The sequence below is a fragment of the Sorghum bicolor genome, chromosome 3, assembly GCF_000003195.3.
Source record: "Sorghum bicolor cultivar BTx623 chromosome 3, Sorghum_bicolor_NCBIv3, whole genome shotgun sequence".
Lineage (NCBI taxonomy): Eukaryota > Viridiplantae > Streptophyta > Magnoliopsida > Poales > Poaceae > Sorghum > Sorghum bicolor.
This window is the reverse complement of record NC_012872.2, coordinates 28,165,180-28,237,268: the sequence shown is the minus strand read 5'-3', so window position 1 is coordinate 28,237,268 and position 72,089 is coordinate 28,165,180.

Sequence of the window (72,089 nt, the reverse complement as noted above, 5' to 3'; positions counted from 1 at the left end):
ATGACGCAACCAGAGGAGGCAAATCATCAAGGACGGATGGGCAGACTATGAAGGAGAAGTTGTAAGGTCAGAAGACGTAGAGTTTAAACAGAATTATCCAGAGGAGACTGAAGCACCGAGTCAGGTATGGAAAGAGAAGATAACTATACATGAAGAAGAGGCGCTGCCGGAAGTACCGACTCCGCCACCCAACGAATTCCAGGACAATTGAGAAAATGGAGAGTCCTGTTCGGAGGACATAAAAACACCGAACGTCTTGCCAAGAGGTAAACTTGATAGTTATCCTTTCCCTTTCAATTATTTTACTTAGTTAATCATATTCATACTATCTTAAAAATAAAATAAAAATGTGAAAAACTGTAAGCCCCATGTGAGTATACGAGTGGCATCAAACCCATAAGTACATTCACTGTGGTGGCATAAAAATAAAATAAATATTTCTTTTCTGCTTTATAAAATAAAAATATAAAAACAGGGAGTAACAAATATTATGGAGTCTCAACATGATAAAGGCTAGATATTTATGCTAACACTTAATCAATTCCACAAGCTTTGTTGTCTATTTGAGCTCCACAGAATTTAAGAATCAAGAAGACTAGTAGACGGAGGACATTCTAATCGCTGACAGAATGCTGCTGACTTTCAAATACACCTCACCTGCTAGCTACATCAAGAGAAATTACGTCAAAATTCAGCTTGGGGGAGAGCACCCCTATTTATCCCGATAAGTATTTCTATCTATCTATCTTTAAACTTATACTATTTTAGAATATAAATATACATAAACCAGGAAAAACCAAATAAAGATTTTGTGCTTATATCTTTTGCCTAGTGTGTTTAATAAATAAATAGAGTGGCTATGCTAATCTGTATCTTAATAATAAAACTCTAGCATGGATATCATGAATAGTTGCTCTACCTAATTTGCACATTTTAAGTTCTCTCTCAAGTTTAGACATAACTGTTATAATTTAAAGCTTGCTCTAGACCTAAACTTGTGGGATGAAAACTTGATCTGAAGTCTAAGTTGTTAACGGATATGATATGGGAAGGTTGAGCTGCTGTTTATCTGTTCCTAGAGATGCTAGAATTCTAGAGAATTTTAGCTTTAAAAATCTTTAAAATATTGCATGATGAGTTCCTGTATGATGAGAGTTTAAATTTCTACCACAGCCATATATACATGCTTGCTAGACTTTGAGCCACACATTTACTATTTACTGCTTATGAGCATTGAGTGTGGTCAAGCTGTGTAGACCCTTAGGAGCTTGTCATGTAGTTAAAATCAAGATTTCACTTGCACGTTCACTCATATATGCTACTTCTACTCCAGAAGTACCATCCACATATATCCACCCATTTTCATCTCCAGAACCACCTAAACATATTCTACTCCTAATCCGGGAGAGAATAGCCAAAAATATTTCTGTTTTTCCCTGTGAAATAAATGCTCAAGTTATCTTGTTACTACCACTTGCTATATTATCTCAAGAGATGAGTGCTCTGAAAAAAAAGAGAGAGAAAAAAAAAGATACAAGGAAATAAAAAGGGGCAAGTGCCCGGAACCTCGAAAGAAAAGAAAAAGTGAGACGAGAGGTAAAAATGGACAAGTGTCCGACAGTAGAATTAGGGGTACAAAATACCCACCTGAGTGAAAAGAAAAATAAGAGCATCTCATTCTGTTCAAAAGTTTCAGAAAGCAAGGAAGGTATGTATCCCCTCAGAAGAGCAAAAGTAGAATTAGACTTTCACCATTGTTATCACCGTCATCACCATATACCATTCATTCGCCACACATGCAAATCTTGATTTGACTTATTGATTTGTTTCTTTGGATCCATGGTTTGACTATACAATAAATGTCTTGTGAGTATGTATACTTTATCTCCCACCTATGAGCTCCAGATATTAAAGCCTTATTAGAGTAGGGTGAGAGAGAAGTCAATGTCACTATGCTTTATACCACAAATACCACATATTTTGAGAGAAGGCATATACCATCACTGCCTTGGTAAGGATCCAGAATTACCACAAAAGAGAGATTTGAGAGAATCATACAAGGAATCTCTGAGTTTTATTTGAAAATCTGCAAAAAACTCTAGAGCTATAGCTGATCAAGAATAAGAGACATGGCACTTGACTAGACTGTTCTATCTTTTAACTAGTCAAGACAGAAGTGACGGTTACAAGTCCCATGGTAAAAGGTAAAGTAAGTAAGTTTTAAGTCTTGACAGTTTACTCTAACTCAGAGATGAGATCTTATTTAAAAAGCATGTGTACCATCAATTTTTAAAGATATTGCAACAACTTATGATCCATAGCTGAGTCTATCCTTGCTCAGGGACGAGCAAGAGGTAAGCTTGGGGGAGTTTGTTGATGGTCCTTAAGTATCAAATTTAATTATCAAATAAACAAAGAAAAGGATCCAAATGAAATAAACATCTAGACTTAGGGTTTTATCTGACAGAATTCCACGAGTTTTGGTGTTTGTCTATTTCTGCAGGGGGTTATCAGGAAATACGGAAGAAAGGCCCACACGTCGGGATTACATAGAGATATTAACGTCCCGCGCAATTATCTTACATGTAGAAGACTCCAGAAGCCACGGGAAGAAAGCGGAGGCCGAACGGGGCCAGAGGCAGTGCGCCCGCCCTGACCTGGAGTCCAATCAGGACTCTGTTTCTCGGGAGATCTCCACTGACCTAAAGGATCAAGGATAACCGTTCAATCAATGTTGGTTTGATCCAACGGCCCATATTCACTTGAAGGGACTATAAAACCAGACCCTCTGGCCCCTAGAGGAGAGAGCCTCTCAACCCTAATTCATTGTTCTTCAAGGGAGAAGAAGCCTCTGATCAAGATTAGAGCCACCACATCAATTAGATATCTAGATTAGCATAGCTACATAGGATTAGAACTAGAAGGAGTCAATCTTCGATTGATTTCCGGACCTGTCAAGAGGATTCTTGGTAATTCTCTAATTGTGCTTCTAATTGCTTTCTAATTATCTTTGTTCTTCAATATTATGAATATGACTTTGTTCTACTTCAATATATTGCTTATGACTTTGCTCTACTTGTTTATATTCAAGATTATATTGTTCTTAGTTTGTCATAGTTATGTACTTGGCTTAGTTAGATTGGATCTATATACATGCTTAGGATCGTATAGCGTTTATTCATCGGATCCATGGGTAAATGATAGATATTGTGTAGGCGTGGTGCTTATACCGTATTTATCTGCGATTGTACCTAATATGCCAGATCGTGGGGTAGTTCGTGATAGTGACAACTTCATTGATTCTTATATAGTCCCCCTCTCGTGTATTGGGCTGGCACAGCAATATTATTACAGGGGAGTGATTGCTATGTTTCTCAGTTACCTTGCTAATATCACTATGCATGGGCATAATCTTGTCTCACAATGATTGCTAAGTATGCTTGCACTAACTATGATAATGCTAGACTATATAGTTGAGAATAACTTAGGAAATATTCTTGTAGTTCGTTCTAATTCCATGCTAATGACTTTCTAGAGTATCTAATTGAGGTGCTTATCATATTTATATGTGGCTAAGTTATGATCAGATTAATTATCTTTGTCACTATTCATTATTTCATATATCTTTTATGTGACACTTACCCCTCTATGAAAGAGTTAGATAAATGTTCTCAATTATACATGCAATGATAGATACTCAATCTCATATTCTATTATGTAATCAATATTGATGGTTACTAATCCCTTCCCAGTGGTAAAAATATAAATAACGATACCTGGAATACTTCCCGGTTAAAATGCTACATCGGTATTAATCTGTGCGCTTGCAGATCTCATTCATTATTTATTTAGAAGAGCAATTGCATATTTCAATACCGCGTCTCTCATGTCATGCCGGGGATGACAACTTGGCTTAAGTGGTGTGAGGGATAGGTTTGGCATTTTTGGCACCGTTAGTAGATTTAGAGAACTTAGTCTACTTTTGGTAATGATATTAAGAATACCCAATAGCTTAAGTCCCAGTTGAATGAATTGTTGAAGAAAGGTGTTATTCGTCCTAGTTCTTCTCCTTGGGGTTGTCCGGCTATCTTTGTGAAGAAGAAAGATCAATCCTTGCGCATGTGTGTGGATTATCGCCCACTTAATGCGGTGACTATCAAGAATAAGTATCCTCTTCCTTGCATTGATATCTGGTTTGATCAATTGTCTAAAGCTAAGGTGTTCTCCAAGATTGATTTACGATCTAGGTACCATCAGATCAAGATCTATCGTGAAGACGGCTTTCTCGATGAGATATGGGTTGTATGAGTATCTCGTCATGTCCTTCGGTCTTATGAATGCACTGGCACACTTCATGTATCTCATGAATTAGGTCTTTATGCCCGAATTGGACAACTTTGTGGTGGTCTTCATTGAATATATCCTAGTATATTCTCGCAATGAAGAAGAACATGCAGAGAACCTACGTGTAGTGTTAACTCCTTTGCGTGAGCATCAGCTTTATGCTAAGTTTAGAAAATGCGAGTTCTAGCTAAAGAAAGTACCTTTCTTGGGCTATGTCTTGTCTGAAGAAGGGATATCAGTGGATCCGGCCAAAGTGCAAGATCGAAATTTTCTAGGTTTGGCTGGGTATTATCGTTGTTTCATTCCGGAGTTCTTCAAAATATCCAAGCTTATGACTCGCTTACTTTAGAAAGATGAGAAGTTCATGTGGACACCAGAATGTGAGGAAGCATTCCATAAGTTGAGGACCTTGCTAACATCAGCTCCTGTCCTGGCTCAACCTGATATTGAGAAGCCTTTTGATGTCTTTTGTGATGCATTGGGTATCGGTTTGGGCTGTGTGCTTATGCAACAAGGTCGCGTTATCACATATGCTTCGTGCCAACTTCAAAAACATGAGGTCAATTACCCTACTCATGATTTAGAATTGGCCACAGTTGTCCATACTTTGAAGATCTGGAGGCACTATTTGTTGGGTAATCTGTGCACTATTTACACCGACCATAAGAGTCTTAAGTATATCTTCACCCAACCTGAATTGAATATGCGGCAATGAAGGTGGCTCGTGTTGATTAAAGATTGTAATCTTCAAGTGCACTATCATCTGGACAAGGCAAACATGGTTGCGGATGCCTTGAGTCGAAAATAGCACTGCAATTCAGTTCAGATTGAAGACTCACCCTTGTCACGTCTTATGCATCCACTAGTGCTTCACCAGATTGCCTTAGAAAGCTCTCTTCGTAATCGAGTAATTGAGTTGTAGCAACCTGATGTAGGCATCCACCATATTAAGAGGAAGATGAAAGAAGAAGAAACTAAGCATTTTCGGGTCGATGAGAATGGAATTCTATGGTTCAAAGATCGGCTTGTTGTACCAAAGAACCATGAGCTCCAAAATCAGATCTTATCTGAAGATCATTCGTCCAAGCTATCTATTCATCCTAGTAGTAGTAAGATGTATCAGGATTTGAAACCTCTATTTTGGTGGACAAAGATGAAAAAGGAAATCACTGCTTTTATTGCCTGTTGTGATAACTGTTGTCTCGTGAAGGCAGTTCACATGAAAGTAGATTTACTTCAACCCTTGCCAATCCCTGGTTCGAAATGGGAAGAAGTAAGTATGGACTTTATCTCTACACTCCCAACTTGTGTTAAGGGTTATGACTCTATCTGGGTGATTATGGACCGTTTGCCCAAGGTCGCTCGCTTTATTCCAGTTCGAACTGAGTACCGTCCGCATCAGTATGCAAAGTTGCACTTTGAGCACATTGTCCGTCATTATGGTGTACCTCACACCATCATATCAAATCGTGGGCCACAGTTCACAGCTCATTTTTGGGAATGTCTCCATGACCAAATTGGTACTCACTTGGTTCGAAGTTCTGCATATCATCCACAAACTGCCGGCCAAACTGAACGTGTTAACCAAATCCTAGAAGACATGTTGAGGGCATGTGCTCTATCCTACAAGGGATCTTGGGTGAAATGGTTACCGTTAGCTGAGTTCTCTTACAACAATAATTACCAAGAGAGCATCAAGATGGCTCCTTTTGAAGCCCTGTATGGCCGAAAGTGTCGAACTCCGTTGAATTGGGTAGAACCTGGGGAACGAAGGTATTACGGCATCGATTTCATGAACGAAGCGGAGCAGCAAGTCCGTACAATCCAACAACATTTGGAAGCTGCTCAAGCTCGTTAAAAGAGTTATGTTGATAAGAGAAGAAAACCGATTGACTTTGCAGTCGGGGATCACGTGTATCTCAAGGTGTCTCCAATGAAGGGTGTACAAAGGTTCGGAGTCAAGCGAAAGCTTGCACCCCGTTATGTGGGACCTTATCGGATTGTGAGAGGAAAGAGAAAGTAGCCTACAAGGTTCAGCTTCTAGTGGATCTATGAGCTATTTTTTCATGTTTTCCACGTATCTCAGTTGAAGAAATGCCTTTGAGTTCCAGAAGAAAGAGTGGAGGTTCGGGATATCAAGTTGAAATCGGACTTGGTGTATGAAGAGAAGCCTGTGGCGGTCATTGATCGCAAGGAACAGGTAACTCATAATCATGTGGTTAAGTTCTATAAGGTTTTGTGGAGTAACCACAAGGAGGAATATGCTACTTGGGAAACAGAGGACTATTTAAAGGAAATTTATAAAACCTTCTTCGAAAATCAGTAAGCTTTCAAATCTCGGGATGAGATTTTTGTAAGGGGGAGGGCTGTAACACCCCAGTGTTATGGTTGCATCCTTTCACATGAATGACAAGAGCATAAACGTCTTCATAAGCATACCATGATCATCATATATCTTGGGACATGTCATTTTATGTGTATGTGTTGCTTAATTTGTTTATTTATGCTTCCTATGCTAGTGTTTGAGTATTTCATGCTCCTGTATGGGTCCTGGACCTTGGTAAGTGGTTTAACTTTGCTTAACTCAACCTAAGGAGCAATGTTCATGTTGATCATATCTTCTAATTATGTTCCTAAGTCATAGTTTCACCTAGGGGGCTTATAAACCTCTTTTGCTTAGGCTTTTATAAAGTGCTTCATAGTTTATTTGCATGTCAAAACTTCTTAAACAAAAGTTGTAGCAAATTTTATAAGGAACAAAAGTTGTTTTATGGCCATCTCATGAAAATTATCACAACTTGCTCAAAATCGCCATTAGTTTGTCTAAAGGATATTGGAAGCTCTATATCTTTTCATCTAGGCTGATTTGGCTCTTGCTCTAGTTGACAAACTTGTAGAACTTAGTTAGTACTCCAATATTGTCAACTACACCATCTCCTAATTCTCCATGGTTTAGGAGTTAATCTTTCTCAAAGTAGCTCTATCAAACATCAACGAAAGCTCTCATGGCGAGCCTTGTTCGCCATCGTGGCCGACCAGCGTAACACCTGGATGCCATTTGGCGCCCGTACACCAGCGTTGGCCCCACTGGTTAGGCCGTCGATGCCATCAAGGATGTCATGACCACCCCCACACTCGCCCAACGCTCTCCAACTCACTCTGTCCCTCTCTCGCACCCTCCGACGGCAGAGGCGACACCGCCATTGTCGCCAAGAGCTTCGCGATCTCCACGCGCCTTCATCCTCGTGTCGTGCCACCTCTCCAGGCATCTCTGAGTATGCCTCGAGCTCTGCCTTTCTCTCCACCTCTTGGTCGCCCGAGGTTGCCCTGAGGTGAGCCACATTTTCCATGTTTTCCGTCATCGGGTTCACGGCCGTCGCGACCCCAACTCTGGCGATCCTCGCCGCCGCTCCATCCTTTTTTTTCTGTCTTCTATCTAAGTCGTGTTAGAGCTTTCTTAGGTCACCGTCATGGTTTGTGTCACACCCTTTCGTCTTTGGTGGCACTGTCGTGCGGGAACACGGCCACCGTGCCACCGCGCTCACCGCCGACGACCACCCTGCACGTGAGCAGGCTCACTGAAGCCAGTACGGTTAGGCCTTTCTACCTAGGAAGCTCCACACTGTCTTGCTGATGCTTAAGCCGCCTTTCCCCGACACTCTACCGGTCGGAGATGGCCGGCATAAGCCGGGATAGCCCCACCGTGCCGCCATGGCCGACGGCGACCTCGCCCCGTTGCTCCAACTCTCGAACCACCTACCTCTATCGACGCGGAAGGACTCAGGGAGCACGCTGATGTCCTTGGATCCACCGAAGAAGCTCACCGCCGGCGAGCATTCGCCGGCGAGTGTGCTCTCTGTTTTTTGTGACTATGCCACGTGGGTCCCGCTGTCAGTGACCTAGTTTCCGTCCTCCTCTTTTATTCAAATCCCAGATTTTTGTGCCAACTTGCAAAAATCACATCTCCTATTCTTGAGCTCCAAAATTTGTGAAACAAAATTTGTGGCATTCCTTGAGATGGCTAGTTTTTAATAAAAATATAATATGTGGCATGTTTTCTGTGAAAAATAATTGTTATGAATTAATCTTGCTATTTCAAAGTATCTCTTGCTACACTGCTCCAATTGCTGTGAAATTTTAATGCTATGCTTTGTGTGATACTAGTGTGCTTTGGTAAATATTTCATAATTTGTGTAGCACTGTATCTCTGATATGTAATTTATGTTGGTGTTATGGCTTAAATCCTTGTTTAAATCATAGTAAATATTGTATGCTTATGCTGGTGTTCTTCTTTGGTGTCAAGTGTGGGGTAGTAGTATCATGTAAATAATCTGAAATCTGTTGTTTGACACTGTTTAACCCATGATTCTTAATTTATGTAATAAGCACCTTGTCTCTTGTTAAATAAATATCTTAAGTTTGGCATGTGCAATTGCTCTGAAAATTTTATGGTAAGGTCTAGGTGTCTTGCTTGTGGTTTTGTAATTTTTGTAGATTTTTCTGAGCACCCCTGCTGGTATCTCTTAATTATGCCCTTTTATGGAATTAATTTAATAAAGGCTTCATAATTAAGGATTTAGTAATGAACATATGGTTTTCTGATAATCTTGTATCATGTTTGTTCTTATCAGTCACTTGGTTGACGCTAAATATGCTTTTGCTATGTTGACAAATAATTAATTAAAGGCTATATAGCTGTTCTGGATAGCAAGGGAGTAATCTGATTATTTGTTGATGTTAGCTTTGTTTTCTGGAAGACTTGTCCATACCAAAGTTGTTGTAAACTTTTTTTTCTAGCTGTAGTTAAAATTAGGGGTCATTTGGCCAAGTAGTTTAAGAGTTATAGCTTTTCCAAATGAAGTTCCAGAACTAGGTGCTCTCTGTTTTTCTGGGACAGAACCTGAAACTTTGTTTAAATTGACTTGTTTAACTTGTGAATCTTGCTGATGTGTCTAAAGATTAAATGTGAATAATTTTATGAGCTTTCCAGAATGTCTTAACTCATGTCTGATGGATTTATACATCTCCAGTTATAGGTTATTCTTTGGGCTGTCTTGCTGTTTGTAGTTGCTGTTTATTTATGTAGGATAGTACATCTTTGTAAGTTGTGGTGAGACTCTTGTGTAAGCTTGTAAAGAAGTTTACTCCATAAATGGTGTCCAGTGAAGTGTTGTGACCATGAGCATGTCAAGCATTCACGATTTCCTCGTATGCATACATTCCTCACTCCGTACGTGCATGCAATAGGTGCATCGGAAATCGCAGTGTCGTTCGAGCTCGAGAGGGTGAATCCAGAAGGTCCGGAAGTCACCCAAGAGATGGAGGTCCAGCCAGCAGAACCCAAGGAGCCCGAAGAGGAAGTCGAGTGCCCTAGTCATGAGCCCGCTTCGGTCGTGAAAGGCAAGCCCCGGAGCATCTTAAGTCTCCCACTTTAATTTCCAAGCATGCTTGAATATGTTATATCTATTGTTGCATTATGTTTAGGAGTTGTTATGGAACCCTTGCTGCATTATACCTTTTCTTGTCTAGATATCTCACCTTACTCTGGTATAGAGTCAGGATCGAGTAGTAGCTTAGCCATGCTTAATCGGTAGAAGTCGTGTGATATCCTGTCACCTGCGCGAGATAGGGTCTGTTGCTGGATCACGGTTAGCTATATTTGCTATCGTGGGAAAATAACCTGATTAAAATGACTTAAGTTGGGCGGAGTTTTGCAAGGTGGTAGTAACTCTGTCTGTGGCAGCTAAGGACCGATCATTGTACGTCCTCTTGTCATGTTGAACACATGCTTGACACTTAGTTGGCCAGATAACTCGTTCCGACCGTCAAGCCTAGTAGTATGACTCAGGCCGGAAGACCGGCAAGTATAAAGTTTGCACTACCGGATGAAGTGCGGTGTGCGGGGGGGCATTGGCGTAAGACCAAGGGTCGGTGATTTAAAACTCCTGATCTTCCTAGCAGAGTGGCAGCCCTGGGAGTGCGGCGCTGATCGGAGCCAGGATTCGTGAGTCGTACCAAAGGTCACCCGCTTGCTCTCCGATGAGGGATGCATGAGTGAGTGCTAGGAATAACCCTCTAGCTCGATAGGAATCAATTCGAATCACCATCTCTCCCGGATAGTGAGAACTTGACATAGCAGCGACAAACGTAGCATCCACTATGTACTAAATGGTTCCTTAATGATGATGTTGATGATAGCACGAAAGAACATATGTTGAAACTTGATATGGTTATTATTGGTTGTTAATAATCAAGTGAAGTGTGTTGACGGTTCTTAAGTATCAATTTTAATTATCAAATAAACAAGAGAAAGGACCAATATGCAAACAACACCTAGAATTAGGGTTTGATCTGACAGAATTCCACGAGTTTTGTTGTTTATCTGTTTTTGCAGAGGGTTATCAGGAAATAAGGAAGAAAGGCCCACATATCGGGATTACATAGAGATATCAAAGCACCGCACAATTTTCTACCATCTAGAAGACTCCAGAAGCCACGGGAAGGAAGTAGAGGCCGAACGGAGCCAGGCCCTGGGCGCCCGCCCTCTGTTGGATGCCAATCAGAACTCTTTTCGCACACGACACTCCACCGACCTAAAGGATCAAGGATAACCGTCCAATCAATGTCAGATTGATCCAACGGCCCACGTTCACTTGAAGGGACTATAAAACCGGACCCCCTGGCCCCTGGAGGAGACAAGTTTATCATAGAGTTGAGGGGTGCCCTCGAAGGAAAACCTCTTCTCTAAACAAAATTCCTTTTTAGGCTTAGCAACCAATGTGAGTAGAAATAGATCTTCTAGTTTCTACTAGATTGAGAGAGATAGAGTGGAGGTGTAGATCGGAGGAAGCCCGGTCTGTCGGTGTCTACTCCGAGTTTGTACCTGCGGGATCAAGTTCTCCTAACCCGAAGCTTGCTCCTAGGATTCTTCAGTATTTCGACTTCTAAATTCTAGTAAGTTCTTATTTTATTGTTCTTTTGGTTTATGAGTTTACTTTAATCTCTTCGCGTAGAGTTTAGAGTAATCATTGCTAGCGTAAACGTGGTGTTTAGGCTAGGGTACTCATAGATATTCCCTGACTAGCTGGACCGTGGTAGTAGCGAGGAACGTGACATTTCCGAGTTACCTTTGAAGACCATATCTCGTTAGCAGGAAGGATAGGGTTTATAGGTGCGGGTTAAACATCCTCTGTGGTGTCTAGATTCCGTTAGGCTCCCCAATAGAACAGTAGATTATCCTTACCAAGGTTAGAAGGAGACTACGGTTGCAGTCTTCTCTATTTATCACTCACATCGAGAAACATTCTTTGTTGCCTAAAGGGTTAGCAGTAATAGACCAGGTTAGTCAGATGCACTCTTTCTCCTAGTGGTAAAAAAATAAATACGATACTCTAGATAACCTCCCGGGTGAAGTGCTCACCGATATCCGTGCGCTTGCGGATCAATTCCTTATTGCGTTCCCAAATATCAACATGCATTTCTGGCACCATTGCCGGGGAGAAAGATGGTTTGCTGAGATAACCTTGAGTCTTACTACTAGCTTGTATCTATACTTTTATCTTTTCTTACCTTTTATATTCTTTGTTTATTTTCTTTATTCTTACCTTATGGAAAACCAAAATGCTAAATCGATCCATGAATTTGCAACACCTTCAGAAACTGACCTTTTACCATGGGAGTCGTCACAGCCTATCCAAACATCCCAGTATAGGTTAAGTTCTAGGTTGATTGCCATGATTCAAAACCTATCTTTTTCGGGAAAGGAAGACGAAAACCCTTACCTTCATATTAGAGATTTTTAGCAAACATGTGATTGTCTTCGCATTGAAGGCATTTCTGATAAAACTTTACGTTGGAAGCTTTTTCCTTTTTCCTTAAGGGGAGAAGCTAGACAATGGTACAGTCAGAAGGTAAGTCAACAACGAGGTGAATGGGGAGTTTTACGAGCCAATTTTTGTCTAGATTTTTATTCCCTCGACCGTATCGGCGACCTTAGACTCGAAGTCCTATCTTTTAAACAAAAAGATAATGAAACTTTGGGAAAATCCTGGAAACATTTTTCTGATCTATTAGAATCTGGTCCAAACCTTAATCTTGAAGACCCTGTTCTTTTATTTCACTTTTTTTGAGGTCTTCAGAAAGATCATAAACAAATGCTACATACAATGTCTAGAGGTTCTTTCTTTCGCATCCCTACTGATGAAGCTAGAGTGATCTTAGATAGAATCCTAGAAGCTGAGATGGATAATACCATTCATGATGAAACCTACGAAGCCGAAGTAGACACTGCTAAATTCTTCATCTACTTTAGCTATCCCAAGTTCTGAGCCACAAAAGGAAGAAATTCCACCACCGGACTTCATGCTGGATATAGAATCTGATCTTTTGGAAACATTTCAAACTATCATTCTACTAACAGACCCCAAAACGGCCATCTTAGCATTTGTTTGCCAACTGAATATCAATTGAGAGAGCTTATCTCAGTCATGAGTAGCGAGTGGTTGGAGGAATCAGAGCTTTCCTCTGATGTGATCCGTTTGGACACACCCTCTATAACTATACGCTGTGCTTATATTTCTGATCGATTTGATGCTCTCTATAATCCTGTTGTGGGGATCAACATCATGTCTGAATCTTTTGCACTTAAGCTAGTTAAAAATTTGTTCTTAACCCCCACAACAAAGGTCATAAAGGAATCTTCGGGACGATTTGTTCCCAGTCTTGGAATTATTAATGTCCTACCCATTACGGTAGAAGGCTCCATGGTTCATTTGAACTTCTATATCTTTGATACATGGGACTTTGACCTGTTGATAGGACAACCTGTTAGGAGACTCCTTTATGAAGGTCATACTGGAAAGCTACATATTTCTTTTGGGAAAACTTTTAAATTTCCAATAACAATTTCACACTCCTTAAACAATAAGGCCGAGTCATATCTTTTGCCTGATCCTATGGAGGAGGTAAAGGCTGCATCTCTAGAGCTTTTAGATGAACCAGACTTAGAAGACGAAACTCCTTTCTTCATAGAAGAAGAAGCTGAACCTTCTGAACTTGAACCCTTAGATGAGTTTGCAGAAACACCTAGACCTCCCATAGAGCTTAATATTTTACCACCCGGTCTTATCTATGCTTTCCTAAACAATAATCTAGAGTTTCCTGTGATCATTAGTGATAAACTCACTTAGGAGCAAACTCTACGATTAATGACCATTCTTGAGAAACATCACTCAGTTTTTGGGTACTCACTCCAAGATCTTACAGGAATCAGTCCTATGATTTGTACCCATCGTATTCCAATAGATCCTTCTGTTTCACCTTCTCGAGAACTCCAACGTAGACTTAACAACACTATGAGAGAGGTAGTTAAAAAGGAAGTTATAAAGTTGCTGCATGTAGGGATTATATATCCTGTGCCGCATAGTGAGTGGGTGAGCCCAGTTCAATTTGTGCCTAAAAAGGGGGGCATGACTGTTATTATGAAAAAAAAGAACGAGCTAATTCCGCAACGCACCGTCACAGGATGGCGGATGTGCATAGACTATAGAAAACGAAACAAAGCCACGAGAAAGGATCACTTTCCTTTACCTTTTATAGATGAAATGCTAGAGCGATTAGCGAACCATTCGTTCTTCTGTTTCTTAGATGGATATTCAGGGTATCACCAAATCCCGATCCATCCCAATGATCAAAGGAAAACCACTTTTACATGCCCATATGGAACTTATGCTTACCGTAGAATGTCTTTTGGGTTATGTAATGCACCAGCTTCTTTTCAAAGATGCATGATGTCTATATTTTCTGATATGATTGAAGAGATAATGGAAGTTTTCATGGATGATTTCTCTGTTTATGGAAAAACTTTTGATAGTTGTCTTGAAAACTTAGACAAGGTTTTGCAAAGATGTGAAGAAAAGCACTTAGTCCTTAATTGGGAAAAATGTCATTTTATGGTTAGGGAAGGAATAGTGCTAGGACACCTAGTGTCTAAAGAGGTATTGAGGTAGACAAAGCTAAAATTGAAGTAATTGAACAACTACCTCCACCTGTGAATATAAAAGGAATTCAAAGCTTTCTTGGCCATGCAGGTTTTTATCGTAGATTCATAAAAGATTTTTCATTTATTGCTAGACCACTTACTCTTTTGCTAGCCAAGGATGCTCCTTTCGAATTTGATGATGCATGTGTAACATCTTTCAATTTATTAAAGAAAGCACTCATCTCTGCACCAATCATTCAACCATATGTGTGATGCTAGTGATTATGTTGTGGGGGCAGTTTTGGGACAAACTAAAGATAAGAAGCATCATGCAATTGCTTATGCCAGTAAAACTTTGACAGGAGCTCAACTTAATTATGCAACCACTAGAAGAGCTTCTGGCTGTTGTCTTTGCCATTGATAAATTTAGATCTTATTTAGTTGGAGCTCAAATAATTGTTTACACTGATCATGCTGCACTAAAATATTTGCTCACTAAAAAAGATGCTAAACCTCGCCTGATTAGATGGATTTTATTACTTCAAGAATTTGACTTAGAAATAAAAGATAAAAAGGGAGTAGAAAATTCTGTTGCTAATCACTTGTCTAGAATGTATTTTAAGAGTCCACTGGAAACCCCCATCAATGATTCACTCCGGGACGACATGCTCTATGGGATTAACAGGTCTGACCCCTGGTATGCAGATATTGTTAATTTTATGGTTTCAGGGTATGTACCACCAGGAGCAAACAAGAAGAAGCTTATTCAGGAAAGTCGTTCACATATATGGGATGAGCCATACCTCTTCCGAGTATGCTCTGATGGCTTACTCAGGAGATGTGTGACCACTGAGGAAGGATGGAAGATCATCGACAGATGTCATTCATCACCATATGGAGGTCATTATGGAGCATTCCGTACACATTCAAAGATCTGGCAGTGTGGATTCTACTGGCCTACAATGTATGAAGACACGAAGCAATATATCAGAAGATGTGGGCCATGTCAAAGGCACGGAAACATAAACACAAGAGATGCCATGCCACTCACCAACAACCTTTAGATTGAGCTCTTTGATGTTTGGGGAATATACTACATGGGTCCATTTCCCCCATCAAAGAAGTGTGAGTACATCTTGGTGGCAGTTGACTACGTCTCTAAGTGGGTAGAGGCATTACCTTGCAAGCATGCCGACAACATCAGTTCAAAGAGGATGTTTGAAGAAATCATATTTCCAAGATTTGGAGTTCCCAGAGTAGTGATAAGTGATGGAGGAGCACACTTCATCAACAAACGCTTCAAGCAATATCTATCAAAACATGGAATCCGTCACAACGTCGCTACCCCCTATCATCCTCAGACAAGTGGCCAAGCAGAGACCTCCAACAAACAAATCAAGAATATTCCTCAGAAGACAGTAAATGAAATGGGAACAACGTGGAAAGACAAGTTACCGGATGCACTCTGGTCATACCGGACAGCATACAAGACTCCAATTGGAATGTCCCCATACCAATTGGTGTACGGGAAGACTTGCCACCTACCTGTTGAACTAGAGTTCAAAGCACACTGGGCCATAAAAGAGATGGAATATGGACCTAGATGTCGCTGGAAATCATAGAAGAATGCAACTATCAGAATTGGAAGAATGGCGAGAGAAAGCATATCACAATTCAAAGATCTACAAAGAAAGAGTCAAAAGGTGGCATGACAAGAGAATCAAGAAGAAGGAGTTCGCACCCGGAGATAAGGTATTACTTTTTAATTCCAGGGTGAAGCTTTTCGGGCGTGGAAAACTCCGAAGTAAATGGGAAGGACCATTCAAGGTAATCAATTCATCATCCCACGGAGCTATCACACTTCAAAATGATGAAGGTACGTTATTCAAGGTAAATGGTCAACGTCTTAAATTATTTTTAGAGCCCAATAAAGAATTAGAAGAAATAGACGTAGTCCATTTTTACCATCCCATGGAGAATTAGAGCCCGACCTTTTTAATCTGATGTTTTTGGGTCATATATATATTTTCCTAAATAGTTTTGCATCTAGAAACGCGCTCGATAAAGTGGGCCCATAGAGGGGCCAGAGAGAGGGCGGGCGCCCAAATCAGGTGGGCGTGCGCCCAGCTCCTGTTCCCCCTCGGTCCCGATTTTCTCTGTTATGGAAAATGCACTTATGGTAATCCTTATAATCCCGTAGATGGAAAGTTTCACACGCCCATCGACGGGAGCAACTAGAACAACCCCTAGAGGCACTTTTTGACCCCTATATAAACAGACCTCTGACATCCGTTTTGAAACACCAAACCACCAAGCCTTCTCTTCTTCTTCAATTAGAGCTTGATTAGTCCCTTGCTGCTCCAATAGCCGAGAAGTTCCACGATGATTGGGAAGTCGTCCCCTTCAACCTCAACATGAAGGCTGAGGAAGACCCCGACGCCCGTGCTCTCGTCCCGGCCAACACAGAGCGACAGCTAGAAGCCATGCCATTACTCCAACGCAGCTCCACCCAATCCTATCATGCTCAACCAGTTCTCACCGCACCGCCACAACCCCTACTCCTCAAGGGATCATCATCCAATACGAAGACCACCATCCAGGTGCCAACAGGCACAAGGATCCTTCCACCTAGACCCAATGAGAGGGTCATTGGAGTCAAGACCAACAGGAGCGGCGAGATCAGCAGCATTCGCTACACTACGGAGGAGGAGAGACCTTACTTTGAAGGGGTTAGAGCAGCCAAAGTCCGTTTCATCCCTCCAAAGGCAGCCCCGAAGCACGCTCTCAATGCTTTTGAGACACCTCCCAAGCGTCGCAAGACTATAATGGATATTGATGAGGACATTCGCAGGCTAGACAGAGTTATCATAGACCTCCAGTCCTCGATTAATTCCCTCACTAGGCAGCTCTCTAACCACAACACCGTTATATTAGGCCTTAGGCATGACCTTGCTAGTGCCAATAAGAAGATTAAGGAATTAGAGCGCCGCTAAGTTATCTAGATTAGACCTTGAGGCAATGCATCCTAGTATCTATCTTTAAATTCGGTTTAGGTTTACTATTATCACCAGTTTGCTACTATTATCGTCAGTTTGCTACTAGTCTTTTGTAATAAATGCCTCAAGATCAATAAAGAATATTATTATTATTACTATTATGTCTTGTGTGTCTCTACTTTATTCTTGTGCAAGAAAGCAGAAAACAAGTGTGGGGGAGATCCCTCGACACGCCAAACACACTTCGACTACACCACTCCACAATTCAGGTACACACTCTGCATACTTTACACATACAAATATCTTGGCTTATGCAGAATATTGTTTCCGACATGATAAAGATTTAAAATGTTTCTAATCATGATTAATCTCTCTATGATATTTCCTGAAAACTTGCAATTATTGAAAATCATTTTAAAAACCCTGTGTTATTTAAGTCATTATGGAATGTGAGATGGTAGAGTATGAATTTCTTATTCTTGATATCATTGTTGCTTGGAGAATTTATTTCAAAATCTTTAAAAATCCTAGCTACCATCCTCAGCGTTTTATATGCCTGATAAAACTGAAAATATCAATTATAATTATAAAAGCTATCTACTATGTATTGAGTTTGTTCAAAATGAGTTAGACCCTTGTTGAGAGATTTATCATGCTCCTAAGATCAAGACATTTATTCAGAAAGATTCACTTTTCCGAAGTATTATTGCATTAGAGGCATGGGCTATGCAAAAATAAAGATATTTTGAGGAAATAAAAAGGGGCAAGTGCTCGACAACCTCATAAAAAAAGGACAAGTGTCCGGCAGTAGAATTAGGGGTACCTCGGTATCTACTTAAAAAAAGAGAAAAAAAAGAAAATGATAGCCCATGGTCCCTCTAATAAGCAATATGCCAGCAAGAGTTGACAAAGATTTTAATTTCCAAAGTCTTTGATCTAAGAGTATGACATTTCCCTCCTCGGATCCCATTTTGATCAGGCAATAAATGCAAAGTAAGTATGCTTAAGAATTTTTGTAAATTAAAACAGCCTCAGTGAGATATAAAAGATAATGAGTGATCAGAAAGAACCTATGAGGATAAAAGGTGTGCTAACTTTCTTTTCAAAAATAAAAGAAAAACTCCAAGTGACAGGATCAAGAAGAAAGGATATTTACTCTTAACCATATTCTTCCCTGACTACAGTACACAGTGGATTTTAAACACTCTGCAGTTATGAAGAGAATGTTTTAAAATGTTTTACCCCAGATATTGTTCTTAACGATCCTTTTCTCGAGGACGAGTAAAAGCCTAAGTATGGGGGTATTTGTTGACGGTTCTTAAGTATCAATTTTAATTATCAAATAAACAAGAGAAAGGACCAATATGCAAACAACACCTAGAATTAGGGTTTGATTTGACAGAATTCCACGAGTTTTGTTGTTTATCTGTTTCTGCAGAGGGTTATCAGGAAATAAGGAAGAAAGGCCCACATATCGGGATTACATAGAGATATCAACGCACCGCGCAATTTTCTACCATCTAGAAGACTCCAGAAGCCACGGGAAGGAAGCAGAGGCCAAATGGAGCCAAGCCCTGGGCGCCCGCCTAGTTGACTTGGGCGCCCGCCCTCTGTTGGATGCCAATCAGAACTCTTTTCGCACACGATGCTCCACCGACCTAAAGGATCAAGGATAACTGTCCAATCAATGTCGGTTTGATCCAACGGCTCACGTTCACTTGAAGGGACTATAAAACCAGACCCCCTGGCCCTTGGAGGAGACAAGTTTATCATAGAGTTGAGGGGTGCCCTTGAAGGAAAACCTCTTCTCTAAACAAAAGTTCTTTTAGGCTTAGCAACCAATGTGAGTAGAAATAGATCTTCTAGTTTCTACTAGATTGACAAAGATAGAGTGGAGGTGTAGATCAGAGGAAGCCCGGCCTGTCGGTGTCTACTCCGAGTTTGTACCTGCGGGATCAAGTTCTCCTAACCCAAAGCTTGCTCCTAGTATTCTTCAGTATTTTGACTTCTAAATTCTAGTAAGTTCTTGTTTTATTGTTCTTTTGGTTTATGAGTTTACTTTAATCTCTTCGCGTAGAGTTTAGAGTAATCATTGCTAGCGTAAACGTTGTGTTTAGCCTAGGGTACTCATTGATATTCCCTGACTAGCTAGACCGTGGTAGTAGCGAGGAACGTGACATTTCCGAGTTACGTTTGAAGACCATATCTCGTTAGCAGGAAGGATAGGGTTTATAGGTGCGGGTTGAACATCCTCTGTGGTGTCTAGATTCCATTAGCCTCCCCAATAGAACAGTAGATCATCCTTACCAAGGTTAGAAGGAGACTACGGTTGCAGTCTTCTCTATTTATCACTCACATCGAGAAACATTCTTTGTTGCCTAAAGGGTTAGTAGTAATAGACCGGGTTAGTCAGATGCACTCTTTCTCCTAGTGGTAAAAAAATAAATACGATACTCTAGATAACCTCCCGGGTGAAGTGCTCACCGAGATCCGTGTGCTTGCGGATCAATTCCTTATTGCGTTCCCAAATATCAACAAAGTGCTTAGTCCAGGTGCTAATCTAGTGATAGGCTAATGATAATCGAAATGATGCTAATAAGAATGGTTACTAACCAATTTAAGCACTTTCGCAAATTTATGAGTCAAGCCAGCTCCACTTATACTCAGCCTTGCATGATCCTTGGTGTCTTTTATGTGTGGTTAGATGGGTAACTCTAGCTGAGTACATCCTCGTACTAAGGGTTTATTCCCGCTTGTTGCAGATGACATCTTCTATGATGGTTTCTGCAAGACCTGTCTTCACCCCGCTGGGGATGAGGACTAAACTGTTGGCGCGGTTCTCTAACGATTTCGTACCTATGATGCTTTTGGTGGCTGTGATAAAACCCTGGCTGTAATAAGAACTAGTGATGTGTGTGTGAAAACTATGTTGCTTCCGCTACTTGAAGTTGTGTTGTAATAACTTAAGTAAACTCTGATGTGGTGTCGCTTCATCGACAGCGTTTTAACTATGTAACAATCGTTGTGTTGTGCTGAACTATTACGATCTTGGTTTGTCGTGAAGTTGGTTTGGAATCCTTCGTGGTTTCAGTTGACTACCGGGATTATATGAGCTCAAGTTTGGAAACATGATTGCCTGCGCGATCGTTTCTACACTTGAACTCTTATAATTTGGTTGGTTCTGTGACACCTAGGGGGCTCGCCCTAGGGGGGCGACCGCCCTGGCTCCCTGGCCAATCAGGCTCCCCTCATGGATCTTGCTCCACCGACCTTGAGGATCAATCTAAACCACATAATTAAGGTCAGTTTGATCCGACGGCCGACGTTCATGTGAGGAGGCTATATAAGCAAGGCCCTTGCCTCCTGGAGAGAGCCAACAATTCATTATTCATATTAATCTTAAGAGGAGAAGCCCCTGATCAAGCCCTAGAGCCACCACATCAACTAGATTTCTAGTTTAGCATAGCTACATAGGATTAGAACTAGAAGGAATCAATCTTCGATTGGTTTCCAAATCTGTCAAGAGGATTCTGTAACAGAATCGTCCAAATTATAAGAGATTAAGCGTGGCAGTGACCACTTGCGTAGTTAAACCATCAGGCTTAAGCCCATATAATCCCGGTAGTCTGTGAAATCTCGAGGGATTTCAAACCACATTTCGCACATACAGCCAAGATCGTAATAAGTTTAGCAGTCACCATCCACAATTACATCAAGTTCACAACATTTAGAAATTACATCAGATTTCAAATATAGTTATTACAAGCCAAGTTTAAGTAGCAGAAGCATTTCACTTTCGAAAGTACACACACTTACTTTGTTACAGTGCTAGAGTTTGATCATTTCCACAACAGCAAAAGAGGAGATAGTACATACTACTACAAATTTTATTTTGCACAACGTTACACATAAGCCCTCCGAGGCGGGCGTTGGTTTCGCCCACCATGGTTATTCACTGCCGGTTCAAGCCGGCCAGGCCAGAAGACAACCGCCACGGTTAATAATTAACCGTTGTTGACGGTCCTTAAGTACCAAATTTAATTATCAAATAAACAAAGAAAAGAATCCAAATGCAACCAACACCCAGACTTAGGGTTTTATGTGACAGAATTCCATGAGTTTTGGTGTTTGTCTATTTCTGCAAGGGGTTATCAGGAAATATGGAGGAAAGGCCCACACATCGGGTTTACATAGAGATATTGACGTGTGCGGCAATTTTCTATCATCTAGAAGACTCAGAAGCCACGGGAATGAATGGGAGGCCGAGTGGGCCTGGGGGCAGGGCGCCCGCCCTCCTACAGGAACCAATCAGGCTCCGCCTCGCCGATTATGCTCCACCGACCTAAAGGATTAAGGAAAATCGTGCGATTAAGGTCGGTTTGATCCGACGGCCCCATTCATTTGGAGGGGCTATATAAGCAGGCCCCCTAGCCCCTGGTGGAGACAACCCCTTGATCCCTATTCATTATTCATAGACAGAGCAAAAGCTAGGGTTTGGAGATGAGAGCTCTCCTCTCATCTCTAAACTAGAGTAGATCTAGATAGTAGCGAGATGGAGAGCGAGGGAGGATTGGAGGAGAGGCCGGCCTGTCGGTTCTTCCTCCGGTTGTAGTTCGACATGATCAAGCTCTAATCAAGCTTGCTCATGGGATGACTCTGGTAATCTACTTCTATTTCATTATGCAATTACTATCCATGTATGTTCTGGTTCGTAACTCTTTTCAGTACTTTAATCTATAGGACACTATAGGTGAGAGTTGTAGTATAGGTGTAAGCGTGGTGCTTAGGCCTAGATTACTTGTGGATATCCTCTGTTAGCCGGAACGTGTGGTAGGCCATGTAGGTGACAGCAATGATGGTCCTTCGTAGTCCACCTCCCGTTAGCAGGACTGGTAGGAGTCCTCGACCTTAGGTATAAGCATCCTCTGTGTTGTTTTATACTTATGGTACGCCACAGACAGACATACCCCTTTGAAGTAGAGAAACCCTAGTTATCCTCTCTATTCTCCTATTATCGCCCATATCCTAGATTGCTCTACTCTCTATATTCCCTCATTATCATTTTACCTTTAATATTGTTCTTATTCAATTCTACCATCTTTCCTATTTACACCTATCTATTTATCTTGGTTAAGTTAGAGCGTAGTTGGTTCTCCCGTTTCCCTGTGGATACGATAAAACCTTTAACCGGGTAAAAGATACAACGGTATCCGTGCGCTTGTGGATTTATCTGTGTGCGTATAAATACCATAGTACACTCTAGTGCCATGCTGGGGATGATAACCTAGTATTCAAGTGGTGTTAGCACTACTAAATTTTTACCCTATTGCATCAAGGCCTCTTACATCAAATACAAATCTAATGCAAGAGGTGGACGCTATTGCATCAATTTTCGAAATTTGATGCAATAGGTCGTTCTTATTGCATCGAAAATTAGATGGATGCCATAATAATTCGTGTCGATGCAATAGCTATGATCTATAATATCATTTCAAACAAGGGATGCAATAGGTAGAAATTATTGCATCGGACACCGTTGGTTGCGTTAGTACTGATTTGTCGATGCATTATGTTGGTTGTGTTGCACTGGTTTAGAATATGGATGCAATTAGGAAGTACTGTTGCAACAGATTTGTGTTTGATGCAAGGTTAAATAAAAAGTGAATTGTTAATTAAAAAAATAGCACCTGTAAGAGGAGTCGAACCTGTGCCCTCTGGTTTGTTCACGTCATGCATGACCACCAAGCTAGTTATTTGTATTTGCATGGACTAGTATACAAAATCTTTTATACTGCTATCGAATCATGTTTGGACTCTATATGTATTTACGTAAGATATGTTTCCTCGTTCTTTTTGTTTTCGGTCCGACGTACGTGGGCGAGGGGACCGGCAGGCGACGCCGCGCATTGTCCCGCTGGCCCTAGGAGGTGAAGCAACGCCGCATACTCCCACTGGCCGTAGGTGGCGCATCTTCTACTGCTAATCTGTGTCAACACGACATCCATCCGCTGACCAAGGAGGCGCAGCTTCTGTTGATGATCTGCACTAGATGACGCCGCATCCTCCTGCTGACCCTAACTGGGAGGTGCATCTCCTGCTGCGTCCTTGCTCCTTGTGCCGATCAAGCTTAGGCTGTCACGACGATCGAGCAGGCCCCAGCCCTGTGCCGATTTCTACATCAAATCATCTATCAGTTCGTCAATAGTCATCAGGTCATTAGCCGATCTGTCCTGACTTATAGGTCTTTTTTTCATTGAATCGTTTTTGACTAAATTAATTATTTCGGACTGGTAGTACTCAGTACTCATGTAGTCATATTTTTGTTCTAATTTAGTTGTTAGAATCTTAGAGTGATCCTCGATAATTATGAAATATGTTAATTGAATTGAAAATATGTTTACTTGATTTGTTTTTGCTTTGCAAGATATATAAATTAGTACATATATATATTATAAGATTTATGTATAGTCTAGAGGGTACGTACATGTTAATTTTGTCATACATTCATTTGTTTTTTTATATTATTGTTCTTGCTGCGTATTTAAATAAGGTGCTGCCCTAATTTTCTATTATGGTAAAAATATTAATTGTTAGAAGTAGGTTGTTATAATCGATCAATCATATTGCTATTTACTTTGACTTTGTTTGCAATACGTAGCATGTACTTATTTATCTTTGCGTGTGTTTGTCAGGTGTTGGAAATAATGTCACATGAGGTTAGTAGTTGGATGCGGCTGGAGAGTGGCAACAAGGATTAACAGATTTTCTTGATAGCACCTTTGGAGGTAGCTCGAAAGGAGGAACGGCGCCATGTCCATGTTCAGCATGCCGTTCCATGTCATTCAGCAAAATGGTCAGATGTCCAGAAGCATTTGCTTAGGAAAGGTTTTGATGAAAGCTTCATCCGAGAGCAGGAAAGTATATGTGAAGGTTCTGGTATTGATGGTGATGATGATGTTGATGATATGGCTGGTACCCAAGAAATGTTACATTCACTGATCAGGGGAGAGATACATGGAGAACTCAACGAGGAACATCCAAATGAGAAGGCAAAGAAATTCATTAAATTGTTTCAAGAGGCCAAGAAGGAGTTGTTTCCAGGTTGCACAGAAGCAACCCAAGTGTCTTTCATTGTCAGAATGTTTCAGATGAAGTGCATGTTTGGTTGTAGTAATGCTTGCATGGAGTTCGTGCTTGGGCTGTTTTTGTTAATTCTTCCTAAAGGGCACTGTCTGCCAGATAGTATGGAGAAGATCAAAAAGGTTGTTAGAGACCTTGGTCTAAATTATGAAAAGATAGATGCATGCTATAATAATTGTTTGTTATTTAGAGGGAAAGAATATGAGGGCCTGGATAATTGCCCAAAATGTGGTGAGTCAAGGTGGAGGCAGTCCAAAAAGGTAGAAGATGTTGGCAGTAGTTGTGGCTCAGACAAGCGTGTTCCACGTAAAATCCTACGGTACTTCCCACTGATTCCACGGCTCCAAAGGATATATATGTCAGAGAGTAGAGCATCATATATGCATTGGCATAAGGATGAATTGGTGGTTGATGGAAAAATGCGGCATCCCGCGGACTCCAAAGCATGGAAGCATGTGGATGCAACCTATGAATGGTTTTCAAATGATCCTCGCAATGTCAGGCTTGGTCTAGCATCTGATGGATTCAATCCGTTTGGTATGTTGAATGTGTCATACAGTTGTTGGCCTGTGATTTTAATTCCTTACAATCTTCCGCCATGGTTGTGTTTGAAACAGTCGTATTGGATGTTGTCCATGATGATACCAGGAGTGAGGTTTCCTGGCATTAGCATTGATGTATACTTGCAGCCTTTAATTGATGAGCTCAAAGTTCTCTGGGAAGAGGGTGTCGTGACCTGGGATGCAAAGGAGAGGAAGAATTTTGATTTGCATGCAATTCTACTATGGACAATTAATGACTTTCCAGCATACGCGATGCTTTCTGGATGGAGTACGAAAGGTAAGTTTGCATGTCCATACTGCAATGTGGAAACAGAATACTTATGGCTGAAACATGGTGGGAAGCATTGCTATATGGGGCATCGTCGGTTTTTGCCTATGGACCACAAGTGGCGCAAAAACAAGGTCAGCTTCAACAACAAGATAGAAAATAGGGAGGCACCACAACCACTAACTGGAGAACAGGTGTTGCAATAGTATGATAGTTTTGATCAAGTCCAATTAGGTCCTGAATCAAGAAAAAGGAAGCAGCGTGATGAAGAAAAGAGATGGCACAACTGGAGGAAGAAGAGTATTTTCTTTCAGCTTCCGTACTGGAAAAATTTGCTTATTAGGCACAACTTGGATGTGATGCATATCGAGAAAAATATATGTGAGAGCATATTGGCACTTTGCTAAACATAGAAGGTAAAAGTAAGGATAATGAGGAAGCTCGGCTTGACATGCAACATCTCGGGATAAGGATGGATCAACATCCAGTGCGTGACAATGGTAAGTTCACCTTACCACCTGCTTTGTACAAATTAGGAAAAGATGACAAGAAACTTTTATGCAAATTTCTTCATGAAGTTAAGTTGCCTGATGGGTACGCGTCCAATATTCGAAGATGTGTGGATGAAAATCGGTGTCAGCTGTCTAGTCTGAAAACTCATGATTATCATATTATATTCCAGAAACTTTTACAATTAGTACTACGCAACATTCTGCCTGAAGAAGTTGTTGTCCCATTGAATGACTTGAGTAGGTTCTTTAGTTTGCTTTGTTCAAAGGAGCTAGATGTAAAGGAGCTTGCTAACATGAGTACTTCGATTAGGGAGACTCTATGTCGGCTTGAGATGATATTTCCACCTGCTTTTTTGACATCATGGTACATTTGCCAGTTCATCTAGCTGAAGAGGCTTCACTTGGTGGACCTGTATACTATAGATGGATGTATCCTATGGAGAGATATCTGCGTACAGTAAACGGTTATGTGAGAAACAAAGCACATCCTGAAGGCTCAATAGCAGAAGGATATATCACAGAAGAGTGCATGACATTTTGTTCTGAGTTCTTCAAAGATATGCCAAGTCGCCCAGAGCGCCATGAAAGTGCCACAGTGCTTCAACCACCATCTGGTTTGAGCGTTTTTGGTGACCTTGACTACAGTAGGAAAGGTTATAGTTCTGAGGCGTTGGACGACTCTGAGATGTTGAGAATAAGGCACTACATACTAACAAATACGCATGAGTGTGCTACATTGCCTGAGTTAGTTAAATTTAACATTTGAGCATGCTATTTTATTGATTACATGATATATTACTAATTCTTTGCATTAATTTTGTTTGGTCTACCCACTGCAGTGTACATAAGGCTTTACTAAAGAAATATAATCCGCATAATGTTGAGAGAAGACACAAGCAACAATTTGTTGGTTGGTTTGAGGACAAAGTAAGTCACCAGATTTTTTTTCATATTATGATGCATGTAATGAAAGCATCTTATTAATTTTTGTTAAATGGAAGTACAGATCAAACAAGAATATGAGCAAGGAAAAGCAAGTGAGCTGTTGTACAACCTTTCTCAAGGACCTGATGATCGTGCTCGTGTATTCAATAGATGTTTCATCAATGGCTTCCTATTTCGGACAGTGTCGGCAGAGACGAGCTTGATCACACAAAACAGTGGTGTCCTTGTTAAGGGTGATGAAAGTACGGGTAATATGGACTGGTATGGAGTTATTAAGAAAATTATCTCTCTACCGTTCCCTGGTGGAAAGGAAGTGATGATGTTTCAGTGCGATTGGTTCGATGTCCCCGCTCCAACAAAGAAAAAAGGTTCAGGGTATAACAAAGATCAATATGGAATCATAGATATTGATACTACTCGTCTCAGATATTCAGATGAACCCTATATTCTAGCGACACAAGCAGAGCAGGTGTTTTATGTCAAGCATGCAAAGAAATCAAATTGGTGCAGCGTTGTTCGAATCAAACCAAGAAACCTTTTCTCCATGCCGGAATCAGCTATTGTTGAAGAGGAATCAGAATTTGATGTTGACTCATTACTTGTTGGGGTGGAGCACATGACTGTTAGAAGCGACCAGGGGGACTTGATGAATTGGCGACGAACGGATATGGAAGGGGAAGCAATTGACACATCTGTTATTGAGAAAGCAATTGCTCATTCTGTACCAGAACCAAATGAAGACTTTAGCGATGAGGGTGAAGATGATGTTGACGCTCATATTGACGATGGAGTTGTCGCACCTGCCGTTGCCACAGATGATGAAGCTGATGATGATTTTTTATTTAAGTTTTCACAATTTGCTGTTAATTATGTTGTGAATGATTATTTTTTAGATTTTCAGCTACGTACATGTCCAAATACTTGCATGACTCATTTTTTGGATGAAAGCGCTGGATTCAAACCTAGTTGTAGTGCTTTAAAGGTTTTTGGGGGCTGTGGCCACCCAAGCATGCAACGAAAAAAGGTCACCAGAGGTAATTCATGAAAACTAGCAGGCAAGAGCTTATAAAGTGCATACATCAGCTAACAGACACTTGCATATACTTAGTAGTTCTCGACACTTATACAAGCACATACAGTGCTTCTATTAGGTCTTACAAACTACGAGACACCAGCAGTTACTACTATCAGCAGCACATAGAGTGCTTTAATTAGTTACTACTGCAGTAGCAAGTTCCAAAGATCAGAAGACACACATCTAAATACATAGTCATTTTTACAAAAGGTGACCGTCAGGTCTGACTTCCATTTCAGACATGCAATTCACTTCTTCTTCATCTTCTTTTTCTTCTCTTCGAGAGGCTTCACCACACCATACTTGACATCAACGAAGAGTGTCTCAAAGAACTCATCAAGTTCACTGCAGGACTTGTAGGCTTCGCTCATGACCTGATTTTTTGCATCCGCCTTAGCTCCATCAAATAGTTCTCTCAACATCTGTACAGAAGCCCCCTTCTTGGTCTATGCAAATGGTTCTAGCACCCCATACTTGATGTCAACGAAGAGCGTCTCGAAGGACTCATCAACTCGAGTCGATGTCTTATTTGTTCGGCGTTTCAACTTTTTTTTTGCGTCATTGTTAGCTGTCTCAACAAGCCACTTCACCCTATCCACTGGATCCTCCTGTTCTTCAAGGTCTAAGAAGGAAAACGAGTCTTCCTCATCACTGCCATAGGGAACCTTCATTAACAAAAAAAAAAGAATATCCTTCTACTTTGCATAAATAATCTGGAAAACATATACACCAGCAGTTTTCGTATATCAAAAGGCTATGTACAGAAAAACAACAACTTTACAGAACCTGAGAGGTGCATTTGGGTGATAAAGAACCTGAGAGTATGTACAGATTACCATATTTGGACTGTATATGTAAAAATTCCTCCTGGGAGGTGTATTTGACTGATAATTATATTCCCTGTTTACAAAGACAACAACTGCTATAAATCTACTATTACCTCTATTGCTATACTACCTATCTAATATAAATCTGTGATGCCAATAAGTCATACCATACAAAGGGAGCATATCCAATCTGAAGACACAAGCTTGGCCGTGTTTGCACACTAATTATGCTTCTGGACCAGTACGAAGACAAACAACTCAGGGTTTATAACAGTTTTATATCTTTTCTAAAATTAGTAGTAAGAGGTACCTAAACAATCATTTCTAATTCATGTTACGACAACATTTAATTTGTAGTCTACTCTCTATATGTGCTATCAGGACACCTAGCTTTAACTAGTCAAAATTTTCAGAAATAATTTTCAGTTCCCAACTTATAAGTTCCATTTCACATTGTAGCGAGCAGTATTGCTCCTATGAAATATCAACTGAACATCACTGCTGCTAAGAGACATGTATTTTTGTTTATGATTGCCTTTTTGTAACATAAGTTAGTGGTTTGTAATGCAGTTTGAACTTTGCAATTATCTTCTTTGAAGTAGGAAGCCTTTGACTTCCTTATATTGTACAAACTATTGAATGATGATGATCCAAGTTATTAATATGATTGCCTTTCTGTGCCATTGAATTTTGTAATTTTATGAATTTCTGTGCAATTAATTCATTCTGTTCCCATAAACACCATATCGATGCAATAGTTCCTTGTGCATCAAACCTCATGTCGATGCAATAGTTTGTATTGCATCGATGCTCATGTCGTTGTAATAGTTTGTATTGCACCCAACCTCACATCGATGCAATAGTTTGTATTGCATTGAACATAAAGTCAATGCAATAGTTCATATTGCACTGAACCAAAATGGTGATGCAATAGGTTCTATTGCATCAAACATAATATTGATGCAATATACACTATTGCACCCAACGTTAGTCATTGCAATTGATGTATTGCATCAGTATGAATTTGATGCAATAAGCTATTGCATCTCTCATTTTTTATGCAAGAGACAACGGATGGACGATGCAATAGCTGCTTCTCACATCAGCCACAACAAACCGATGCGAAAGGATATTGCATCAAGACCACTTGCATCGGCTCCCATCAAGCGAGAAATTGATGAGATACTGAGCTATCGCATCAATTTTAGCCCTATAACATCAAAAATTAGGCAGTGCAATAGGGTAAAAATTTAGTAGTGTAGCAAGTGTCAACAAGCATTTTTGGCGCCGTTGCTGGGGAAACGGTTGCTGAGTTGACTACGAACTAGCTTAATCATTTTCAAAAAAAAAAAATTTAAAAAAATATATTTCCTTTTATCCTTTGCCTCATCTCTGCTATTCTTTCTTCTTATCTAATCCTTGATCTCTGGTCTATCATAAATTCAAATATGTCTATCTATGAATTTCATAGACCTACGGGCACACATCTCGAACCACCAAAATCTTCAAAGCCTATCATAGCATCTAGTTTTGAGATAGACCCCGAATACATAGAATTTGTTCAAAAACAACCTTTCTCAGGAGAAGGTGAGGAAAACCCATACACACACCTAGAAGAGTTTTATCGAGTCTGTGACCTCCTTCGCATTGAAGGCATGTCCGATGAGACCCTTAAATGGAAGCTCTTTCCGTTCTCATTAACGGGAAAAGCTAGACTTTGGTACAAACTCAAAGTAGGAAGTGTTCATGGAGATTGGAAGGAGTTATATAATAGTTTTCTTTTTAAATATTTTCCAATCTCCAAAGTGGCGGAACTTCGGCGTGAGATTATTTCTTTTAGACAACTGGAAGAAGAATCTGTTAGGAAATCATGGGACCGCTTTATTAACCTTACTCTCACTGGCCCAAAGCTTTCTATTCCAGCAGAAGTTCTTCTAATTCACTTTTTTGACGGCCTTAATATGGAAAATAAACAAACCCTTCATGCGGCCTCTGGAGGATCTTTCCACCACCTATCCGCTAGTGAAGCTTGGAATTTGATTGATTTAATGAGCGGAAAGTCTCCTAGCTTTTATATCCCTGAGAAAGAGACAGAACTAGTTCCTAGACAAGAAGAAGAAGTTTTGATAGCCAGATCACAACCACTTAAATTCCAAACTTTAGCTATCGATCCTAAACCATCAATACCCCAAAATTCTCCAAGGGAGGAAGGAGTTCCGACCTTAAATCTTTCAGATGCTGATGGTTTGGACTTTTGGTTCCATAAGAGACCTTCAAGCAGGGATAATTCAAATCCTTGCAATAATGGTTCTCTTAGAGAATGTCCTGGTTCCTATTATGAAGAAGTCGAGGATGACATATCAAGTGAAGGAGAGCTAAGCCATATAGAAAATTCTATCTGCTCCCCTTCCATGTTCACAAGTTCTAAGTCCATCCTTGACCTTAGAGATCCCTCTTATCCCTCTTCTTTTTCAGTCTCATGATGATCCTAGCAATTCACCAAGACGACCAAACCATAGGAGTCATGAAGACCATAAGGATGGCATGTCAAGTAATGCCATAGAAGGAGAGCTAAGCTATATAGAAGATTCTATCAGCTCCCCTTTCCTGATCACAAGTTCTAATTGGCTAGAATGTGTAGAATGGATGGATAAGGAAGAAGCCTTAATGGATTCCGACTTTGGCTCAATTTCAAATGGTGAGTTCTTGACTCCCTTTGAAGATGAGATTCATCCAACTACAGAAGAGGACATAGGTGAGATCAATCCAGGAGAAACTCCGAACATTCAAATTGGAGACGAAGATAACATTAATGAGCATGGAATTTATTTCATAGCCACTTCGTTTGCTCCATGCTCATATGCAACATCTTCCCAATCTATTGGTCTCTCCAACATCACCACATTTGAGATCTCCAACCCCCTCTTCCTTTCTATTTATAAAAACTTTAAAAGGGTGGTTGTCGATGCATATGTCTATAATAAATATTGCAGATCTCGTTGAGTTGATCTTGACATAGGTCAGCGTTGGAAGGGAAACCACTTCGCCGACATAAATTGATGGTTTCCCAAGGACAAGCTTAGTGTCCTAAAATAAGCACTGATCAGATCGTAACATGAGCTTTTAATTATTTACAACATTACCTTGTGTATTGAGCATATAAGGATAATTGTAAAAATATTCCTTCGGGTATTCTTGCCACTAACCTTTCCAGGATTAGAGCAAGAAGATTGGATGAATAACAAGCACAAGGTATGTCCAACCAATCATCATGCAACACTGAATTAAATTCATCCAAACTTGAATTTTGTGAAATTCAAGCTTGGGGGAGTAGTTTACATAAAAACATCCTTTGCCATGTTGCTATGCTGGTTGTCCCTACCTTTGAGACATGCTCAATTTGTTAAATACTAATCACACTACTTCATCTCCACTTGAGTAGATCTCTATAAATGCTGTCATGCTACCTTTGTCTATTTACTAGCAAGTGTTGGTTTGGAAGTACTCGACATACTTCCATTGGCTTTTAAATTAAGCATGGTGCTTAGGTTAAATAGCCTTCCTTAATCTGATTAGACATGGAGTCTAGTTTGCTTACTGAACTAAAAACTACTTGAGTAGATATTGGTATATTTTGTCGGACTAACCCCTGCAGGAAAACTTTCACTATCAACCTAGGAAGTCCTAAGATAAACTCACATTGGAGACAAAGAGAGAGACACATGAAGTTTAACAATTTACACAAGGAAGACGTAGCTCATAAGGGATGATCCATGGAGGGTGCCACAAACACGATGCACAAAGAAAGGAAAGCTTCCACAAGGTGATACTATACCATCACTCTTCAATTAAGGTAACATCTTAAGGTATGTGACTATCACTTTTATAAGCTCCTCCTTGGTTCTGGCGTTCATATGAATAAAAGAGACGAACATGTATGATTTATAACTCCAAATTAACCAACCCCACTGATTCAGCATGTTTAGTCCTTTAATCTTTGATCCCCACACTCCTAACCATATGAGCTAAAATGTTACACATTCAATCTTTGAGAGATATAAATAAAAAGACATATACATAGATAGATTATCTTTCCATAAGGTTGAAGCAATCTGATCCGGTAAATGTTTTAAATGCTATACTCATGAACTTATCATTCATCAACTTTGTCTTGCTCACCATGCTTAAGGTTAGAGAAGGACAAATACACTTTTGGTTCTGTTGGTGTTTTCCACCAACAGGACCCATGCACTTGATCTCTGCCTTGTCTCTATGAGCAGGTACACTTCAAGCAAAACATGAAGGAGTTTTACAACTCTCACACTCCACCAAGTGAAGAACCTGGGTCTACAAGCACAAACACACTGAGCAAAATACTACAAACACCGCACTTCGAACTACTGGGCAAACAAAGAACATGGGTGACACCGTATTAAGAGGTGCAGATGTCAAGGTCCACACCTGAATCAAATGACGCACCTGAAGAATGAACACGGTGAGAAGTCTTGTTCAGAAGACTTAAAACATTGAATCCTCGCCGAAAGGTAAAATCGGTAGTTATCCATATTTATTCTTTCTGCATTCCCTTTTCCCTTTAATTATTTACTTTCCTTAAATATCTTATTAGTTAATCATGCTATCTTGAAAAGAAAATAAAAATGTTAAAAAATACTAAGCCCCATGTGAGTATGCTCGTGGCATGAAACCCATAAGTACATTCACTGTGGTGGCGTAAAAATAAAATAAATATATTCTTGTCCTATAGAAATGAAAATATAAAAATAAATTTATGGTCCTACAAAAGAGAGTAATATTTATTAGAGGAAGCTCAACATGATAAAGGCAAGCAGATTTTATGCTAACACTTAACCAGTTCCACCAAGCTTTGTTGTCCATTTGAGCTCCACAGAATTCAAGGATCAAAGAAGACTATCAGACGGAGGACATTCTAATCGCTGTCAGGGTGCTGCCAACATTCAAATACACCTCCGCCACCTGCTAGCTACATCAGAAAAAATTACGTCAAAATCTAGCTTGGGGGAGAGCACCCCCGTTTATCTAGCTAAGTGTTTCTACTCGCGTTTATACTTTACTCAAATAATAAAAAGACGCATAATCATAAAAACCCAAATAAAGATTTTATGCTTATATATATATCTTTGCTTAGTTTGCTAAATAAATAAATAAAGTTTGCTATGAACCCTCATGATAAGCTCTCACATGGAAATGATTTATAGTTGCTCTGCCATGACTAGTTCTCAAAAGTGAAATCTCTCTCAAGTATAGGCATGACTGTTATTAATTAAGATTTGCTCTAAACCTGATCTTGTGGGAAGAGTACTTGATCTAAAGTCTAAGTCGTTAACGGATATGATATGGGAAGGTTGAGCTGCTGTTTATCTGTTCCTAGAGATGCTAGAATTCTATAGAATTTTATCTTTGAAAATATTTAAAATGTTGCATGATGAGTTCCTGTATGATGAGAGTTTAAAATCCTACCACAACCATATATACATGCTTATTAGACTATGAACCATACATTTACTGCTGCTTATTAGACCCTTAGGAGCTTGTCATGCGGTTAAAATCAAGATTCACTTGCATGTTCACTCATACATGCTGCTTCTACTCCGGAAGTACGCATCCACATACATCCACTCCTTTCCATCTCCAGATTTACCCAAAATTATTCTACTCCTATCCGGGAGAGAATAGCCAAAAACATTATCCTATCCCTGTTATTCCCGGTGAAATAAATGCCCCTTGATATTTTGGTCACTACCACTTGCTACATTATTCTAGGAGGGTGAGTGCTCTAAAAGAAAAAAAAAAGAGAGAGAAGAGAAAAATACGAGGAAATAAAAAGGGGCAAGTGCCCGAACCTCGAAGGAAAAGAAAAAGTGAGACGAGAGGTAAAAATGGACAAGTGTCCGACATTAGAATTAGGGGTACAAGATACCCACCTGAGAGAAAAGAAAAAAAAGAAAATATAGAGCATCTCATTCCCCTCAAAAAGCTTCAAAGTGCAAGAAAGGTATGTATCCCCTCAAAAGAGCAAACGTAGAATTAGACTTTCACCATTGTTTTCATCATTATCACCATTATCACCATACACCATTCATTCGCCACACATGCACATCTTGATTTGACTTATTGACTTGTTTCTCTAGATCCTTGGTTTGACTATGCAATAAATGTCTTGTAAGTATGTATTAGCTGTCTCCCACCTGTGAGCTCTAGATATCAAACCTTATCAAAGTAGGGTGAGAGAGAAGGTAATATCACTATGCCTCATACCACAAATACTACATACTTTGAGAGAAGGCGTATATCATCACTGCTTTGGTAATGATCCAGAAATACCACAAAAGAGAGAATTGAGAGAGTCATACAAGGAATCTCTGAGTTTTATTTGAAAATCTGCAAAAACTCCAGAGCTATAGTTGATCAAGAACAAGAGACATGACGCTTGACTTGACTGTTCTATCTTTTAACTGCTCAAGACACAAGTGACGGTTGCAAGCCCCATGGTGAAAGGTAATATGAGTAAGTTTTAAATCATAACAATTTACCCTAACCTAGATATGAAATCTTGTTTAAACGCATGTGTACCTTTAAGGCATAAAACCACTCTAGAAACTCTTGAGTCCATCCTTGCTCAGGGACGAGCAAGAGGTAAGCTTGGGGGAGTTGTTGACGGTCCTTAAGTACCAAATATAATCATCAAATAATTAAAGAAAAGGATCCAAATACAACCAACATCTAAACTTAGGGTTTTATCTGACAGAATTCCACAAGTTTTGGTGTTTGTCTATTTCTGCAGGGGGTTATCAGGAAATAAGGAAGAAAGGCCCACACGTCGGGATTACATAGAGATATCAACGTGCCGCACAATTATCTTACATCTAGAAGACTCCAGAAGCCACGGGAAGGAAGCGGAGGCCAAACGGAGCCAGGCCCTGGGCGCCCGCCCACCTATTTCGGCCAATCACGCTCAATCTCGCGGATTATGCTCCACCGATCTAAAGGATCAAGAATAACCGTTCAATCAATGTCGGTTTGATCCGACGACCCAGATTCACTTGAGGGGACTATATAACCAGACCCCCTGGCCCTTAGAGGCGGCACCCCTTGATCATTATTCATTATTCATAGACAGAGCAAAATCTAGGTTTTAGAGATGAGAGCTCTCCTCTCTTCTCTAAACTAGAGTAGATCTAGACAGTAGCAAGATGGAGAGCGAAGTAGGATTAGAGGAGAGGCCGGCCTGTCGGTTCTTCCTCCGGTTGTACTTCGTCATGATCAAGTTCTAATCAATCTTGCTCATGGGATGACTCTGGTAATCTACTTCTAATTCATTATGCAATTACTAATCATGTATGTTCTGGTTCACAACTCTTTTGAGTACTTCTAATCTATAGGACCCTATAGGTTAGAGTTGTAGTATAGGTGTAAGCGTGGTGCTTAGACCTAGATTACTTGTGGATATCCCCTGTCTAGCTGGATCGTGTGGTAGGCCACGTATGTGACAGTTACGTTGGTCCTCTGTAGTCCACCTCTCGTTAGCAGGATGGGTAGAGTTTATCGGCCTATGGATAAGCATCCTTTGTGGTGTAATCTTATCACGTGGTTTGTCCCAGACATAGACATACCCCTTTTAAGTAGAGAAACCATAGTTGTCCTCTCTATTCTGCTACCATCGCCCATATACTAGAATTGCTCTACTCTCTATTTCCATATTATCACTCACTGTTATCTTACCTTTAATATTGTTCTTATTCGATTCTACCATCTTTCCTATTTACACCTATCTATTTATCTTGGTTAAGTTAGAGCGTAGATCAGTTCTCCCGTTTCCCTGTGGATACGATAAAACCTTTAACTGGGTAAAAGGCTACAACGGTATCCGTGCGCTTGCGGATTATCTGTGTGCGTATAAATACCGTAGTACACTCTAGTACGATGCTGGGGATGACAACCTAGTATTCAAGTGGTGTTAGCAAGTGTCAACAATGGTCACTGCAGCTCAAGGAGGTCAAGATCGTTGACTTAAGTCACCGTTCCTGACCAAAAATGATGACCTAGGTATGCCAAGCATCCAGTGCTCCATTAATGGATACAACTTCTAGAAGACGCTTTGCGACACTGGGTCAAGCGTCAACATAATGGCCGCAGTCACCTATCAGCTCCTGCATGGAACCATGCCCCTACAACCAACATACATTCAGCTCCAGATGATTTTAAGGTTATTGACATGGGAGAAGACGAGTACAATCCACCCGTCATCCTTGGAAGACCGTTCCTCAACACCGTTAAAGCAATCATCTATATTGGAACCAGAGAAGTCTACATACACTTCCCCTCTGACGAGGTACGTCGCTATTTTACTGACCCTAACTATATAGTTGAAGACTTTAAGCAGGTCAGGACAAGAAGGAGACGACACAACCGCAACTAGAGGAGGCAAATCATCAAGGACGGATGGGTAGACTACGAAGGAGAAGTGGTAATGTCTGAAGACATATAGCTTGAACAGAACTATCCTGAGGAGACCGTAGCACCGAGTCAGGTGTGTAGAGAGAATACATGAAGACCAGGTCCTGCCGGAACCACCGACTACACCATCCAGCAAATCCCAGGACGACTGAGAAAACGGAGAGTCCCGTTCGGCGGACTTAAAAACACCGAACGCCTTGCCAAGAGGTAAATTTGGTAGTTATCCTTTTCTTTTCAATTATTTAAAATAGTTTGCTTAGTTAATCAGGTTCATATCATCTTGAAAAGAAAATAAAAATGTTAAAAATAGTAAGCCCCATGTGAGTATGCTCATGGCATAAAACCCATAAGTACATTCACTGTGGTTGCATAAAAATAAAATAAATATATTTATGTGCTATAAAAATGAAAATATAAAAATAAATTTATGATCCTACCAAAGAGTATAACATTTATTGAGGAGGCTCAACATGATAAAGGCTAGATATTTATGCTAACACTTAACTAGTTCCACAAGCTTTGTTGTCTATTTGAGCTCCACAAAATTCAAGGATCAAAGAATACTAGTAGACGGAGGACATCCTAATCGCTGTCAGGGTGCTGCCGACATTCAAATACACCTCCGCCACCTGCTAGCTACATCAGAAGAAATTACATCAAAATCCAGTGTAACACCCTAGGTGTTTGTCACAAGTTAGACCTTAGGTTTTGAGCTCAAACATGTCATGATAAGTGGTGATGATCATGTTAAAGTCAATCCATGAAAGTGAGCCTCAAGTTAAACTTGGAGAATGCACCCTTGCTTACATATAGGCCCTTTTCAAAGTGCATACTTGAGTGATTTTAATGAAACCTCTCTCATGTGTCCCACATCCATCACTGCCTATAGTGATCACTCAAAAAGTTTAAAGAAGTTTGGAATCAAAAGGTCACATAAAATGATAAGTTACATGCTTGTTGGAATGCCCTCATTAAGTGAATGGAACCATGGGTCATCAACCAAACCTTGCAACCCTGCCCAAGTAACTCTAGATGAACTCTACAACAAAAGTCATGAAGGGTACCTGTTGAGCTTGTGCCTAGAAAATGCTTCAATTAGCCTAAAATCTTAGTTTGAGCTTTATCAAGTTGCTGCATTGACCAAAGTGAAAGTTTGACTTCTGTACTAGTTCTGAGGTTTGACCTTAAATGAAAGTTGTAGTTTAGATTCTGTAGAACAAACTTTCTTTAATGATCAAGAGCTATTTTTGTCTCTAACCTAGTCAAATTAAGTTTACAATATTCAATGCAGTGCTGTTCTGGAACTCCAGAATTTTGGCTAAGTCCTGAGGTGCTCAGTTTCGGGTACCCTAGTTGGGAGCCTTGTATCTTCCAAATAATACTGAACCAGTACAAGGTCCTTTTTGTAAAAGTTGTAGTATAGTTTGCATAATACAATCTTGGTTAAAAGTACTAAGTCTGAATCATCTTCTAAGCATGTCAAATAATAGTCACAAGATTGAATCTGCTATAATTTCCAGCACTTTGAGTTTCTAAGTCTAGGTTTGCAGTTCATCACGTTGGCATTCCGTGTTCTCCAAATTTTACTAAACAACTTGCTTCGGTCCCAAAATAAAAGTTGGAGTACATATTGTGGACAAGAGCATATAAAAAGATGACGCTAGTTTGACTTTGTTTTGGTCTTCAATTTCGAGTTTTGCTAATCATTATCAATTCATTGACACTCGTGACTTGGCATCTAATTATCTACTAATCTACAACTCTAATGACCATGCCACCTTAATCAAAGTTGTAGGGCAGGCCGAGCTTGGCAAACTTCGTTTTTGGTCCATGTCCAAATTTTGTCCAGATCCGGCCCAAATCGGCGTCCCACACTGGCCATACCGTCACCCGCCACGTGTTCGCGTTTATGCTTCAAAGGGCGACGCGTGTCTGGAACGTGGTGACCATGCAGAGAGCGCCCACCTCCATTGCTGCCACCTCCACCTTGCCCTGTCCTCTCTCTGCACCATTGTGGACGAGCGCCAGAGAGCTCTCCCTGTCCTCCTCCACTCCCTCAAAGCTCTCCCATCCTCCACTCGCCTTCTTCCCTCTCCACTCTCTCCCTCTGTCCGCCGTGGACAGCCAGCACAGCAGCTGCGCCGCTGCAGGGCATGGCGCAAGCGTGGCTGGCCACCTTGCCGGCACAGCTGTCCCCTACCACTGGCAGCCGTTGGCCATGCACCGCCCATGGCTAGCCCTTCCCCGTCGTTGGAACCATGGTCGACCCGATCTGCTCTGTGTCCTCTGGAGAAGAGAAGGGACCTCGGGTTTGAATAAGAAACAACTCAGGGTTCTAGATGCGAAGCCAAGACTCATATGAACAGTATTTGTGGGCGGTTGCGTGATTCATGGAAAGTCAAGGGTCCCCGGTGAAAGATCTGTTTTCCTTTTCCTTTGTTTTTGCAGATTTCTGGGTGAACTTTAGAAATCCATAGTAATTCATAGAAAAATCTTAAAATAGCAAATGTGGAATTTTTGGAATCCTTGTGAAATTCTCTATGCAGTAGATCTATAATATGCCATGTTTGTGTTTGAAGTTTTAACGGTAAAAATAGATCTGTGCAGTTTGGTTTTAATTGCTTGTTATATTTGTCTTTTTCATAACCAATGTATTATTGCTTAAATAAATGCGAAAATATTGTGGCATGCTTTAAATATAATATTTTATGTCTGGTAAAAGTTTCATGAATTTACGCATGACAGATTTAGAGTTATAAAAATAACAAATGCTCTATGTTGCCTTGCTCCTATTCTGAGTGGATCTGCATGTTTATATTGTTTGACTCAGTTAGGTTGTGAATCATGCCTGGATGAAAATATATGAGTTGTATTACTTTTCATAAGCTTTCCATCAAGCTAAATAGCAAAATTTTTGGTCAAGCATATGTTTAGTTATAGTGATTTAAATTACTGTTTCAGTTTCTGTGTAAACCCAGACAGGGATGCATTGTTTGTTATGTAAGACCTTATTATTTGTAGATCTAGCTCTAGATGTTAATAACAAAGTTGTTCACAATTTAGTATTCTTTCTAGAAAGCACATAACCATAATTTATGGGCATATGAAACTCAAGTTATGGCTGTTTAATGTGACATGATAGATTCTGTCCATGTTTTGGACAGAGATGTCTTTATGGATCTTGATAAATGGTTTATAATTATAACTAAAAATGGAAAAATGGAAAATGTTGTTCCAATACAATCCTATGATATTGTTGTATCATGTTTATGTATGATATGGCCATGTGTTTGAAGAAAATATGATTTGTGCATTTATCTTGCTCTCACATGGTTAATTGCAATAGCAATTTGTCTTTTTCATAGATGTTGATATCTTTATTCAAATGCAGTGAAATTTATACAGTGGACTATAGATAGTATTTAGAAGCTACTGTAATTTTTGGTGGAATTTATTGAGCAATTTTGTTATATGTTCTTTAACTCACCTTATTATCCAAATAAATTAAGAAAGGCATTAAATAAATTTATTTGGTAATGACCACTATGTTTTCTGGTGTTCTTTAGTTATGTGCAAACTGTTGGTAACAATGGTTTTGCTCAAATGCATGTTTGAAACATAAATTAATAATTAATTGTTTGCAATTATTGTTTCTGGACAGTTTGTGGAACTGTTTGGATTACAATATGTAAATGATGTTTTCTGGGAATCTTGTTTATAGAAAAGTTGTAGATAATTCAGTTATCTATCTGCTATTAAAATTTGGTAGTATTTGGACTTGTGGTTTGTGAGTTATGTCTGTTCCAATTTTGATTCCAGAAATGGCTGCTCTCTGTTTGTCAGGGATAGATTCTGGATCTTTATAATTTCGACCAGCTTAAGTTGGGAATCATGCTTTTATGTCTGAATTTCAAATGTAGATAATTTCGTAAGCTTTCCAGAATGTCTTCTTGAATGTCTTTTGGAGTTGTGAATCTCCAGTTATGATTTATTTTCTCAGCTGGTGTTAACAGTGCTAAAAATGGCAGATTCCTGTTATTGCCATTGCTTGGTATATTGCTAGGTGTGACTCATGTCTTTGATAATGGCCAAGTTAAGACACCTGAAATCTTGTGAAACATGTGTGCTATGCTTGATATGCTTGGTTTTGCATTGTTTTCTATCTTAGTATGTTGGTTATGTTATTTAAGCGACATATGTATGTGTTGAGTAACATGATGCTTATCTTGCTTACTATATGTGCTGCATGTGCTGCATTATCTATTGCACTTCTACGTGTTCATATACTTGCATCTTGCATCTCATTTAGGTACGCTAGATGAACCACGTGAAGGACATGATGGTGGACCTAACCGGACGATGGAAGGACTAAACAAGTGTTGTCACCTTAGATGTCGTCAAGACGATGCAAGCTGACATAACTGACTTGTGTCGAATTCCAGGCAAGTCCCGGAGCATTCTAAGTCTCCTGCCCTCTCTTTTTATAAAAGCACAAGAGTATAACTTTATATGATGCATTAGGTGATAGGAGTTGAATGAAACCATTGGTGCATATATTCCTACCTTGTCCACTATATGAAACTACCTGAACCCTTACTAGTATAAGGAAGACGTTCTATGCTTAGCTATGCTTAGCCCTGTAGAAGCCAGGTGATTTCCTGTCACCTGCGACAGATAGGTGGATACCTGATCACGGTTGGCTATATTTGCTATCGTGGAAATAACCATGTGCTAATAATGAATTTGAGACTGGGCGGGATGACGATAGTGAAGCAACAAGGCATGGAGGTCTTGGGTGTGAATCTATCCCCGTCTGCGTCGGTTAAGGACCAATTCGCTGTACGTCCTCGTGTCATGTTGAACGCATGCCTAACACTTAGTTGGCCAGATAAGTCGTTCCGACCGCAAAGCCTACGAGTGCATCTCTGGCCGGATACCCCGTTCGGTTTAAGTGCGCACCCCGGTTAGTAGCAAGGATGTGCGGGGAGTCAATGGCGTAAGACCGAGGAGTCAGGTTAGAGTCCTGACCCTGGCAGATTGGCGGTCCCTGGGGTGCGGCGCCGTACGGACCCGTGAATTGGTCCGGAGTTGTGCTAAAGGTGATCCAAGCTACTCTAGCTAAGTATGCCTAGGTGAGTGCTAGGAATACCCCTCCAGCTGGATAGGAATCGATTCGAATCGCCATCTCTCCCGGATAGTGAGAACTTGACTCGAGCAGCGGCAACGTAGATAAACTAAATGAAACTTAATGGTTATGATGATGATGATGGCTACATGATAAACTGGATATGGTTATTAATGTGATGCTCATTAATCAAGTGATTGCTATAGAATAGGCGCAAAATCTAGCTATGGTAGCTTAACTGAACTTGATGCTAAATTATTGACTAAAAGGTTGAAAGTAAGGACTCATGATAGTAATGCTCTTTTTGGCAATGTTATGCTATCCAACCAACTCCACAAAAAGCCTTGCATATCCTTGAGAGTCTTTTATTTTCTCTCCCGCCGGGTAAGTCTAGCTGAGTACATTCGAGTACTCAGGGTTTATCCCACCATGTTGCAGGTGAAGTTTTCAGTCTGCTAAGGATGGTGGCTAACCACTGGTGGGCTCGGTGATTCTATATAATGTTCTCATCTACATGCTTTTGTCGGAGGATGTCACTTATGCTAGCAATGTATTTGAAACTTATGTTATTGTAATCATTTGAAAGCTATGTTGTTCTCTAATCAATTTGGAAAAATCCAAACTTGTACTATTATTTGTGAACTCTTTTGTAATATTATTTCCGCTGCAAATCTCCGTGTATGTGATGTGTATTTGCTTAATCATGCGATCTTGGTGTAAGGTTGATTTACCGAAGTCCTTTGTGACACTCGGCAGACTACCGGGTTTATATAAGTGAGAGTATGCGCGTGTCAACGTGTTAAACGGGGACAGTCGTACTTAAGCTTGTATAAATTGGGCGGTTCTGTCACATCCAGCTTGGGGGAGAGCACCCCCATTTATCCAGCTAAGTGTTTCTATTCGCGTTTATACTTTACTCAAATAATAAAAAGATGCATAATCATAAAAACCCAAATAAGATTTTGTGCTTATATATCTTTGCTTAGTTTGCTAAATAAATAAATAAAGTTTGCTATGAACCCTCATGATAAGCTCTCACATGGAAATGATGAATAGTTGCATTGCCATGACTAGTTCTCAAAATTGAAATCTCTCTCAAGTTTAGGCATGACTGTTATTAATTAAGATTTGCTCTAAACCTGATCTTGTGGGAAGAGTACTTGATCTAAAGTCTAAGTCGTTAACGGATATGATATGGGAAGGTTGAGCTACTGTTTATCTGTTACTAGAGATGCTAGAATTCTGGAGAATTTTATCTTTGAAAATCTTTAAAATGTTGCATGATGAGTTCCTGTATGATGAGAGTTTAAATTCCTACCACAGCCATATATACATGCTTGCTAAACGTTGAGCCACACATTTACTTTTTACTGCTTATGAGCATTGAGTGTGGTCAAGCTGTGTAGACCACTAGGATCTTGTCATGTGGTTAAATCAAGATTCACTTGCACGTTCACTCACACATGCTGCTTCTACTCCGGAATTATGCATCCACATATATCCTACATTATTCCAGGAGGGTGAGTGCTCTGAAAAAAAAGAGATATGAGGAAATAAAAAGGGGCAAGTGCCCGGAACCTCGAAAGAAAAGAAAAAGTGAGACGAGAGGTAAAAATGGACAAGTGTCCGACAGTAGAATTAGGGGTACAAGATACCCACCTGAGAGAAAAGAAAAAAGAAAATATAGAGCATCTCATTCTCCTCAAAAAGTTTCAAAAGAGCAAGAAAGGTATGTATCCCCTCAAAAGAGCAAAAGTAGAATTAGACTTTCACCATTATCACCATTCATTCGCCACACATGCACATCTTGATTTGACTTATTGACTTGTCTCTTTGGATCCATGGTTTGACTATGCAATAAATGTCTTGTAAGTATGTATTAGCTGTCTCCCACCCATGAGCTCCAGATATCAAAACCTTATTAGAGTTGGGTGAGAGAGAAGGCAATGTCACTATGCCTTATATCACAAATACCACATACTTTGAGAGAAGGCATATACCATTACTGCCTTGGTAAGGATCCAGAAATACCACAAAAGAGAGAAGGCATATACCATCAATGCTCTATGTTGCCTTGCTCCTATTCTGCTAAGGGATCAATGTCGGTTTGATCCAACGGCCCATATCCACTTGAAGGGACTATAAAACCAGACCCCCTGGCCCCTGGAGTTCATGCCTCTTCTACAGAATCAAAGCTAGGGTTTCAATTCTTCATCCAAATAGTGAGGACCCCTCTAGTTCTCCTATTTCTACCTCTAGTTCATCTAGATCTTGTTCTAGTTCATCTAGTTCTAGTTCTAGTTCCTCTAGTTCTAGTTCTAGTTAGTTCTAGTTGTAATCTAGAAAATAGGGAGAGAGAAGAGGAGAGCGGAGGAGGAGCCGGATCTGTCGGATCTTCCTCAACATTGTACTTTTGCAGCAACTGGTTCGTTCTTCATCATTCTCCAAGTTCTGCAATTCATAATTCCTGAGTTCTTTAATTACTTTTATTTACATTCAAGTTATTTATTGGATTCCCGCTTGCATCAAGTGATCTAGTCTTTATAACGCTAGAGTAGTAATTAATAGATTAGACGTGGCGTTTAGTCTTGCGATTACCTGGAATTGCTCTATGAAAAATTCTTTACATATCCGTTATTAGAAACAACCATGTGTTTGCAGTTTGTAGATTGGACGTTAAGTTTTCCAAAGGGAATATTGAAGAACCTCTGTGTCTGAGTTGGTACCTTGTATGCCCCAGCAGACTTCGTGGTCATAGAGACCGGTAATGATGAGAGGGCACCCATCATCTTAGGGAGGCCATTCTTAAACACCTCGGGAGCTGTCATCTACGCGAGCGCTGCCAAGATCAGTTTCTACATCAAAGGGAGGAAGTAGATGTTTTCCTTCAAGAACAAGACTACACAAATCCCACAGCAATCTCGACATGAATCCAGGAAAAGGACCAACAGGAGGAACAGGAACAAGCAAGTGTGGACCAAGTCAGCTAAGATGGTCACTGCAGTTCAAGGAGGTCAAGATTGTCAACTTAAGTCACCGTTTCTGACCAAGAAGGACGACCTAGGAATGCCAAGCATCTATTGCTCTATAAATGGATACAACTTCTACAAGACGTTTTGCGACACCGGATCGGGCATCAACATAATGGCTGCAGTCAGCTATCGGCTCTTGTTCTGAACCATGCCCTTAGAACCAGCATACATTCAGCTCCAGATGGCAAATCAGACATTTTGAGAGGTTAAAGGTACAGTAACTGATGTCCCTGTCAAAATAGACGATCATTTTGTCTACACAGACTTTCAGGTTATTGACATAGGAGAAGACGAATATGATCCACCCGTCATCGTTGGAAGACCATTCCTCAGCACCGTTAAAGCAATCATCTATATTGGAACTGGAGAAGTCTATATGCACTTCCTCAGAGAAGGTACGCTGCTATTTTACTGACCCTAACTATATCGTTGAAGACTCTAAGCAGGTCAGGATAAGAAGAAGACGACGCAATCGCAAACAGAGAAGGCAAATCATCAAGGACAGATGGGCAGACTATGAAGGAGAAGTGATAAGATCTGAGGACATACAACTTGAACAAAATTATCCTGAGGAGACCGTAGCACCGAGTCAGGTGTGGAGAGAGAAGATAACTATACACGAAGAAGAGGCGCCGCCGGAAGCACCGACGCAGCCATCCAACAAATCCCACGACAACTGAGAAAACGGAGAGTCCCGTTCGGAGGACTTAAAAACATCAAATGCCTTGCCAAGAGGTAAACTTGGTAGTTATCCTTTCCCTTTCAATTATTTAAAATAGTTTACTTAGTTAATTATGTTCATACTATCCTAAAAAGAAAATAAAAATGTTAAAACCAGTAAGCTCCATATGAGTATACGAGTGGCATAAAACCCATAAGTACATTCACTGTGGTGGCATAAAAATAAAATAAATATTTCTTTTCTCCTTTATGAAATGAAAATATAAAAATAGAGAGTAACATTTATTAAGGAGGCTAAACATGATCAAGGCTAGATATTTATGCTAACACTTAATCAGTTCCACAAAGCTTTGTTGTCTATTTCAGCTCCACAGAATTTAAGATTCAAGAAGACTAGCAGATGGAGGATATTCTAATCGCTGTCACGATACTGCCGACTTTCAAATACACCTCTACCACCTGCTAGCTACATCAGAAAGAAATTACGTCAAAATTCAGCTTGGGGGAGAGCACCCCCATTTATCCCGCTAAGTATTTCTACCTATCTTTATACTTATACTATATTAAAATATAAATATACATAACTACGAAAAAAACAAATAAAGATTTTGTGCTTATATATAAATATATGTCTTTTGCTTAGTGTGTTTAATAAATACATAAAGTGGCTATGCTAAACTGAATCTAAATAAAACTCTAGCATGGATATGATGAATAGGTGCTCTCCCTAATTTTCAAATTTGAGTTTTCTCTCAAGTTTAAACATAACTGTTATAATTTAAAGCTTGCTCTAAACCTAAACTTGTGGGAAGAAAACTTGATCTAAAGTCTAAGTTGTTAACGGATATGATATGGGAAGGTTGACCTGTTGTTTATCTGTTCCTAGAGATGCTAGAATTCTGGAGAGTTTTATCTTTGAAAATCTTTAAAGTATCACATGATGAGTTCCTATATGATGAGAGTTTAAATTCCTACCACAGCCATATATACATGCTCGCTAGACTTTGAGCCACACATTTACTATTTACTACTTATGAGCATTGAGTGTGGTCAAGCTGTGTACACTCTTAGGAGCTTATCATGTGGTTAAATCAAGATTCACTTGCACGTGCACTCACATATGCTGCTTTCTACTCCGGAAGTACGCATCCACATATATCCACCCATTTCCATCTCTAGAACCACCCAAAAATATTCTACTCCTAATCTTGGAGAGAATAGCCAAAAATATTTCTGTTTTTCCCCCGTGAAATAAATGCTCAAGTTATCTTGGTTACTACCACTTGCTATATTATCTCATGAGATGAGTGCTCTTTCAAAAAAAGAGAAAATACGAGGAAATAAAATGGGGCAAGTGCCCGGAACTTCGAAAGAAAAGAAAAAGTGAGACGAGAGGTAAAAATGGACAAGTGTCTGACAGTAGAATTAGGGGTACAAAATACCCACCTGAGAGGAAAGAAAAAGAAAGTACACAGCATCTCATTATCCCCTAACGTTTCAAAAGAGCAAGAAAGGTATGTATCCCCTCAAAAGAGCAAAAGTAGAATTAGACTTTCACCATTGTTATCACCATCATCACCATACACCATTCATTTGCCACACATGCACATCTTGATTTGACTTATTGACTTGTTTCTTTGGATCCATGGTTTGACTATGCAATAAATGTCTTGTAAGTATGTATACTTTATCTACAACCTATGAGCTCCACATATCAAAAGCCTTATTAGAGTAGGGTGAGAGAGAAGGCAATATCACTATGCCTTATACCATAAATACCACATACTTTGAGAGAAGGCATATACCACCACTGCCTTGGTAAGGATCCAGAAATACCACAAAAGAGAGATCTAAGAAAGTCATACAAGGAATCTCTGAGTTTTATTTGAAAATCTGCAAAAAAAACTCCAGAGCTATAGCTGATCAAGAATAAGAGACATGGCACTTGGCTAGACCGTTCTATCTTTTACCTGCTCAAGACGGAAGTATCGGTTACAAGTCCCATGGTGAAAGGTAAAATAAGTAAGTTTTAAGTCTTGACAGTTTACTCTAACTTAAGCATGTGTACCGTCAATTTTTTTAAGGCATTACAACAACTTCTGATCCATTGCTAAGTCCATCCTTGCTCAGGGACGAGCAAGAGGTAAGCTTGGGGGAGTTTGTTGACGGTCCTTAAGTATCAAATTTAATTATCAAATAAACAAAGAAAAGGATCCAAATGAAATCAACATCCAGACTTAGGGTTTTATCTGACAGAATTCCACAAGTTTTGGTGTTTGTCTATTTCTGCAGGGGGTTATCAAGAAATATGGTAGAAAGGCCCACATGTCATGATTACATAGAGATATTAACGAGCCGCGCAATTATCTAGAAGAGTCCAGAAGCCACGGGAACGAACGGGAGACCGGACGGGCTCGGGGGCAGGGCGACCGCCCTCCCCCCTTGGGCGCCCGCCCTGGCCTGGAGTCCAATCAGAACTCTCTTTTGAGATTACGCTCCACCGACCTAAAGGATCAAGGATAACCATTCAATCAATGTCGGTTTGATCCGACGACCCATATTCACTTGGAGGGACTATAAAACCAGACGCCCTGGGCCCTGGAGGAGGAGAGCTCTCAACCCTAATTCATTATTCATCAAGGGAGAAGAAGCCTCTGATCAAGCCTAGAGCCACCGCATCAATTAGACATCTAGATTAGCATAGCTACATAGGATTAGAACTAGAAGGAGTCAATCTTCGATTGGTTTTCCGAATCTGTCAAGAGGATTCTTGGTAATTCTCTAATTGTTCTTCTAATTGTTCATCTTTGTTCTTCAATATTATGAATATGACTTTGTTCTACTTCAATATATTGCTTATGACTTTGCTCTACTTGTTTATATTCGCAATTATATTGTTCTTAGTTTATCATAGTTATATACTTGGCTTAGTTAGATTGGAATTATATAAATGTTTAGGATCGTATAGCGTTTATCCATCAGATCTATGGGTAAATGATAGATATTGTGTAGGCGTGGTGCTTATACCGTATTTATCTGTGATTGTACCCTATATGCCAGATCGTGGGGTAGTTTGTGATAGTGACAGCTTCATTGATTCTTATATAGTCCCCCTCTCGTGTATAGGGCTGGCAGAGCAACATTATTACAGGGGAGTGATTGCTATGTTTCTCATATTCCTTGATAATATCACTATGCATGGGCGTAATCTTGTCTCACAATGATTGCTAAGTATAATTGCACTAACTATGATATGCTAGACTGTATAGTTAAGAATAACTTAGGAAATATTCTTGTAGTTCATTCTAATTCCATGCTAATGACTTGCTAGAATATCTAATTGAGGTGCTTATCATATTTATATGTGGCTAAGTTATGTTTATCAAATTAATTATCTTTGTCACTATTCATTACTTTATATATGCTTTATGTGACACTTATCCTTGTATGAAAGAGTTAGATAAATGTTCTCAATTATACATGCAATGATAGATACTCAATCTAATATTCCATTCTATAATCAACATTGATGATTACTAATCCCTTCCAAGTGGTAAAAATATAAATAACAATACCTGGAATACTTCCCGGTTAAAATGCTACATCGGTATAAATCTGTGCGCTTGCAGATCCCATTTGTTATTTATTTAGATGAGAAATTGCATATTTCAATACCGCGTCTCTTATGTCATGCTAGGGATGACAACTTGGCTTAAGTGGCATGAGGGATAGGTTTGGCATTTTTGGCACCGTTATCAGAATTAGAAAACTAAGTCTACTTTTGGTAATGATGTTAAGAATGCCCAACAACCAATAAATCAAATCAAGATGTGCATGTGTAGCGAATGAATGGTGTATGGTGATGATGGTGATAACAATGGTGAAAGTCTAATTCTACTTATGCTCTGTTGAGGGGATACATACCTTCCTTGCTCTTTTGAAACTTTGTGAGGAGATTGAGATGCTCTGTATTTTCTTTTTCTTTCCTCTCAGGTGGGTATCTTGTACCCCTAATTCTACTGTCGGACACTTGTCCATTTTTACCTCTCGTCTCACTTTTTTCTTTTATTTCGAGGTTCCGGGCACTTGCCCCTTTTTATTCCCTCATATCTCCCTTGTTTTAGAGCACTCATCTCATGAGATAATATAGCAAGTGGTAGTAACCAAGAATACTTGAGCATTTATTTTACAGGGAAAAACAGAAATATTTTTGGCTATACTCTCCCGGATTAGGAATAGAATATTTTTGGGTGGTTCTGGAGATGGAAATGGGTGGATATATGTAGATGCGTACTTCCGGAGTAGAAGCAGCATGTGTGAGTGAACGTGCAAGTGAATCTTGATTTAACCACATGACAAGCTCCTAAGGGTCTGCACAGCTTGACCACACTCAATGCTCATAAGCATTAAAAAGTAAATGTGTGGCTCAAAGTCTAGAAAGCATGTATATATGGCTGTGGTAGGAATTTAAACTCTCATCATACAGGAACTCATCATGTGCTATTTTAAAGATTTTCAAAGATAAAATTCTCCAGAATTCTAGCATCTCTAGGAACAGATAAACAGCAGCTCAACCTTCCCATATCCTATCCATTAACAACTTAGACTTTAGATCAAGTTTTCTTCCCACAAGTTTAGGTTTAGAGAAAGCTTTAAATTATAACTGTTATGTCTAAACTTGAGAGAGAACTCAAATTTGAAAATTAGGCAGAGCAACCATTCATCATATCTGTAATAGAACCGACCAAATTATAAGAGATTAAGCCTAATAGTGACCATTTGCATAGTCGAACTATCACGCTTAAGCCCATATAATCCCGGTAGTCCGTGAAATCTCGAAGGATTTCAAACCACACATCACATAACAGCCAAGATCGTAATAAGTTTAGCGGTCGTCATCCACAAGTACATCCAGATTACAACATTCATAAATTACATCGGAGTTCTTAAAGTTATTACAAACCAAGTTCTTCAAGTAGCGGAAGCTTCATAGTTTGAAATTACAACACACACGATAAGTCTGATACAGTGCCATAGTTCGGTCATTCCCACAAAAGCAAAAGAAGAGACGGAGTGACCATCGCCCTTGGTCTAGTCATCACCCATAGCTGGGTACAGACAGAGGATGCAATAACCATAGTACATTTGACCATCTGCAAAACAACATGGGAATAGAACCCTGAGTACGAGAAGGTACTCAGCTAGACTTACCCGTCATAAACTTAAAATAAATACTCATCAAGGATCATGAAGGCTATTTAGTGGGGTAGTTGACAACCATTTTGCAAAGACCGCAAGGTTTTATTACCCTAACCTACCTAAATATTTTCTTCTTTTATTCTGCTCAAGTTGAAAGTATCATTACCTATTATCTAGGTTTGCTCCTGTGCTATTACAAGCAAGTATGAGACTATAATAGTACCTCATCATAGCATTTCTTAAAACCATTCATCATTATAACCCAAGTGTTCCATAGTCCTTACTACGAGGACAGGGCTCATGTCAAGTGCTCACTATCCAGGAGCGATGGCGATTCGAATCGATTTCTAACCAGCTGGCGAGGTATTCCCCACACAAACCACACTCACTGATCAAGTGAGCTACAGATCACCGTATTACACTATCCAGGACCAATTCGCGGGTTCGGCAGGCACCGCCAGTACCCGAGGACCGTTCCGGCGACCGAGGTATCCAAGGTATACCCGGGTTGCGCGCCGCGCCCTCGTCGTTCTCCTCAACCATCACCAATACAGCGCATGGCGGCTCGATTCCCGGCCCGGATAGTGTTCAGGCTTCGCGGTCGGAACGACTTATCCTTCCAGCTAAGTGTGGGGCATGCGTTCAACATGACAAGAGGGCCGTCAACGATCGGTCCTTAATCGACACAGGCAGGGGTACCATGGTCAACCCACCATAAGACCCTGCCCGGTCTTCAAATTCATTCCACACTTGGTTATTCGTTTCCCCGAGCAACCAATGCTTAAACAAGCAGGTATCCACCTATATCTCGCAGGTGATAGGGAATCACCCGACTTCTACCGAACTAAGCAAGCTAAGCATAGACTCCGTGCCTATCTACATAGGACAAGGTAGTCGAATGAGTAGGAATAACAAGGAGTACTCATGCAGCAACGGTATCAGGCAACTCCTATCACTTAATATGCAATACAGTAGAACAAGTATAGCACTTTATATAAGTTAGCGAGAATAGGGAGACTTAGAATGCTCCGGGGCTTGCCTTTCTCAAACGTGCTGGGTCGGTTATCCGGACACTCCTGCAGTTCCTCTCTGGGTTCCGGGGCTTCCGGAGGTTCCTGCTCCTGTATCTCCTCGGGTTCCTCGGGTCCTACTTCGTTTTCCTGCGAGCCTGTATGATGCATATATGCTCATGAGGGGAGTGCGAGATGCCCGAGTGGATGCTTGTATGAGAAAGTACCAAAGGAGTCATGTTATGATGCATAGGTGATGCACTTGGTCATGCTTATTACAAGGTAGTCAACATCATCCAAGAACAATTAACTGAATCAAGCATCTATTGCATTCTCTTCTACAAATATTTTTCAAATGCAACCAGCAACCCCCATGATGCTTCAAAGATACACCAAACCCAACTTATTCCATTCAACCTATATGTATACACCCTTCATAGTTTTCTTTATTCATTTCTAAGCCCATTAACAATCACATGCAATTCTGTTCATCAATAAATCCCAGAAAAATTACAAGAGACTACTAGCTAATCATAAAGTCTACTGTAAATTTCTCATAATTTTTGGTTACTTATTTTGAGCCACAAAAATCACAAGATCAATTAATAAGGCAAGTAAAATCACTCTACTGGGGTACAAGTGTCAAACAACAGATTTCATATTTTTACAATTTATCTAATATCATAAGAAACACCCACAAAATTTTCCAGATTTATTGCATGACCCAATTAATTATTAAAAATCATAAATCACTGCCATGCAAGCATTTAAATTACCATAAATTCATTTATACACCAAATACTATGTAGTAATATTTTCCCAGTGAGTAAACACACATGCAAAGCCAACAAAACAAATTTTACATTTTTCAGAGCCCTATTTTGTTTACTATGCATTTTCCAAGTTTGACAAAAACATGGATTAAATATACTTACACAGAAAAGTTACATAGTCATGACATGCAAACATACTAGACTATAGATCTGGAAACAAGGATTGCACCAAAATTTATTTCACAATTTTTGGAACTATATTCATCAAGATATGGATTTTTGAACATTTAAATCATTTTCTGGAAATTATTTTTCTGAAAACAAATCAAATCCACCCCGAGACCTGCTAGGTGCACCCGGTGCAGTGCACCCGCGGCCGCTGACGAGCGGACCCGCCTGCCAGCCGGGCCCGCTGGTCAGAGCGCAGAGGGGGAGGACCTCCGGCGAGCCGGAGCTCACCGTCGGCGACACCTTTCGGCGAATCAAGCGGCTCTACACGCTCTACGACTCACGGCGGACCTAGCGCACCCATTTGCGCGGCCTAAAACGGACCGGAGCAGGCTCGCCACCGGCCATGGCGGAGCGGCGGCGGTGCTCATCGTCGGTACGGGACGCCGGCTCGGTAGAGCGTGGCTGGAGGGGCTTGCGAGCATCGCGGTGCCAAGGCGAACATGATGCGCCAACTACGCAGCACCGGAAGGCATGGAGACGCGCGGACCACGCGTGCGGCGGCGGAGCTCTCGCCGGAGAAGAAAGCGAGGGCGAGCGGGGCTCACCGTGCCTTACCGAGCGCTCAGATGAGCGTTCCGCAACGGCGGAGCGAGGGCGAAGCTCGGGGAAGAACTAATCGAAGAATGGCGCACGCACGGGGAGGATCAGCCGAGACGGAGCTCGGGCTCCAATGGCGACGGCGGCGCTCTGCGCGTGTGGGGCGAGGGCGAGAGAGCGAGAGAGAGAGAGAGCTGAGGGGCGCAAATGGGAGCGGGGGCAGAGGCGAGCGCGACCGGGGCGCTTTGGTGGCCGACCGGGGCGCGTCCTCTCTGCCGCATGCCCGCCACGCGGCGGCCGAGTCCTGCCGGCGCGCCACGGCGTCGCGGCGAGGCCGTCCGCGCGCGGACGCGGGCGCGAGCGCGGGGAAGGGGGAGGGGAGAGCGCGGGCGGGCCGAGCCGGCTTCGGCCAGTGGGCCAGAAGCGAGGCCGCGGCCTGCTAGCACCCCCTTTTCCCTTTTCCATTTCTTTTTAAAATTTCTTTTCTTAAATCCTCTTCCAAAAGCATTTTGACCATGTTTAAATTATTTTCACCATTTTCACCCAAAAGCAATGTGGTGCCAAACTAAAAGCTCTACAACTTTGCTTTAATAGGTAAGACCAAATTCTAAATAGAATTTGAATAGCAAATTAAAACTTAGTTCTAGGTTTTTTAAATAAAGTTATTTTGGATATTTTGTATAAATTCCATTTCTCAATTTCCATAGCTCCAAAAATTGCACAAAAATGTTCTAAATTCTTCTCACTCATAAAGCAACCTAATTTGAATATTTCACAATTTTAGAAACAAGCATCACATTTTTAACATAATTAAAGCACATGAAATGATGCACATAAAACCATATTCTCAGAAGAATGACATGCTCATGATGCTTATGATTGATGAGAGTGCTTATGCATGACTTTGATGAGACTAAGTGCATGCTTAACACCTAGGGTGTTACAGCCCTCCCCCCCTTAGGGAAATCTCGTCCCGAGATTTTGGGTTACTAACCATTTCTTATGAAATTTTGGATAAACTGTTTTTAAGTAATCCTCTGTTTCCCAGGTGGCATCCCTATCGTCATGATGACTCCACACCACTTTATAAGTTCTGACAACTTTGTTTCGTGTTACTCGCTCCTTGGTATCCACAATCCCCACTGGCTGCTCCTTATACTCTAGGTCTGCTTTTATCTTGATCCCTCGAGGTTCAATTCTTTGTTCAGGTACCTTCAGACATTTCCGCAGTTGCGACACATGGAAGACCGGAAAGATTGAGCTCATCTCTCCAGGTAACTGAATCTTGTAGGCCACTGGGCCTTTCCTTTCTAGCACTTGGTATGGTCCCACATATCTGGGTGCAAGCTTGCTTCGAACTCGAAAACGTTGAATTTTCTTCATTGGCGTAACCTTGAGATACACATAGTCGCCTACTTTGAACTCAAGCGGCCTTCTCCTCTTGTCAGCATAACTCTTCTGTCGTGATTGGGCTGCTTGCATATGTTGTTGTATAATCTGCACCTTTTTCTCGGCATCATTCACAAAGTCGATACCATAGTATCTCCTTTCACCAGGATCCACCCAGTTTAACAGAGTTCGACATCTCCGCCCATACAAAGCTTCGAACGGGGCCATCTTGATGCTCTCTTGATAACTATTATTGTATGAGAACTCAGCCAAAGGTAACCATGATTCCCACGATCCCTAGGACGATAGCACACAGGCCCTCAGCATATCTTCTAACACTTGGTTTAGCCTCTCTGTTTGGCCTGAAGTCTGGGGATGATACGCCGTGCTTCTTATCAAACTGGTCCCCAAACTCTTATGCATGCGCTCCCAGAAGTGAGCAGTGAACTGCGGTCCTCTATCCGATATGATGGTTTTGGGGATACCATGCAACTTGACGATCTCAACCATATATATATCAGCATACTCGGGAGGTCTGTATGTGTTCTTGACTGGAATGAAATGAGCCGACTTGGTTAATCGATCTATGATTACCCAAATCGAGTCATTCCCCTTCCTGGTCGTCGGTAAGCCGGTGATAAAGTCCATACTGACCTCTTCCCATTTCCACCCCGGAACTGATAACGGTTGTAACAGACCTGCAGGTTTCATATGGATGGCCTTAACTCTACAACACGTGTCACAACGGGCCACATAAGCGGCTATTTCTTTCTTCATCTTGGTCCACCAAAAGTGGGGCCTTAGATCTTGATACATTTTGCTGCTGCCAGGATGAATAGAAAGCTTAGAGAGATGGGCTTCATCTCCCGATCCTTCGGGACCACTAACCGCTGTTGAAACCATAGTACCCCCTTCTCATCAACCCGAAACTGAGTCTTTGGGTCATCTTTGATCTTCTCTTTGATGTGGAAAATACCCTTGTCTGTTTTCTGACCTTCAATGACTTGACTCTCGAGTGAACAACTGAGTTGTATATGACATAAGACCTCAGGATGCATAAGATCAAACCCATCTTCAAACAACGGTTGAACCATTTGATAGTGCGGTTTGCGACTCAAAGCATCTGCAACCACATTAGCTTTGCCTGGATGATAGTGAACTTCCAAATCATAATCCTTGATTAGCTCTAACCACCGTCGTTGCCTCATATTCAGCTCGGACTGAGTGAAGATGTACTTCAAACTCTTGTGATCGGTGTAAATGTGACACTTATTTCCTAGCAGATAATGTCTCCAGATCTTCAAAGCATGTACCACTGCTGCTAACTCAAGGTCGTGCGTTGGATAGTTGACTTCATGCTTTCTCAACTGTCGAGAAGCATAAGCTATCACCCTGCTATCTTGCATCAACACACACCCCAGGCCACTCTTCGATGCGTCACAAAACACATCAAAAGGCTTCTCTATATTAGGTTGTGCCAGAACGGGAGCAGTGGTTAGCAACTTTCGCAAGGTGTGGAAGGCTAACTCACACCCTTCCGTCTAGACAAACTTACGGTCCTTTTGTAGTAAACTTGTCATTGGCTTAGCAATCTTGGAGAAGTCAGATATAAAACGACGATAATACCCGGCCAGACCAAGAAAACTTCTAACTTCCGAGACCGAAGTTGGTGCCTTCCAGTCCATGACTTCCTGCACTTTTGATGGATCCACAGCAATTCCTTCTTCAGACAGAATGTGCCCTAGGAAAGGAACTTTCTTTAACCAGAACTCGCACTTGCTGAACTTGGCATATAACTGATGCCCTCGTAACCGTGTCAGCACGGTTCTCAGATGCTCGACGTGATCTTGCTCATTTTCTGAATACACCAGGATGTCATCGATAAACACCACAACAAACTTATCCAATTCCGGCATAAAGACTGAATTCATCAGATACATAAAGTATGCAGGAGCAATTGTCAACCCAAAGGACATGACAAGATACTCGTACAACCCATACCTGGTGGAAAAAGCAGTCTTCGAGATATCTTGCGGACGAATCTTGATTTGGTGATACCCAGATCTCAAATCTATCTTAGAAAACACTCTTGCCTTGGATAACTGATCAAACAGGATATCAATCCTTGGCAAGGGATACTTATTTTTGATTGTCACTGCATTGAGTGGACGATAGTCCACGCACATGCGCAACGACTGATCCTTCTTTTTCACAAACAACGCTGGACAACCCCATTCCGACAAGCTTGGCCGGATGAACCCTTTTTCTAGTAACTCCTTCAGTTGCTTCTTCAGCTCTGCGAGTTCGTTTGGTGGCATCCGGTACGGCCTTCTAGATATTGGCACTGTACCTGGTATCAACTCGATTGCAAACTCTATTTCCCTATCTGGGGGAAGTCCTGGTAACTCCTCGGGAAACACATTAGGGAACTCACATACCACGGGTATGTGTTCTAGGGGAACTACCTGTACTGCACACGAAAGACTAGCGAAGTCCAACCGCCGGGGTAACTTGACCTGAAACACACCCTTCCCTTGCGGCTCTCTGAGGGAAAGGGTTCTATTCCCAACATCTATAACCGTGCCCCAGTCAGTCATCTTGTTCATACCAATGATGACGTCCAAAACCAGTCCTGGCATGACCACAAAGTTTACACGAAACCTCCGGCCACTGATATCCAAAGTAACTCCTGTTACCGTCTTATTAGTCAACACATCAGCTCCGGCTGAGCTGATGCGATAGCCATAACCTAACTCAGTAACTGGCTGATCATGCCTTTGTGCAAAGGCTTGGCTCATGAATGAATGCGATGATCCAGAATCAAACAAAACAACTGCAAGATGTTGGTTGACAGAAAACATACCAGCTGTTACCGGTTCTCCTTCTGGGATTTCCTCAATCGAGGTATGATGCACACGAGCTGGATAGGTTGGCTGCTGCCTTTTGGGGTAGGGACATTCCTTAGCAAAGTGCCCCATCTTGTGGCAGTTATAGCACGGACCCTTGGCCGCATTGTTGGCGGCAGGTGCTGCGGCTTGAATGGCCTTTGGCTTGGCAGGAGCTATCGTCACCTTGTACGGCTTCTGCTGGGTTGGATGCCCGGTGTTCCATCTCTGCGGTGGTCGGAACCTAGCACCCGGGGCAGGAGGACGATACTGCTGTCGCCCTGCCACTGGTGCCCTGGACTGGGATGATCCTGCTTCAAAAGCCCTTTTACGTGACTTGGATGCACTGTAGTTGTTGTTATTGTTCTCTTGGGTCAGACAGTCACTGATATAGGCATTGAAAGTAGCCCTGGCCCCTGTACCCATGGTCTTCAGCATCTTTAGATTCAAGCCTCTCTGGAAACTAGCAATCTTCTTAGCCTCCGTGTTCACAAACTCAGGGGCATAGCGAGCGAGATTGTTGAAAGCGTGTAGATACTCCTTCACAGACTTCGTCCCTTGGGACAGCCTCATGAACTCCCCAACCTTCATTTCAACCACAACAGGAGGAATGTAATTTCCCCGGAAAGCGGTGGTGAAGCGGTTCCAGGTGATTGGTGTCCCTTCTGGGTAGGTGGTACGGTGATGGGACCACCAAATCCCAGCAGGTCCTTGCAACTGATGTGCCGCATACTCAGCCTTGAGTTCTTCTGTCATTCGGAGAAGACGAAACTTCTGCTCCATCGTGTTGATCCACTCATCTGCTTCGAGCGGTTCTGAGGCCTCCTTAAAGATTGGTGGCTTGGTATCCATGAAGTCCTTGAACGAACTGTACTGGTTGACCTCCCGGCCACCCTGATTATCCCCACGACGGGTGTTGTCAGCTATGTTGCGCAAAGCTTCTTCCATGTTGCGCTGCATCTGTTCCATGTTGCGTTGGCTCCCCAGAAACTGCGCGAAAAACACATCCGCAGTGTACGGGGGAGGTGGTGGTGGTGTTGGTGCTCGGTCCTCATTCCGTTGAGCCCCACTTCCGGATGTACCTGCTCCAAGACCCGGATTGCCGTTACCCCCGCCACGTGTTTGCACCATCTGCATACGCCAATGATAAGCAATCGTTAGGAGTTGCCATCAACCGGTAGAAAATGTGTAAAATCGTGCCCTACTGAATTTACTGAGGGAATAAATTCACACAATAATCTAAGGCACCACAACTCATCATCCACGCACAACATCACTAACAGATTACTTAACATTCACGCAACAAGGTTCGCGTACATCCAACTTGCCAGCATACATACACTGGACTTTCACATACTCATAAGGTCTTACATAGCTCGGATCCAAAAGTACACGGCATGCCATGCAACATACAACACCAAAGAAAAAGGACTAGCTCTAGAGCCCTAGCATCTAGTCGCTATGATCACTGTCCATGCCGGAGCCATCCTCATCCTCATCTCCACTAGCAGCTGCTCCTATCTCGGGATCCGCGTCCATCTCGTCCTCAGAGTCTAGCTCCGCTGCTCCAGGCAGGTGGTGAGGGTGGAGCTGGTTATGCAGCTGGTGGATCTCCTCATGCAAGTTCTCATTGTACTCCTCGACATTAGCTAGCTGCTGCTCTAGCTCCAGCTGTCGGGCTCTCAAAGTGTCCTCCTCGTGCCAGGCTTCATTCCTCTGTCCAAGCACATGGACTAGCATGCGCTCGCAGTTCCTGTGAGCAGTAGTCACCCTGTCCTTCTGCTCCCGCACTGCAAGTAGGTCCTGACTCAGCTCACTGTTCTTCTGGACTGCCTGGTCTCTCTCTCTGGTCACACGAGCCAACTCTGCCTGTAGCCTCTCAACCTCAGAGTCAAACTCACGCTGCAACTGACGCTTCTCATCCTGGACGGTGAGAAGAGACCCGGACAAGCGACCCAAACAACGCTCCAGGCCTCCATAGGTCTTCATCAACGCGTACATGGCACTCGTAGCTGCACTGTCACTGTGCTGGTCCTCATCCGCACTCCTCTCTAGAGCATTCACCTCGGACTGATCCCACACCGAAGTGTAAGGGTCACCCCGGGGAAACACCCCAGCGAAGGCGTGGGCCAGCTCCTGTGGAAACCTCTCCATGAGGTCCCTCAAAACTGCGAAAGCTGCCCTGCTGGCACCGTGGAAAGGCGTGACACCTCGGGACTCGTACACCCAACCACCCCAAGCAGGGTCTCCTCCACTGGTAGGGACAACTGCCTCGATCCCCACCAGGGTCTCGTCACCAAGCGGCTCCTTATCCCAATAGTAGCGAGGCTCCCTTCCTTCGGAATACCCCATCGAACTGAGCACCCTCCAAAGCAAAGTGGGCATCCCAAACTCCTCTAGGAACTTGCTCTTATGTCGTGAGCTCCTAGCTGCCAACGGACGGCGAGGGGCCCGCCCACCAGTGGACTTGCGAGCCGTGAGCCTAGTGCGTGCCATCTGCTGAAAATGGAATACCCTGGGTAAGAGAGAGGATTACCTTTATTTATTTCATTTAAAATTGGGACAGATTAAATTAAGGGGGAAAGTAAGCAATGATATGAAATGCACATGATGCATGTACGAACTTACGATCTCACAAACTTAGAAAACAAAGGTTAACACTAAGCGGTATACGCGGTGGCATACAACGTCCGCTCATAAAGTAACTAGCGTTCTAAGCGAGAACGTGGTTAGGGTACCTGCAGAAAACTCATTTCAGCCCACCCACAGTATGATCATGCAGAACAAAATTTAAAACTATACACTTTACATACACAGACACCCGTCCATGCATGTGACGTGTCACTACCCACATCATCGCCCTAATGATGGCATCGCCTCTCAGGACGGAATTCCCAGCATGCGGTACTGTTCCCAAGACACACCAACACGTGTGCATGACACAACACCTGACAACACTTCCCTAGACCGGCAGTGTATCCGATCATGCTCTCGCAACTCCCACTTACCATGGCGTAGGGGAAGAATTGATCCATACATTACCACTCAAATGAATGGCACTCATACTATTTGCACGCCGTATGAGCGACGAAATGAAAATATGATGCATTAACCCCCAAGTCAGTACTTAGCTAGCCACCTTAGAGTCCTTAACTGGGCATAAAGGATATGACCATGGCACACTAGATAATTTTTCCAAAACTTAGTTTAACACCTTGATCATTATTAATTAATTAATTAAATCTTTTACTAAACCGGTTTAGATTTTTGTTTAGAACGTACTTATGAACAGTAACTCGCTAAACCTTGCTCCGATGCTAGCTGTAACAGAACCGACCAAATTATAAGAGATTAAGCCTAATAGTGACCATTTGCATAGTCGAACTATCACGCTTAAGCCCATATAATCCCGGTAGTCCGTGAAATCTCGAAGGATTTCAAACCACACATCACATAACAGCCAAGATCGTAATAAGTTTAGCGGTCGTCATCCACAAGTACATCCAGATTACAACATTCATAAATTACATCGGAGTTCTTAAAGTTATTACAAACCAAGTTCTTCAAGTAGCGGAAGCTTCATAGTTTGAAATTACAACACACACGATAAGTCTGATACAGTGCCATAGTTCGGTAATTCCCACAAAAGCAAAAGAAGAGACGGAGTGACCATCACCCTTGGTCTAGTCATCACCCATAGCTGGTAAAGATAGAGGATGCAATAACCATAGTACATTTGACCATCTGCAAAACAACATGGGAATAGAACCCTGAGTACGAGAAGGTACTCAGCTAGACTTACCCGTCATAAACTTAAAATAAAGACTCATCAAGGATCATGAAGGCTATTTAGTGGGGTAGCTGACAACCATTTTGCAAAGACCGCAAGGTTTTATTACCCTAACCTACCTAAATATTTTCTTCTTTTATTCTGCTCAAGTTGAAAGTATCATTACCTATTATCTAGGTTTGCTCCTGTGCTATTACAAGCAAGTATGAGACTATGATAGTACCTCATCATAGCATTTCTTAAAACCATTCATCATTATAACCCAAGTGTTCCATAGTCCTTACTACGAGGACAGGGCTCATGTCAAGTGCTCACTATCTAGGAGCGATGGCGATTCGAATCGATTTCTAACCAGCTGGCGAGGTATTCCCCACACAAACCACACTCACTGATCAAGTGAGCTACAGATCACCGTATTACACTATCCAGGACCAATTCGCGGGTTCGGCAGGCACCGCCAGTACCCGAGGACCGTTCCGGCGACCGAGGTATCCAAGGTATACCCGGGTTGCGCGCCGCGCCCTCGTCGTTCTCCTCAACCATCACCAATACAGCGCATGGCGGCTCGATTCCCGGCCCGGATAGTGTTCAGGCTTCGCGGTCGGAACGACTTATCCTTCCAGCTAAGTGTGGGGCATGCGTTCAACATGACAAGAGGGCCGTCAACGATCGGTCCTTAATCGACACAGGCAGGGGCACCATGGTCAACCCACCATAAGACCCTGCCCGGTCTTCAAATTCATTCCACACTTGGTTATTCGTTTCCCCGAGCAACCAATGCTTAAACAAGCAGGTATCCACCTATATCTCGCAGGTGACAGGGAATCACCCGACTTCTACCGAACTAAGCAAGCTAAGCATAGACTCCGTGCCTATCTACATAGGACAAGGTAGTCGAATGAGTAGGAATAACAAGGAGTACTCATGCAGCAACGGTATCAGGCAACTCCTATCACTTAATATGCAATACAGTAGAACAAGTATAGCACTTTATATAAGTTAGCGAGAATAGGGAGACTTAGAATGCTCCGGGGCTTGCCTTTCTCAAACGTGCTGGGTCGGTGATCCGGACACTCCTGCAGTTCCTCTCCGGGGTCCGGGGCTTCCGGAGGTTCCTGCTCCTGTATCTCCTCGGGTTCCTCGGGTCCTACTTCGTTTTCCTGCGAGCCTGTATGATGCATATATGCTCATGAGGGGAGTGCGAGATGCCCGAGTGGATGCTTGTATGAGAAAGTACCAAAGGAATCATGTTATGATGCATAGGTGATGCACTTGGTCATGCTTATTACAAGGTAGTCAACATCATCCAAGAACAATTAACTGAATCAAGCATCTATTGCATTCTCTTCTACAAATATTTTTCAAATGCAACCAGCAACCCCCATGATGCTTCAAAGATACACCAAACCCAACTTATTCCATTCAACCTATATGTATACACCCTTCATAGTTTTCTTTATTCATTTCTAAGCCCATTAGCAATCACATGCAATTCTGTTCATCAATAAATCCCAGAAAAATTACAGGACACTACTAGCTAATCATAAAGTCTACTGTAAATTTCTCATAATTTTTGGTTACTTATTTTGAGCCACAAAAATCACAAGATCAATTAATAAGGCAAGTAAAATCACTCTACTGGGGTACAAGTGTCAAACAACAGATTTCATATTTTTACAATTTATCTAATATCACAAGAAACACCCACAAAATTTTCCAGATTTATTGCACGACCCAATTAATTATTAAAAATCATAAATCACTGCCATGCAAGCATTTAAATTACCATAAATTCATTTATACACCAAATAATATGTAGTAATATTTTCCCAGTGAGTAAACACACATGCAAAGCCAACAAAACAAATTTTACAATTTTCAGAGCCCTATTTTGTTTACTATGCATTTTCCAAGTTTGACAAAAACATGGATTAAATATACTTACACAGAAAAGTTACATAGTCATGACATGCAAACATACTAGGCTATAGATCTGGAAACAAGGATTGCACCAAAATTTATTTCACAATTTTTGGAAGTATATTCATCAAGATATGGATTTTTGAACATTTAAATCATTTCCTGGAAATTATTTTTCTGAAAACAAATCAAATCCACCCCGAGACCTGCTAGGTGCACCCGGTGCAGTGCACCCGCGGCCGCTGACGAGCGGACCCGCCTGCCAGCCGGGCCCGCTGGTCAGAGCGCAGAGGGGGAGGAACTCCGGCGAGCCGGAGCTCACCGTCGGCGACCCCTTTCGGCGAATCAAGCGGCTCTACATGCTCTACGACTCACGGCGGACCTAGCGCACCCATTTGCGCGGCCTAAAACGGACCGGAGCAGGCTCGCCACCGGCCATGGCGGAGCGGCGGCGCTGCTCATCGTCGGTACGGGACGCCGGCTCGGTAGAGCGTGGCTGGAGGGGCTTGCGAGCATCGCGGTGCCAAGGCGAACATGATGCGCCAACTACGCAGCACCGGAAGGCATGGAGACGCGCGGACCACGCGTGCGGCGGCGGAGCTCTCGCCGGAGAAGAAAGCGAGGGCGAGCGGGGCTCACCGTGCCTTACCGAGCGCTCAGATGAGCGTTCCGCAACGGCGGAGCGAGGGCGAAGCTCGGGGAAGAACTAATCGAAGAATGGCGCACGCATGGGGGAGGATCAGCCGAGACGGAGCTCGGGCTCCAATGGCGACGGCGGCGCTCTGCGCGTGCGGGGCGAAGGCGAGAGAGCGAGAGAGAGAGAGCTGAGGGGCGCAAATGGGAGCGGGGGCGGAGGCGAGCGCGACCGGGGCGCTTTGGTGGCCGACCGGGGCGCGTCCTCACTGCCGCATGCCCGCCACGCGGCGGCCGAGTCCTGCCGGCGCGCCACGGCGTCGCGGCGAGGCCGTCCGCGCGCGGACGCGGGCGCGAGCGCGGAGAAGGGGGAGGGGAGAGCGCGGGCGGGCCGAGCCGGCTTCGGCCAGTGGGCCAGAAGCGAGGCCGCGGCCTGCTAGCGCCCCCTTTTCCCTTTTCCATTTCTTTTTAAAATTTCTTTTCTTAAATCCTCTTCCAAAAGCATTTTGACCATGTTTAAATTATTTTCACCATTTTCACCCAAAAGCAATGTGGTGCCAAACTAAAAGCTCTACAACTTTGCTTTAATAGGTAAGACCAAATTCTAAATAGAATTTGAATTACAAATTAAAACTTAGTTCTAGGTTTTTTAAATAAAGTTATTTTGGATATTTTGTATAAATTCCATTTCTCAATTTCCATAGCTCCAAAAATTGCACAAAAATGTTCTAAATTCTTGTCACTCATAAAGCAACCTAATTGGAATATTTCACAATTTTAGAAACAAGCATCACATTTTTAACATAATTAAAGCACATGAAATGATGCACATAAAACCATATTCTCAGAAGAATGACATGCTCATGATGCTTATGATTGATGAGAGTGCTTATGCATGACTTTGATGAGACTAAGTGCATGCTTAACACCTAGGGTGTTACAATATCTATGCTAGAGTTTTATTATAAAGATTCAGTTTAGTATAGCCACTTTATTTATTTATTAAACATACTAAGCAAAAGATATATATTTATATATAAGCACAAAATATTTATTTAGTTTTTTCATAGTTATTTTAATATAGTATAAGTATAAAGATAGATAGAAATACTTAGCGGGATAAATAGGGGTGCTCTCCCCCAAGCTGAATTTTGACGTAATTTCTCTTAATGTAGCTAGCAGGTGGCACAGATGTATTTGAAAGTCAGCAGTATCCTGACAGCGATTAGAATGTCCTCCGTCTGCTAGTCTTCTTAAATTCTGTGGAGCTCAAATAGACAACAAAGCTTTGTGAAACTGATTAGGTGTTAGCATAAATATCTAGCCTTTATCATGTTGAGGCTCCTCAATAAATATTACTCCCTATTTTTATATTTTCATTTTTATAGAGCAGAAAAATTATTTATTTTATTTTTATGCCACCACATGGAATGTACTTATGGGTTCTATGCCACTTGTATACTCATATGGGGCTTAGTACTTTTTCACATTTTTATTTTCTTTTTAGGATAGTATGAACATGATTAACTAAGCAAACTGTTTAAAATAATTGAAAGGGAAAGGATAACTACCAAGTTTACCTCTTGGCAAGGCGTTCGGTGTTTTTAAGTCCTCCGAACGGGACTCTCCGTTTTCTCAGTTGTCGTGGGATTTGTTGGATGGCTGAGTCGGTGCTTCCGGCGCCGCCTCTTCTTCGTGTATAGTTATCTTCTCTCTCCACACCTGACTCGGTGCTACGGTCTCCTCAGGATAATTTTGTTCAAGTTGTATGTCCTCAGATCTTATCACTTCTCCTTCATAGTCTGCCCATCTGTCCTTGATAATTTACCTCCTCTGGTTGCGGTTGCGTCGTCTTCTTCTTGTCCTGACCTGCTTAAAGTCTTCAACGATATAGTTAGGGTCAGTAAAATAGCGGCGTACCTTCTCTAAGGGGAAGTGCATATGGACTTCTCCAGTTCCAATATAGATGATTGCTTTAATGGTGCTGAGGAACGGTCTTCCAAGGATGATGGGTGGATCGTATTCGTCTTCTCCCATGTCAATAACCTGAAAGTCTGTGTAGACAAAATGATCGTCTATTTTGACAGGGACATCAGTTACTGTACCTTTAACCTCTCGAAATGTCTGATCTGCCATCTGGAGCTGAATGTATGTTGGTTTTAAGGGCATGGTTCCGAACAAGAGCCGATAGGTGACTGCGGCCATTATGTTGACGCCCGATCCGGTGTCGCAAAACGTCTTGTAGAAGTTGTATCCATTTATGGACCAATAGATGCTTGGCATTCCTGGATCGTCCTTCTTGGTCAGAAATGGTGACTTAAGTTGACAATCTTGATCTCCTTGAACTGCAGTGACCATCTTAGCTGACTTGGTCCACACTTGCTTGTTCCTGTTCCTCCTTTTGGTCCTTTTCCTTGATTCATGTAGAGATTGCTCTAGGAATTGTGTAGTCTTGTTCTTGAAGGAAAACGTCTCCTTCCTCCCTTTGATGTAGAAACTGATCTTGGTAGCACTCGCGTACATGACAGCTCCCGAGGTGTTTAAGAATGGCCCTCTCATCATTACCGGTCTCTATCACTACGAAGTTTGCTGGGGCATACAAGGTACCAACTCGGACACAGAGGTTCTTCAATATTCCCTTTAGAAAACTTAACGTCCAATCTGCAAACTTCAAACACATGGTTGTTTCTAATAACGGATATGTAAAGAATTTTTCATAGAGTACCCTGGGCATAATGTTGACGCTGGAGCCAAAGTCGTAGAGTGCTTCTGGGAAGTCCACCATGCCGATGGAGATCGTGATGACGGGGCGTCCTGGATCGCCTCTCTTGACCGGCAGAAGGTCAGTAGTAACTTCAGTGATCTGTATCAAACATATCTACAAGATTTGCAGATTCTAATCCTTCCAGTTGTGATGGTATACCGGGGTTAGTAGCAGGAATAGCAGCAGCTATTTGATTTAACTGAGATTCAATCATTTTATTAAAGCTAATTAAATTCTTGATGGCAGTAGAGAAATTATCCATTCTATTATTTATATTTTCTAGCATTTTATCATTAGATGCCAATTTCTTAGATAGGTTTTCCATTAGCTTTCGTTGATTAGACACTAACTCTCTCAGAGGTGGAAAATTATTATTATTGTTGTAAGAATTGTTACCTTGATAATTACCTGAGTAGTTAGGCCTCTGTTGATTCCAACCTTGATTTTGTTGAGGACGGTTGTAGTAGTAGTTGTTGTTATTATTGATGTAGTTCACATCCTCAAGCATCTCAGGGCAGTGATTGCCTGAGTGTCCAATATCTCCACACTCTTCACAAGTCATGTGAGAGTCGTAGATGTGCATAACTTCTTTCTTATCTCCAGCTCTATCATCGAGCTTCTTCATGAGCAGATCTAGCTTTGCAGACAACATGTCTACCTCCTTAAGCTAATGCATACCTCCACCTCTCTTCCGTGTCTGGGTCCTCTCTTCATTCCAGCCTTGGTTGGACACCATCTTCTCCACAAAAGCTGTAGCTTGTGGTATGGTGAGTGATAGGAATGCTCCTCCAGCTCCAGCATCCATGGTCTCTCGGGCACTGTTGCCGAGCACATGATAAAAACGTCTGCATCAGTAGCTAGCTCTCCATTCCATGATGGGGACATTCTAGGATGTAGCCTTGGAAGCGCTCCCATGCTTCTAGAATGGATTCATCATGTTGTTGCTGAAAACTTGTAATCTTCCCACGGAGAGCATTGGTCTTGCCCATGGGAAAGAATTTAGCCAGAAAGTTCATGGAGCAGAGTGCCCACGTAGTATTCTTCTCCTTTGTAGCGTAGAACCACTGCTTCACTCTCCCTAACAGTGAGAATGGGAAGAGGCGAAGTAGTATAGCATCTCTGGGGACTCCTGATATGGTAAATGTGCTGCAAATCTCCAGAAAGTGTTGGAGATGAGCACTAGCATCTTCATGTGCTTTCCCATAGAACTGGTTGGATTGCACCATGTTGATAAGTCCAGGCTTGAGCTCAAAGTTGCCATCGATCTCTGCAGCAAGTCCAGTGCAGATGTTGTCCGTAGTGGGAGCTGACAACTCACGGATCGATTTGTTCGCCATGACTTCGAACTCTGAAGACAAGTTCCGGTGATCTTCTTGATTGGATGAAGCTTCTTGCTGAAGTGTTGATGATCTCTTCTTGAGCTTGGCTCTTGTTTTTCTAAATAATGCTTCGGGGTTGTCAACAAAATTTCCTAGAAGATATCTTCTACTCATACATTACCCTGCATAAGATAAAATAGAAAAATATCGGGGTAAAACTGTACAAGAGAATTGATAAGGTCAATCATATTAGTGATGCGAATGATGACTCTAAATCCTTTATTCGTTCCTGATTAGTAATCAACCTTCCTCGGCAACGGCGCCAAAAATGCTTGTTGGGTATTCTTAACGTCATTACCAAAAGTAGACTTAGTTTTCTAATTCTGATAACGGCTCCAAAAATGCCAAACCTATCCAACATGCCACTTAAGCCAAGTTGTCATCCCCAGCATGACATGAGAGACGCGGTATTGAAATATGCAATTGCTCTTCTAAATAAATAATCAAATGGGATCTGCAAGCGCACAGATTAATACCGATGTAGCATTTTAACCGGGAAGTATTCCAGGTATCGTTATTTATATTTTTACCACTAGGAAGGGATTAGTAATCATCAATGTTGATTATAGAATGGAATATAAGATCGAGTATCTATCATTGCATGTATAATTGAGAACATTTATCTAACTCTTTCATACAGGGATAAGTGTCACATAAAGGATATATAAAGTAATGAATAGTGACAAAGATAATTAATCTGATCAGCATAACTTAGCCACATATAAATATGATAAGCACCTCAATTAGATATTCTAGCAAGTCATTAGCATGGAATTAGGACAAACTACAAGAATATTTCCTAAGTTATTCTTAACTATACAGTCTAGCATCTCATAGTTAGTGCAATTATACTTAGCAATCATTGTGAGACAAGATTACACCCATGCATAGTGATATTATCAAGGAATATGAGAAACATAGCAATCACTCCCCTGTAATAATGTTGCTCTGCCAGCCCTATACACGAGAGGGGGACTATATAAGAATCAATGAAGTTGTCACTATCACGAACTACCCCGCGATCTGGCATATAGGGTACAATCGCAGATAAATACGGTATAAGCACCACGCATACACAATATCTATCATTTACCCATGGATCCGAAGGATAAACGCTATACGATCCTAAACATGTATATAATTCCAATCTAACTAAGCAAGTATATAACTATGGTAAACTAGGAACAATATAATTGCGAATATAAAGAAGTAGAGCAAAGTCATAACCAATATATTGAAGTAGAACAAAGTCATATTCATAATATTGAAGAACAAAGATGAACAATAGAGAATTACCAAGAATCCTCTTGACAGATCCGGAAACCAATCGAAGTTTGACTCCTTCTAGTTCTAATCCTATGTAGCTATGCTAATCTAGATGTCTAATTGATGTGGTGGCTCTAGGCTTGATCAGAGGCTTCTTCTCCCTTGATGAATAATGAATTAGGGTTGAGAGGTCCTCCCCTCCAGGGGCCAGGGGGTCTGGTTTTATAGTCCCTCCAAGTGAATATGAGCCGTCGGATCAAACCGACATTGATTGAACGGTTATCCTTGATCCTTTAGGTCGGTGGAGCGTAATCCCGAAAGAGAGTCCTGATTGGACACCAACAGGGGGCGGGCGCCCTGGGCAAGGCTCCGTTCTGTCTCCGCTTCGTTCCCGTGGCTTCTGGAGTCTTCTAGATGTAAGATAATTGCGCGACACGTTAATATCTCTATGTAATCCCGACGTGTGGGCCTTTCTTCCATATTTCCTGATAACCCCCTGCAGAAATAGACAAACACCAAAACTCATGGAATTCTATCAGATAAAACCCTAAGTCTAGATGTTGATTTCATTTGGATCCTTTTCTTTGTTTATTTGATAATTAAATTTGATACTTAAGGACCGTCAACACTGAGGATGCAGATGTTTGAACAGGCTGGTGTGTTGCCACTACCGGGTCAACCCACCATACAAGGGCAGATTGTCCCATGGCCTGGACAACATCGAAGGTACCGAGTCGATGACATCACCGAACAAACAATCTGCACGCTCTAGATGCCCTTTGGTAGGAGTGGGAGGAAGAAGGAGGTGGGCCAAGGTGTGGTACTACCGCCCGACAATGACACCACGTATGCCGGTAAGCCCATCCCACCTGACTATGCTAAGGTGGTTGTGGCGTGGACGAACACAGAGTTTGAGGATGAACTTGACATTCCCACAGAAGATGGAATCAGGTTCATCGGCGGAACAATCGGCTCATGCGTGCTTTGGAACAAGAGTGATATCTTGTTGGAAAAGCCGACGCCGGTGTCCCAGCCCTCACAACCATCATCGTCCCCTGCGGCTAGCCCAAGTGATTACAACAAAGGTGGTGGTGATGACAATGGCGGTGATGACAAAAAAATGCTAGTGGCCCAAGCAACACTCCTCAAAGAAGCCTGACTCCTGACAACTGCAATACACAGGAAGGAATAGGGGCAACACCGAGCGAAGTGACACCACCACCTACAAGTGGATCGAACCAATTCTCAAACCAATGTCCTCCTCCTCCTCTGAGGAAGCCTGAAGATGAGGCCATACCAACGAACCATACCAAGTCGAGTTGGGTGGCCTATCAAATAGCCAACAAGCACCCATTCTCAACTACATTTGAAATGTATGGTACTAGCATGCATCATCAATATATAATTCATTTTAAGATGTTCTTTGCCTTTTCCACTCCCTAACATGTCAAGCCTTGGTGTTGTAGGCCGGAAAGACCTCCGTCCTTTTGGCCCCGGTCGGATGATTGCCCCGAGAACTATGTGCATGGGAAGTTTATGTTGACCTTGGGCGACCTCCTTGAAGAGAGGTGGGAGGTAAGGAGGTTCCATTTGTGGTACATGGAAGCCGCAAAATTGGGCCTACACAACTTTGTCATCAACATCCTGGCTGAGTACTTCCAAATGCCCACGGATGGTGTAGTCGTTGTTGATTTCCATGACATGCATAGACTACTACGGCAAAAGGACCTCGACGTGTCCCAAGTCACCATATTTGCCTTGTAAGTTACTTACATCTTTGATAGAACCTGATCATTGCTATGGGAACTTTAACACTCAAACTAATAATGCCATGATTACTTCTTGCAGGATGCAAGCCTACGTAAGCAAAGAGTTAAACAAGGGTATTTGTTGGTGCAAAAGCTGAGCTGCAAACACAAAGGGCTAATACCCGATTCAAACGTTAAGGCGTGCCAGCCGATTTGACCTTATAATCGACAAAGGTGGTAACTTGAACACTTTGGTCCCGACAACAGCGATGCGCCCGGATGTCACGGCCAAGAGGTGATCACGCGGAACTCGAGAACAAGCCGAGTTTCACTCGACGAATTCCTAAGAACTTGTAGTAAAAAGAAAATATGACGAAGTCGTCAAAAAAGTAGATGCTGGAATATGAGTAAAACTTGTGTTTGATTGATTGATAGATATATCATTACATGGCCCTAGGATCTACATTTATACCTTGTTCAAAGAGCTACAACCAGACACGACTAGGACTCGAAATCTAAATTAAATGGAACCCGTATACAAAACGAATTCTAATAACTAAGGAAAACATCAAACTATCCCCC